This window comes from Aotus nancymaae, unplaced genomic scaffold (genome assembly GCF_030222135.1).
Source record: "Aotus nancymaae isolate 86718 unplaced genomic scaffold, 86718_ANA_hifiasm-v0.15.2.pri h1tg000018l, whole genome shotgun sequence".
Lineage (NCBI taxonomy): Eukaryota > Metazoa > Chordata > Mammalia > Primates > Aotidae > Aotus > Aotus nancymaae.
Genome location: NW_026988430.1, coordinates 11,142,347 through 11,214,435, shown reverse-complemented (window position 1 = coordinate 11,214,435; position 72,089 = coordinate 11,142,347). Strand labels below are relative to the sequence as shown.

Genomic DNA, 72,089 nt, shown 5'->3' with positions numbered 1-72,089 from the left:
AATTAAGTTTCTTCTCCTTCAAAAACTAAGAGCGTGCATTTGACCCCTTGGGCTCACGTGTGCGTTTGCTCACGATTTCTCTCTCTGTCCCTCCCTTCCTCCTGACATCATTTACTTTACTTTTCTTGAATGGCAGTTACCCTGCGTGGTCTCCCATGAAATCCCTCCATGATTTCCGGAGCACAAGAGCAGCCCTGTTTCTTCTTCATGTTACCATAAAGTACCTAGTACATTACCTGGACTTTTAGCACCCAAGCTTAATCGGAAGGAGCTGCTGCCCTCTTCTTTTGATTGATTGATTTTATTTACTCACTTATTTTAATGTTGTAATTATGGTAAGATATACATGATATAAGGTTTATCATCTTAGCCATTTCTAAGAGTGCATTTCAGTGGTATTGAGTACATTCACATTTTTGTGCAACCACCATCATCCATCTGCAAAACACTTTTCATCTTACACAACTGACACTCTATACCCATAGAGCAATAACTCCTCATTTGCCCTCCCTCCAGCCCCTGGCAACCACCCTTCTACTTTCTGTCTCTATAAATTTGACTACCCTAGATACCTTAGATAAGTGGAACTGGGTTTGTCTTTTTGAGACTAGATTTTTTCACTTGGCGTAATATCCTCAGGGTTCATCCCTGTTGCAGCATGTGTCAAAATTGCCTTCCTTTTTAAGGCTGAATAATACTCCATTGTATGAACAGATCACACTTCGCTTATCCATTCGTGCACCATGGACATATGGACTGCTTCCACATTTTGTCTATCTTGAATAATGCTGCTATGAACATGGGTATTTAAATGTCTCTTCAAGTCCGAGCTTTCGGTACTTTTGGACCTATACCTTGAAGTGGAATTACTGGATCTTAAGACAATCCTATTTTTAATTTACTGATTTTTATAGCAGCTTCACCATTTTCCTTTCCTACCAACAGTGCACAAGGGTTCCAGTTCCTCCATATCCTCACCAACACTTGTTATTTTCTGTTTTATTTTTAAATAGCAGTCTTCCTAACAGGTGTGAGGTAGTATTTCATTGAGATTTTGATTTGCATTCCCCAAACAATGAGTGACAGCCAGCATCTTTTCAGGTGCTTATTGGCCATTTATATACCTTTAGGGAAATTTCTATTCAAGTCCCTTGACCACTTTTTAATTGGGTTGTTTGTGGTTTTATTGTTTGTTGTTGTTGAACTGTAAGAGTTCTTTATAGATTCTTGCTATTAACCTCTGATCAGATATATATTGCAGATATTTTCTCCCATTTCACGGGTTGTTTTTCAGTCTGTCATCCCCTTTAATGCATAAGAATTGCTAATCTCCATGTCATCGAACTTATCCAGTTCTTGTTGACCGTGGAGTTGCTGCCCCTTGACTGTGAGCCCAGCACCACACCCAAGCTGTTCACTGCTGCCACTCTTTTCTAAGTCACTAACACTAGTGACTACTAGAAGAAATATTTTTCTCTATCTTTTCATATTTTGGCCCATAGAAGAGTGGATTTTGCTCTCTCCTCCATCTAGGGGAATCGTGATGAGAATATATGCAGCTTTTCTCTCTCTTTCTTCCTCCAAGGTCCTTCCTCGGGTGGGAGAAGGGACCATGCAACTCATTAAAACTTGACATTCATTGGGTCTACAGGTAAACAGGGCCATGGAGTCAAAGCCAGTGCTCATGTGCCACCCACCTTTTCTGGTGTCTACAGTGGCTTCCTGAAGCAGGCCAGTTATCACAGTCCTGTGAGAGAGTCAGTAAACTGAGTCAGGAATCCTCTTGGGTCCCCATATCTCTCCCTCTCTTATTGGCATCTGAGAATGTAGGTCTCCAGATTTCAATTCTGGGGAAATCATCAGGAAAAAGTGGACCCCATCTTGTCCCAACTCTGAGAACTCTTCTCAAATCCAGATGTTACCCATGCTTTGCCCAATTATTCATTGAAAAAGAAGCATGAAAGTGAACGTGTTTCTCTGTTGCTTAATGAGAGTTTTGCATCTATTCCAGCAGGAGAAAGAGAGAATGGCCTCCAAACCTCTACTGGTGTCATGGAAATAGGCTGAAAGTTAAAAGGGAAGGAAGATCACTTAAATGATTGAGGTAGCTCTTGCACAAAGCGGGGAAACATAGTTGGGGCTATAGAGAGGGACATTGTCTGATTGCACAGAGAAAAAATCTGGTTCTCTGGAGATTCCAAGGTTTCACCTTTCCAGATAATACCTCAATTTCTGAGAATCAGAGAGGTAAGGCCCCATGCATTATCTATCACTGAGGAAGTAGAGTTTTGTTTATATTTTTTCACAATACAGGATCTCTGGGACACATAAGCTATTTCCCCTCTAAATACTTAACTTAGAGATATTCAAAATTTAGTTTCCTGGTATATTGCCTTCCTGACCCATCTGCCCAATGAAAAAACATTTTCTGTTAAACATTTTAGAAAAAAACTGATATATTTTTAAATCAACTTTTATCAAATATATCCATTCTCTACAACAAAATCTACCTTAATTCATTTAGCATAGTTTTATTTTCTTTGCAAATCATTTCTTTTTAAAATAATGATTTTTTATTTTGTTGTCATTATTCTGTTGGGTTAAATTCTCAGTTTACCAGAAAGAATCACTGACTCGAAACTTGTCTGTTGAAGAATAAAACTGTGATGAAAATAGTAATACAAATATTACAGCTCAAAATGACATCTTAAATGTAAATAAGAGCGATGACTCCAGTCTAGTTCAAATATACACTATAAATCTGCATATTCTAGAACAAGAATAAGCAAATATATTTCCTACAAATAGCCTCCACTGCAGAGTTAATTGGATTTTAAGAAATCTGCTTCTACTCTGCAATGATTTATCTGTTTAGAAACATGGTTAAATAGAGATGCGAAGATTTTGCATCATTTTCCAATAGTGACCTTTTTTAATATGCCCATTGAGGTTTTTAAAACCCTAAAACAAACACAAAATACTGCTTTTCCAGTTTTAAACTGAACATTGCTACCTAAAGGGTCACACAACCAACACTCAAAGCCTTCAGAGCAGGTTTAGGTCAAAATATGCCCCCCAAAGTTTGTAAAACCAATTTTATTAGTTTTTGAACCTTTCTGTTCAGAAAGGAAAGAGAATACACTTGTAGAAATCATTTGTACTGTTTACTATGGTTTTCTAGCTCATCAAGAGATTGTATCTCTCTGCTGCCCATAGAGTGAGGCGTGACCCTATAACCTGCTTCAGGAAATTAGAGTGGAAACACAGCTCAAGAGTTGGTATGCAATGTACCATGCTGTCTCTCCCGCTGCCGCCATGACAACTTGGCACTGTGGTTCCAGTAATAGGTGTTCCACCAGTCTGGGTCCCAGGGTGAGGAAGGCATGCAGCAGAGCCTTTAGCTGACCTATGCTGGACATAAACTTGTCTGAGTAAGATTTGGAGGTCATTTGTTACTGCAGCAAACCTTAGTCTATTCTGAGTGATACATAGTGACTGGCGGAACTCTTTAACCATTAGACATAAGTTTGATGAGGCAGAGTATTAATAGCATATAAAGTGGGCACGTACAGCATACAATGAGCAACGTCACATGGGGGCGGTAGCAGGGCTTGAGTTTGCTTTTGGTTTACGGTTGGATTAAACCACTGATAGAGCAAATTTTGAACTCAGTCTTGGACTAAGAGTAATATATATTCAAGGAAAAAGTGGCTGATGATGCTTTCCTGTTGGAAACTCATGCTACAAAAGAAGAGGTGTTTAGTTAACAATTTTATGATGTGAGTCATGGTAAGGACTGGAAAATGTGTGTTGGACTCAGGATACATGGAAACTAGCTACATCGGCATTGAGGAAAGGAGATGCCGTGACAATAAAAGCTGTTTCTCAGTGTCGTCTTCTCACTACTTGGTATTCAACCTTATACATATAGTGATGCAATAAAGAAGGAAGCACGTTCAGAATGGAAATTAAACCAAGCAATGCCTATTTGGTGTATATATCTTCTGAGCGCATGGTGTGAAGGTATTGGCAGAGTATAAGACTTATTTTCCACACAAACTGCTGGGATAAAGGGTACCCAAATGAGGATTTGAAATTAGAAATGAGCTGTTGTGAGGTTTGTTGTCGTTGTTTGTTTGTTTGTTTGTTTGTTTTACTGTAGAGACGGGGGTCTCACTTTGTTGCCCAGGCTGGTCTCAAACTCCTGGGCTCAAGAGATCCACTTACCTCAGCCTCTCAAATTGCTGGTATTACTCATGTGAGCTGCCACGCCTAGCTATGAGAGAGAGAGAGAGAGTGTGTGTGTGTGTGTGTGCGTGTGTGTGTTTTAAGGCATTATTACTACATGACACTGATAATACCAGTTAAGGCCCTTTAAATAATATCAAGTGATTTGTCCATGTGGCATGTGGAATATATTAGCAATATATCTGGCAATTCATGAGGGTTGTTACAGATGGACACTGGATGCAAATGACTTAATTGCTAAGAATTGACTCATTTCAGATATTTGATGATTTTCCTCAATTACTAGAGGAAGAGAGCTGTGGCACATTGTTGGGTACACAATACTTCAAAACTGTAACTGAAGGATGCCATGGAATTTGAAAAATTCCAAAGCCCATTCAACCAAAAAGTGTGTTAGGAACCACTCACAGCTACCTTCCAGCTTTTGAGTTTAATTCACTGTTACTACGCTTCTAAAGGTTTAAATGGATGCAGGGAGTACAGAACAGTTTCTCACCATAATCTATTTCGTTCTTCATCAGGTGGTTTCTGAAAAAGCCACCTAAAATTGCCTTCCAGTCGGAATGGCCTATAATCTTGAGCAAGGATTCTGTGTCCTGTTATGTTTAGATTATTATTAAATTAATTTTTTTAGTACTTTCTTGACTCTTTAAAGTCTGTGGTCATCTAGAATTCATATTAGCATACCGCATGAAATTACACTCTAATTTTTTTTCCAAACAACCAATTATTAGGTCATCCATACTTTCCCTCGTTATGAACTGTGGATTTTATTAGACCCACACTCACATGTAGGCCTATTTTTGGATTGTCTAATTCATTGATCTGTCTGTCTATCCCAGTCATAATTACTATAGTTTAAAAATATCGCTTCTGGAATAATAAAGTGAAAATGGATGAAATAATTTTTAAAGATAACGAGAGAAGTCTTACCCTCAAAATAACCTTAAAGTTATTATGAAGTATTTCGTCTATCACTAGAAGACAATCTATGCTGTTACACACGCTTTACTTCTTGACCTCTTCACGCCTGCACACGTGAACAGTTTCCTCTATGTCGAAACAACTCGCATTGACTTCATTGTCTCTCTAGTTGTTGCTTTTCTGTCCTTCCTTTCACTGTCGATCCACTCCTGCTGCCATGGAACGTGCTCCTCTTTCCCTTAAATTCCTGTGTTATCTGGATACACTGCACTCCCCAAAGAGAACTATTAAAAGTTATCAGTGACCTCCTTCATGTCCTTCAAGTCTATTTCTGATCTTCAGCCTCCCGTGCTTCCCTTATATAATGTTGATCCATCAGCACATGGCCCAGGCCCACCTTGGTACCCTCTCTCCACGCCCTACCCTGGACCTCCTCTGACTTTCCTGGTGGGAACGTCTCTGCCTTCTTGCTCTTCCTGCCTGCATGCTGCCTGGACACACTTCACCTCCAAGTGTGGCTGGGGGCCTTGCACACGTTCCTTCACCTCACTCCCTGCCTGCTGTGGTTTTGATATGGTTTGTTTGGTCTGGCCAAGTCTCCTGTTGAAATTTGATCCCCATTGTTGGAGGTGGGCCTGGTGAGCGGTGTTTGGGTCACAGGCATGGATCCCTCACAAATGGCTTGGTGCCATTCTTTCAGGAGTGGGTGACTTCTCACTCTTAGTTGCCGAGAGAATCGCTTATTGAAAAGAGCCTGGCACTTCCTCTTCTCTCTCTAGCTCCCATTCTCATCATGGGACACACCGGTTCTCCTTCCTCTTCTGCCATGAGTGGAAGCTTCCTGAAACCCTCACTAGAAGCAGATGCTGGCACCGTGCTTCTTCTACAGCCTTTAGAACTGTGAGCTAAATAAACCTCTTTTCTTTATCAATCACCCAGTCTCAGACAACACAAACAGACCAAAACACCTCCAAACCCTAAGAGCATGAGGTGGTTAGGTCACGTGGCTTGCGTTCATCAAGGACCAGATAAACGTTTTCACAGCTTGGTCTACTGTCAGCTAACACCTTCCTGGTCTAAAAGGAACTGCTGCCTGCCTGCAGACTCCCAGAACAGTTCCTCACCTTGAGACTCTGATGGCACCATTGTCCCCAGCACCTCCAAGACATCTTCTGGATGTGCATGAAAGGAGCCCCTAATTTACAAACACTTACCATGTGATTTCTCTTCCTTCCACTCTACCACCTCCAGTAGCTTATTCTTCCTACTTCCTAAGTAGTTTCTACGGAGACTTTTATTAAAAGCTTTTCTGCCTTCCTGATCCCAACTGGATTAATCAAAATTTCTTACCCTGGCACCCAAGAACCCCAGTGTTGGCGCACAGACGTTGTTTGCAGCGTCTGTACTCACTGCTGCCCTGATTGATACCGAAGTCAGCAGGATTTGGATTTCAAGCTGGACTTGGTCTCTTAGTGGCTATGTGGGCTTGGGCAGGTTACTCAGCCTCACTCTCATCAAAGACCTTGGGTGACCTAAGTGGGATTTCCCATATGTAGCCTGTATGTGTCAAATGATAAAGACCCTCCAGTGATCTAAGACCTTGCTTGTTGAACACAGATGCAGAACGTGGCTGCATTGTACAACAGTAGTGGTAACACCTGTGGACTTCAGAAGGCTAACAAAAGGGCCCCCCTCCCTTCCTTCTTCCGTGTTCTCAGAGGTCCACACAGGGACCCTCCTTTGTTTCTTGTCTGCTCTTGGGAGTCTACAAAGTGATTCTCTCTTCCTTTCTTGTTGGTCACCCCTTTTGACCCATTGGAGCCATTTATTTCTTGGCATCCCCAAAATGACCATTACACATAGTAGGTGTCCTGTAAGACTTTGCAAATGATTGTTGCGTGAGACCACCCATTTGTTATACAGAGAAAAGATCACTGAGAACCAACAGATCTTGGTTTATGTTCAGATTTGCCCCATTCTGGCTGCATCACATTCAACAGCTACATAACCTTGCTAAGCTTTAGTGCCCTAAATTTTTATGTGGCACTCTGGTCAGTGTTTAATAGCCACATGTGGCTAGTGGCTATCATTCAGGTAGATAAGATATAGAATATTCCCATCATTGCAGAAAGCCCTATCGGACAGTGCTGATAAAACACTACAAAAAGGGTGGTGTGTCTGCCAATAATGTCATTAAATACTATTTATGGGAAATGCCTAGAACAGAAGCTACACAGACAACAGAAACACTGCATTAGGCAGAGGAGACAGCCTCTGTCTCTGGATTATTCCACTGTGTCCGTGGAACTCGATTAGTAGGGATTCAGACAAACAACTTAAAACCCCCATTGCAATCATCTGGGCTCATCGAATGATAGGAAAGAAGAGGGAAAAGCTGCCTTGGAAGGGTAGACCCACCTAACACAGGAGCCTCTAATGTTGAGCCAGATATCAAGCAATTCTAAAAGATATTTTGAGGCTTCAAATGGGAAGAGATGGCTTTCAGATTTCTGAGCTTCTTAATCGATTTAAGAAATTGAGCCTCGAGTTGAAAAGGCAAAGGGAACTGTGTGGTATTTAACTCAGGGAAAAGAAGATTGGAAGGGATTGTATAAGAGATTATAGTTTATCCCAACGAGGAGATATTATCAGATGACTGCCTAACCTCCAATTTCTGAGGTTCCTCTTCAATATATTTCTATAATGTGTTACTTTTAACAAATGCCTTGGCCAGATTTGGCATTACCAGCCATACCCTTAGTTCCTCAAGGGCGATACCTATGTCCATCATTTCATTCTTCATATCACAACCACAGTGCTCCTGTGGAACTGGAGATTCATGTCACTCCTTGCCTTAAAACCCTCCAAAGGGTTCCAGTTCCCACTCGCACACCCAGGATTGGCTACATAACTGGAGACACCCCGTGCAAAATGGATATGCGGGGCTCTTTGTTCAAAAATCATTAAGAATTTCAAGATGGGCTGAGCAAGGTGGCTCACACCTGTAATCCCAGCACTTTGGGAGACCAAGGCGGGCAGATCACCTGAGGTTAGGAGTTCGAGATCAGTGCAGCCAACATGGCAAACCCCATTTCTACTAAAAATACCTAAATTAATCAGTGTGGTGGCACACACCCATAATTCCAGCTACTCGGTAGGCTGAGGCAGGAGAATCACTGGAACCCGGGAACCGGAGGTTGTAGTGAGCCAAGATCATGCCACTGCACTCAAGCCCAGGTGACAGAGCAAGTCTCCATCTCAAAAAATAAAAAAATAAAAAAAAAAGAATTTCAAGATGGTGAGAATAAAGCACACACCCTTCTGAGTCTCACAGCCATGAAGCTGGCCCCACCCATATCTAACTCCTTTAGAGAACTACTCAAATTTTCAGGGTCTTTTAAAATGTGTTTCTCCCTATCTAGAACACTCATGGGGGCTCTCACACTGCCATCATGTTGTATATTGATTTCTCACCTTTCAGATAATTGCTTAAATGTCACAACTTTGAAAAGCCTCCCAAGGTGTTATAAATTCTCAGAATTAACTGAGTTCATGCTGGTTCCCAATCTAATCCACTGACTGTAAGCTCCACAAGGACAGACACCATTTTTGTCTCCTTAATCGTATTATTTCCACGGTCTCATAAAGCACTAGCACATAGAAGGTGTTCGGTAAAAAACTGTTTATTGAGTCAATGAACAAATGGATGAATTGCAATTTTCTATAGACCATCTCTTCAAAGAATTGACGGGGGGGACAGAAGGAAGATGACTCTGGAGGTGAGCACACCACAGATCCCAGTCCAAATCTGGTTTCCAGTGTAGTGTCACTCAAGACACCTGATTCAACCAGTCCGAGAGCAGAGAGACAGTAAATCCAAAAGGTTTGAATTTATTTATGTATTATGAGACCATCAAATTGTTCCTAGTGGGTCTCAGTGTACGCTTCTCACTTGCCACTGAATTGGACTTGCTTATATATTTTTCAGGAATTTTATTGATTACAAAGACATCATTAGATTATTCCTCAAAGTCTATGGGTTTCTAACCTCTATTTTGAAAGACATAGGAATGGCTTCCAAAAGGCCAAGCAATGCAGCCTTCACAAGCGTGTCTCATCTAACTGATAACAGTATTTAACTGAGGAGAGAGAGGCTTTGGGGGTGGGGGCGGGTGTGTGGAGGTCAAAAAAGAGTTTAGCCTCATCTGTAATGTATCATCATCTTAAAAGAATAATATATTTCTAAGTTGTCAGATAATTTTATATCATATTAAGATATGAAATATAAGTCATTTGCTATGCAGGTAATATGGACAGAGAAAAAAGAAAAAAGTATCTATATATATTAATATTATGTATTTGCTTCACTGTCCTGGCCATAAAAAAAATTAAAGCTCAAATTCTTAAAACCAAGAATGCTCTAGCCAGAAATATCCATATATATGGATATACATATATAAATATAGATATAGATATGGTTTAAATATTAAAACTAAGCTGCTGCCTTGATTATATCAGTCACATAACTGACTCTGCAGAGCGTCTCATTTTCATCACGGGATGGATTTTGTTAACTAGTTTAATTCTCTAGTTGTTTTGATCTCTTTACTCAGCCAGAGTATTTCAGTAACACCAATCAGTTTTGTTTTGTTTTTTTTTTTTTTTTTGAGACAGAATTTTGCTCTTATTGCCCAGGCTGGAGTGCAATGGCACGATCTCGGCTCACTGCAACCTCCGTCTCCTGGATTTAAGTGATTCTCCTGCCTCAGCCTCCCCAGTAGCTGGGATTACAGGCATGAGCCACCATGCCCGGCTAATTTTGTATTTTTAGTAGAGATGGGGTTTCTCCATGTTGGTTAGGGTGATCTTGAACTTCCGACCTCAGGTGATCCACCCACCTCAGCCCCTCAAAGTGCTGGGATGACAGGCATGAGCCACTACGCCCGGCCGCCAATCTGGTTATTAAATTTTAATTTGATGTCTCTTCATCTCAAAATTACACTGTAGCCATGCCGTCTTCTGTAAAATCAGGCAAACATAAAGAATCACAAGATTATGTGTCATCAAGTCCTTCTGTATTATCCATTTGGAATTTGTAGTAAGTCTGTCGATTGCCATGTGCAGCCCATGTCTTTAGCTCACTGTCCCTCTTCCTCCGTTTGCCCAATCGACAGCTCAAATTTCGTGTTAGAGAATTTCAAGCTTCTTTTATTTTGTATAAATAGAATTAAGCTACACTATACTGCTGCTTTTGTAGACACGGATGAACACGTATTGCACTATGGGGTAGGTCATATTTCTTGATTTCTAACTACATATACTTTTAAAGTGAATTTTATGGGTCTAGTTCCTCCAGAATGACTCAATCTCGCATTTTCTACTGGACTGTAAACTAGTACCGTAAATTAAAACCACATCATGTTACCTGTCCCGACTGGTACATTCTTGCGTTCCCGGGCCTCAGTTCATCTCAGGCCCAATGTGGCTACCAAAACTGCAATTTAAAGTACAATTAAGACAAACCTAAGCTCTAGGACTAAACTGGGGCTCCCCATCTCGACTGTTATCTTTATTAAGTTGTTTTGTAAAAATAAGCATCTGAAGACATCGTAGTATTAGTTCAGTCTTCAAGCCAGAGCTTTCTGATTCTTACCAGGGTTTCAATAACCCCAACAGCAAGGTACAGAAGTTCCAGCCACACAGGGCACGTTCCAGAGCAGAACAGAGGCTCCCTCTTTAGTGTGGGCACACGTGCTTCCGGTCTGCTTATTCAAGGCCTGCTCTCTGCTCCCCTAAAACTCCCTATTGTTTCCCCAACCCAGCAGCTGAATTTCAGCTGCCACTGAGCCTCACTGCTATTTTTATTATAGTAAAGTGATACCAGGAAGACTAAATAACCTTCACGTATATCTTCCGGCTGACCCCATAAGCATTTGAGCTTGCCATCCCCACTCTATAGCCTCTGAGAGTTTTAACATTAAATCACTTTGGGTTGTTTTGGCTCTCATAAGTCTTAGAAATACCTGCAACTCTGGGCTGGCTATTACGTGCCTGGAGATCCTTGCTTTCTCCTGTTTCCTAAATAAGTGAAAACTATATTATTTTAACCTGCTATTTCTAGGGATGGGATGTGTTCAATTGCCTAGCCAGCACTACCTGCACTCTGGGGAACTAAACGGTCTGAATTTTACAATGGAAAACGACCATTCACGATGTAGTGCCTGCATTCAGCTGTTTCTTCTGGCTGGTGCATCAGTCAGGATAGGCTAGGTTAGGCTGTAGTCACAACTCCATAGTGTCCGTGACTTACAACCACACAGATATATTTCTTCCACATGTTGAATGGCTGCAGTGGGTCAACAGGTAAGTTCTATTTATTGTAGTGGCTCAGGGAATATCTCAAATGTTCCTGGTTGTCATGTCAAAAGGAACACTTTGGACAGTCTCACACTGGCAATTAAATATACAAGTCTGAGGTGACTCACATCCCTTCTGCTCGGTCACATGGGTCCACGCATCCACAAGGGACGAAGGAGGTGGAATACTGGAAATAGTTTAGGCCACTAATGGCTACCAGGGTTGGTTTCCAATGACAGAGTTCTGGAGATCAAATAATTGTACCTCACTCAATCTCTTCTAGTATCCTGTTGGCAATACCCAGTGACATTGATGAGTTGTGGGATTGGTCTCCATATACATACCTTTAATCAAACTGTCAGGGAGTTGTTTTCTCTAGCTGAAAAAACAGAGTACATAGATACTCAGCTCTTACACTTAAATTCTACTTAAAGATAGAATCAAAGAGGTTAAGAGCTAACACTTGGCAATACTATGGTAAATGTTATTGTATTGATGGTATTGATTATTTATAATAAAATATTATACCTTTGTGAAAATCTATTGGGATATTAAAACATTGGCTTTAAAATAATTTTCTTTTAAAAAATGCAACTTTTGGGGATGTCTAATTCATTCTCAACAGCTTAGAAGAAGGCACTGTAGGATTATAGCAAAGAGCTTTGAAAGCAAACCTATCTGAGTTCAACTCCAGACTCTGAAATTTTCCCATGTTTGGCTTTGGGTTATTTGGTTAGATTATTCTCCTAAATCTCAATTTTCCCATTTTAGAATACAAATAATTAAATGTACGTACCTTAGCTGTGATGACAAAATAATATATGTGCGATTCTTCCGCTCAGGAAAAGCTGGCTATCATTGTCATTATATGTATCAATCTCAAGATAGGATCAATGACACAGAAGCTGGATCCTACTCATGTTTTAATTTTATACACATTTTCCAAAAGTAAAAATCTCTTAAACGCCTCTGTCCTCAATTCTAATTCCAATAATACAATTGTTTTACACATTTTTGTTGTTGCTGCTGAGAAGGGTAGCCCTCAATACGTATACAGATTTTCATTATCAAAAAATGTGTAGGTTTTGCTAAAGAGCAGGTTTCTCGGCAAGCAAGGCACCATTCTTATGGAAGTAGGGAAGGCGTTCTTATGTCTGAGTGACTGCAGGGCTAAAAAGCCAAAGACGGGAACTTTGAAATTTACTCCAAAGATTTCACATCACCTTAAAATTAACCTTTACCTTACAGGGAGGGAAAAAAGTAATTGCAAAATAACAGTTATTTTTATGGTTCCCACAGCCCTATGCATACACAGGGGGATATTACCTAGAATAGTTATGAAAAGCTCCCTGTTCTCTATAAGCTCCCCGCTCACTCTACCATGATGCCATCTGAGTCGTTCAGGTTTCATGGTGATGCATTTAGGGGTCTTTCTAAAAGGGAGAAGTAGGCTGCAAAACGGGTCTCTTTCTAGCTCCTAGCAATATTAGCAAATGGGAAGGTCCTGTGGGAATGAGCCAGAGGCCAAAAAACAGATCCTTTTGACGCTTAAAGCCAAGGATCTATCGGAGCTGAGAAAGAATTCATAGCTGTTTAGAAAGAAGGATGGGGGCATGTATGCAGCCACTTCCCCATTCTGCATTCCCTGCAAATGGAACTGCAGGGATTTTTTTTTTTTTTTTTTTTTTTTTTGTGAGACGGGTCTCATTCTGTCGCCCAGACTGTGTTATGATCATGGCTCACTGCAGCCTTAACCTCCTGGGCACAAGTGATTCTCCCACCTCAACCCCTCAAGTAACTGGGACCATAGCCAGTTACTTGTCGTGTGCCACGACACCTGGCTAATTTATTTTAGAGAGAGATGGAGTCTCCCCATGTTGCCCAGGCTTGTCCTGAACTTTCAGCCTCAAGCAATCCTCCTGCCTCAGCCTCCCAAAATGCTGGGATTACAGGCTTGAGCCACAGCACCCGGCTTCATATGGCACTATCTACTGACTTCTCAGAATCCTTCTCAACTCAACATTCCAGATAAACATTCCCAGTGGTCTAGGGCTAGCCCCCAAGGTGAACTGAGTTACCATCCCTGGTGAAGAGATCAGATATTGTTTATTTTCCCCATGAACGCATGAATATTTAACAGACCATGTATCTCAATACAGGGCTCCGATAATATCATCAGAGCACTCTGCATAGAAGGCTGGTCTTGGCAGTTGATGCCAATGGTGAATCCAGCCCTGCTGGGGATAGTTTCAGGGCCAGGGCTAGAAGAAGGGAGGCTGCAAGGGAAGACTCTGATGACGAGCAGCAGCTTCACTTCCTCCTCCGTGCTGTGCTTTGTCAGCCCTGCATACAAAGGGAAAGAATCTGTCCCTGTTTTTGGTGCAAAACAAAAATTATAACCTAAAACCAGACCCCACACTTCAGCTATTTACAGCATGAACTCAGGACTCAACAGTGAGGTGTTTATGACAACACTCTCCAGAGACATAAATGGAAATTACTAAAATTATAGGCGACTTGGTTATTTAGGGGCAATTACACACATTTCTAAATCTGAACAACGCTTGGGCAAGTGGAAGTCTTTGACATTCCAGCAGCCCTTCTTAAAGCCACATGATATTAAGGATATAGTTTGGGCCTAAATAAATAAATCCAGATCATGTGCCAGTATTTGTAGTCCTAAGAGTCTTAAACAGGACCACACTTCTTAGCCTCGGAGTTCTCAGGCTTCAGCATTAGAATATTTGCCCTCCTGGAGTAACAAATGTTAATTTGTTGCTCCTCCTGGAGCAACATTTTAGATGAGAAACCAAATGTTTATTTGTGGAATTTAGCCTTCCCCACGGTTTACCAAAATAAGAAAACTAGCCTTTTTCTATGTCTGAATTATATTTCCTTCCCATCACAGTCTTGTAATGCCAGGAATATATATGCTTCGGTAAAAGGACTACATAAGCATATATTCCTAAAAAAAAAAATACAGTTCATGAAAAAGAAAGATTTTACCTCAAACACATAACAAATAAGAGATGTGTCAAATTTATGTTTATTCTTACTATTGTCTAAAAGTTATAACTACAAACATTTGGTTACTGTCATTGCTAAAAATTGTAGCGGCATTTATATACCTTTGTTTCCATTAGAAGCAAAAACAGAACAACTAACCTACAATTTGATTTCTAAAATGATATACTGAGACCACAGCACAACCCCAATACAAGCTTCTCATCTGGACGTCCACTCTTCTGGCATTCTGAGATGATTTGTGAAATTGACTAACCAAGGTCTTAAAACACTTTTAAGAAACAGAGAGAGCAGGAAATGGAGTTGGGGTTAATGGACAGCGGTTAAGGCAGAGCAAGGAGAACACAAGGATACAGAGAGAAATGCTAATAAGAGAGAGAGACACACAAGCGTGAGAAATAGAAAAAAAGAAAGAAAACCTTGCTCCCCTGTCGGCTCATCTTCCCATTTCAGAGCTCCCAGACCAAAAGGATTCAAAACTAGCATGCTTTCTATACCATCTAAACATACGTTCCGGGTGGTTAAATGCCTTTTTAAAAATATCAAAGAATTAGAAGAAATTATAAATAATCTTGGGATACAGAAGTGCTTTCTGAGCATAAATCCAATGGCATAAATCATACAGAAAACATTTATACATTTTTACTTCTGTACTTTAAAAAACCATAAACAAAAATGTAAAGGTAACTAACATATAAAGAATATATGGTCAGTACATAGGACAAAGGTGTCATATATGAAGAAATACAGTGGGCGAGGTGCCTGGAGAAGTGGGACAGGGGGTGTTCAACTCCAGGTTCAGAGACTGGGGAAACTGATGAGTATCTCTGAGCAGGGAAATGGCTTTATGAAAGCAGTGCTCAGGCAATGTAAGTTTGAATTGGAACAAAAAGAGATGTGCAAAACATATTATGAATTATGCGTTGCGAATCACAGCCAAGCTGGCCTACCTGCTATTGTTCCAAATGCACTCTGTATTTTACTACCTTTGTTTTTGATCAAATTACCCCAATGGCCTTTCCCCTTCTCACTATGGTTCCTTTAAAGCAAAACTCAAAAACCACACACTTTGTGATTCCTGACTGCCTCAGAGAGAAGAATACAGTCCTCCTTTCCAGCCCACTCGCATTACACATAGAATGACAAGAATCACACCAGTTATCTTTTTTACCTTCTCTATTAGACTGATTATATTTCTTCATATCCTTCCCATAACCCAGACGCCTAATAAATAGTAGAAAATTAGGGTTTGGATGCAAACAAAAGGCTTTCCGAGACAGGAGGTTGGTATGTTTCCATCAGCATAATCCTTTAATAAGTGACTATATTAGCACTCGGTTCAAATGCTGAGACAGTGCCCTGGCTCAGCCTTAATGTAGGGATATCAAAACCACGCCTGGTGGGGTCCCTAGCAGAAGCCGGCCAGACGGAGGGTGTTGGGGTAGCTCTTGCGCATGCTCATGCATTTTTCCTGGTCAATGTACAGGGAATTGGCTTTGACGGCCAGGTCATGCTCCAGGGTGGCTTTGGTGTGGACCAGAGACTGCAGGGTGTCCTCTGCATCCCTCAGGCGCTGCTGCAGGGTCTGGATGGTGTTGTCAACCTCGTGTACCTCATTAACAAGGCTGCAGAATAAGGGAATCAGCATGGTTAGGTTAGCAGAAGTCACACTTCTGTAGCTTACACAACGCCAAATACATCACATTGTAACCAGTGATGCAAAGCTCACGTTTTCTTTACTTTAGGGTTTATTTATCAGCAAATGAGGGGTGCATGAAATTAATAACATATGAAGAAATATAAAGAGAATGGCGACAATGAACCAACGGGAATGTAGATGTCCCAGGAGATAGAAAAGGGTTTCATAATTATAGAAAAATATCCAGAGCATTTTAAAATCATTATACCAAGGCAATTCTATAGTTTCACAGAAATTCACAACTGGAAAACAAAGTTAGAGAGGTCACCAAGCCCAACTTCCTTGTTTTACAGACTAGAAAATAGAGCCCGGGGGTTCATGAGCTGCCCTCTCCACCAGCACAGGGCCTGCATGCGTTTGTAAGCTGTACCTGGTTATCCAAGAAGCTAAGAAGGAAATACAGAGCTTCAGTGTCTGTAACAAGAAACTGAGTCCCATTTCCTGGCCCCATTCCCCTCTCGGCTCCTTGAGACAGAAGAGTAGAAGCAGAGATCCAGGAAGGCCCATCTCATTATCTGCAGACACATCTTGGAATGTGCTTGCAACTTTGCGGATCTCAAGGCCTTCACACTCCTGCTGTCCCCTACGCTCAGAATGCTCCTGACCCATTCTTCATCCCACTAATCTATCCCATCCTCAAATCCTAGGTAAACTAACACTTCTTCTGGCAGTCCCTTCCTTAACCCGGAAACCAGCTACTGCCAAGTGTTGTGAGTTCCAAGAGGACCAAACTTTTTCCGGCACTCAAGGTCTTGTGATTGTCTGCTTGCAGCATCTACTGTCCTTGCCCAGGGCTGCGTCCATAGCCCCTCCTGCAAAAACACACGTGTACAAAAAATATTTATTGGGTGAAGACCAATTTTCATGCCCTAGGTGAAGGAGGACATTTTGGGAGGTAGAGAATTGCCCAAAGGTCTGAATCCATGAGATCTACTAAGAACAAGACCCAGACTCAAGGCAAAGGAAGCAAAGGCAGGATGGAGCCTGGAGCATTCGCTTCCAAGCCACTTACAGGCAGCCTAAAAAGAGGAAGGCGCTGGTAAAGACCTCCACGCAGGCTCATCGAAGCAACAGGCCATGGGAACATATCCAAGCCGTGCAGTGCCTTTCATCTTACGAACTCTGCTGTCTTCTGTTTTCCAATGGCGAGGAGGGGGTAGAATTAAAGTTTAAGTACCAAAGTTTGGTTTGGTCTGGGGACGGTAAACACAAAATCTGAGAACTCATCAGAAAGCATATTTCTTGTTATTGTTTGTGTCAAATTGAATTAAAAAAGAAAGCCTTTATAAAGATTGCAGAGTATAAAATATCACTAGCAAAGAAACAGATCTTCGGCGAGGCTGCTGCAGATGACTGGTAATGGGATTTTTGCTGGTGGGTTGTTTACAATCGCACGAGGCCTGCCTCTTGTCTCCCACCCTCCCTGGCTTCGACAGGAACCCTGAACCCAAACACAGGACGTGGAGCAGGATGATGTATGAGTCTTCACTCATTTCAGCCAAATACGACTCTAGTGGAAATTTTATCTGGGAGGGAACGTTTGAAAATATACACATCAAAACATCAATGCTAAAACAAAACAAAAAAAAAGAATTCAAGATACATAGAATGCAGGCAGTAAGAGTACTTGTTTTTACACTGCTGTTCAAGGCCCTGTTTCACTCCCAATTTCCTTGTTCTTGGCTGATTGCAGAGAGCTGTTCTGTTGAAGCCACTCTTTCTCTTTCTTTCTTCTTTTTGTTGGGAGTTACAGAATTTAAAAACATCTTGCATTCAAATACAAATAAAGCTACCACAGTTTTGATATATATATATAAAACTAATATATATATGTGTGTGTGTGTGTGTGTATATATATATACATATATATACATATTATATATAAAGCTAATATGTATGTGTGTATATGTGTGTGTATATATACATATATACACACATATGTATATATACACACATATATAAAACTAATATATGTGTGTGTATATGTGTGTATATGTGTGTGTATATCTTAGTTCTATATATATATGCATATATGTGTGTATATATATACACACTAATATGTACACACATATATGTATATACACACACATATATACACATATATATATTAGTTTTATATATATACACATATATACACACATATACACACACATATATATATTAGTTCATATACATATATAAAGATTATTTAAGTGGAGCAGAGCCTGGTCTGTCTGGCCTACCACCAAAAATGCCAAGAATGTTTAGAATCACTTTTGAAATAACTCATTTAGAACATTTTTAAATAAAAGTTAAAGTCTTGAAATGAAAACAGCAATTTTTCTCAGTCCCCACTCCCCTGAGTTTATGATCTTTATTTTTTCTAAATCTAGACCACCAAAGGGCTGCTTTCAGAACGATCCATTTAAGAAGGAAAGTAATCCCCTCCCCCAATAATAATCCTAAAGATTTTTGGCAAGGATATTTTAACAAGAAAACTTGACAGAAACAAAAGTAGGTTTTGTTCTAAAGTCAATGAAGGAGCAGAGGAAATAGACATACTATGAAGTCTGCAGGAAGTGAAAGAAAAGCAAATTCTGTTCAGCCAGGAAAAGGGAAAAAAAAAAAAGTAAAAGTCATTCAGCTCCTCAGGAGAAGCTGTGAATGCCTCATTGTTTGAAAAATCCAAAGTCCTACTAGACCACTACTCAAAACCCATTTTAAAAGCAACCCTGTGTTTGTCTAACAGCAGTATGAGCAATTTATTTGTTCCCATCTCTACTTTTGATGACTCTGCAGTGATTTCTGGAGAATGAAACATCAACTCAGCTTCTCCTAATAACATTTACATAAAGTCACAATTGATGATCTAATTCTATCAGGCCAAGTGCATGCGTGCTCACTGCTGGGTTTTTCTAAAGCAGAGAGGTGCCTCTAGCTGGCTGTCTAGGGGCCCATCTAACCTCTGGAGTGGAGAGATGCTTATCCTAAATAATGAGCTGTGCATGAAGAGGGGTTCTATGGAAACCACTTTGAGAAATATGCAGACTGAGTGACCTCCTCTGTGGCTACGGACTAGGTAACAGCTCCACCAGGAGAAATGAAGCTCATCTTGGAAATGAAGATCATTTGTATACAACCTAAAGCATGCTTCATGGTGGTCAGCACAGACAACAGGCATGCTATACGCATAGGGTGTCTTACAATAATGATCTCCTCTGTGACCCTCAGTTTCATCCTCTGTGTGAGAGAGAGATGAGGATGCAGGATTTACTTTGCCAGCTCTTCCAGGTACCTGACAGGGGAATGGTAAAATCATTACATGACGTAAATAGAACTCTGAGTGAGACAGGCAAAGATTCAAACTGCAGCTCTCTCTGACCACTAAGTGTGACCTGGGCCAAGCCACTCACCCACTCCTGCCTCAGTTTCCTCATTTGTCATGTGAAGGTAATGAATGAGATCGTATAAAATGCTTAGGGCAGTGCCCAGCACAGAGTCAGATTAAGAGATGATAGTAGCTGTAATCCCAGCACTTTGGGAGGCCGAGGCGGGTGGATCACGAGGTCAAGAGATCGAGACCATCCCGGTCAACATGGTGAAACCCCGTCTCTACTAAAAATACAAAAAATTAGCTGGGCTTGATGGCGCGTGCCTGTAATCCCAGCTACTCAGGAGGCTGAGGCAGGATAATTGCTTGAACCCAGGAGGCGGAGGTTGCGGTGAGCCGAGATCGCACCATCGCACTCCAGCCTGGGTAACAAGAGCGAAACTCCGTCTCAAAAAAAAAAAAAAAAAAAAAAGAGATGATAGTAGCTACTATTATCACTGCATTGATTATCACCATCATTATCTTTATTATTATTATTATCATCAATGTTGGCCTCACAGAACCACCTTTCCTTCCATTTCAGGAAGTCCACTGTCTCAAACCACCTCTTATTTCTTTATTTTATCCCTTAGGATCAATCCTTCAAGATAAGAGAATTTTATCATGGAACCAGAGCGAATGGCACCGCCCCACTGCACCAGAAAGGCTTCTGGAGTTCATGCAGTGCCACTTGGCTCCTCCAGTTGCTATCAATTTGATTTGCATGAAGCGTTTTAGGACCTAAGAATAGCAATGATGAGGGCCGGGCACGGTGGCTCACGCCTGTAATCCCAGCACTTTGGGAGGCCAAGGCGGGTGGATCACGAGGTCAAAAGATAGAGACCATCCAGGTCAACATGGTGAAACCCCGTCTCTACTAAAAATACAAAAAATTAGCTGGGCATGGTGGCACGTGCCTGTAATCCCAGCTACTCAGGAGGCTGAGGCAGGAGAATTGCCTGAACCCGGGAGGCAGAGGTTGCGGTGAGCCGAGATCACGCCATTGCACTCCAGCCTGGGTAACAAGAGCGAAACTCCATCTCAAAAAAAAAAAAAAAAAGAATAGCAGAAAGAAAAGGCAGACTCACAGGTATTGGGAAATTAGAAATGAAGCCAGATCGTGGCTGGGGGTGGGAAGGGAATCTCGGCCAGTTCCTTACAAGTCCATCCCAGAAGGAATCTTCAAAGTTAAAATAATAATAAAATTCATGTAGTGTTTAGTAGATAAACTGTGGGGTCAGATTCTTCCTGCTGTGTATATATAGGAGCTGTGCTCGATGAAGACCAGCTGGCTTTGATTTCTACTGAAAATGAAACACATTGAAATCAACTTAAATGAGACCCTCAGCCACAAAGACAGCAAATGAGTAGATGGGGTCAGTGGAATTGGTACTGAAAGTCCTTTTTCTGTCCGGTCCCCCGTGCTGAGAAATACACAGAAAGTCACAAACTGCTGATTATAAGACAGGAGTTCTGGGAACTCCAAAGACTCCAAGGACATGCAAAAGAACCCGAAGACCACACTGGCCTCCCTGAGTGAGTTAAATGCTTAATAGCACTTTTTTGGTGTGTAGCGTTGTTTTTGTGTGTGTTCCTTTTATAAGGGTTTGTGGTAAAATAAACATAACATAAAAACTTTAACCTCTCTTAAGTGTACAGATCAGTGCCATTAAGTACATTCACACCACTGGTGCAATTGTGACCGCCATCCATCGGCAGGACTGTTTCATCATCCCACACCGCAACTATCCCCTTTCAACAACATCTCCCCATTACTGCCATTCTCACAGAAGGCTCCTACATGATGCATGTGGGCAGAAAGCATCTTTCTAAAGAGCCCGGAGCCCCAGTTGGTCTGCTGGACCTCTGAGCAAGCCCCGAGCTGTCCCCTCCCGCTTTACCGTAGCTGAGCCATGTCTCGGCAGAGCTCAATGTTCGGCCGCCTCGTGCGCTCGTCCAGTCTGGTCTGAGCCACCTTCAGGAAGGCAGTCTTGTCCTTGATGGCCTTCTTGATGGATTCTATGGTCATTTCAGTCTGGAAAATCTCCTGCAGAGTCTGTGACAAAGAGAAGCAATTGCCTGAGGCTTCGGTGCGGTCCCTTCAACAACCTGTCTCCCACCTCTTGCCTGTCTACTCCGTGCCCAGCACCTGCCTCAACCTAGCTGATGAGGAGGTCGCTTTACCAAGAGCCTCTTGATCCTTCCCAGCCCTGCCCCAGGGAACGAACGTGTCGCAATGGAGCTGGCATGCACCGGCTCTGGAGAGTGAGTGGCGCCTCTATCCCCAAACCTAGGCTCAGTGACCTCGTTTTGGTAGCTGGAAATCAGTCAGGGTGGGAGTATTTCAACCACAGAAATTGGGCAAATGCTACGAATCAGGGGTTCCCTGCATGCCACCTCCAATGGCCATTGTTAATTACTGACCGGCACACATCTGTGTTTTGATAAAAGTGAGGTTTTGCTGGGCACGGTGGCTCACACCTGTAATCCCAGCACTTTGGGAGGCCGAGGCGGATGGATCGTGAAGTCAGGAGTTCAAGACCAGCCTAACCAACATGATGAAACCCCGTCTCTACGAAAAATATGAAAATTAGCTGGGCGTAGTGGTGGGTGCCTGTAGTCCAAGCTAGTCAGTAGGCTGAGGCAGGAGAATCGCTTGAAGCCGGGAGGTAGAGGTTGCAGTGAGCCAAGATTGTGCCACTGCACTGCAGCCAGGGTGACAGAGCTGGAGACTCAAAGTGACTCAAAGCCTCACTTATTTATTTATTTATTTTTGAGACTCCATCTGTGGCAGGGGGTGTGGGGGAATCTCAACTATTTTTGAGACTCCATCTCAAAATAATAAATAAATAAATGAGTGAGTGAGTGAGTGAGTGAGGCTCTGAGTGGCCCTAATCTCCCTCCTCATGTCCGCATATCGGTGCGTTTCTTCCCACCTTCTCTTCCCACCAACTTGAGTGTCACTTTCCTCCTCGCAGAGGATTTCCCTTGCAGCAAATCAGGCTTAAGCTTCAGGGTACCTTGCTTGCAACAAAAGAGTACTGAAGTTTTGTATTCCTGATTTTATATTCTTTTTTTCTTAAAGAGTCCACTCCCCCAAATTGCATAAATATGCATCCCTCCTTGGTTCCTCCTCCTCTTTCTCTGTAAGGAGAGTCCCTGTCCTATCCTCTGAAAAACCTCCTTTCTCCTGGCATCTTGATCTCTGCGCTCCTGTAGCTCCACATCCTCCCATTACTGTCCCTCTTTCTGGGTTCCTTTCCATGGCCTGGAGACAAACCCAAGTATCACCAATTTTTTTTTTTGAAATCCCATTTTTTTACCACCACTCTCCCATCCAGTCCCAACGGAGTCCTCTGCCAAATGTATTCAACCATGGCTGTGCTTGGTTTACTTCCCATCCACCCAGTCTCCCCGTGGCCCCTGGATCCTGTCTCTGACCCTAGCTGCTCTCATGAAACTTCAGTTTCAAAGCTGACGTCAAGGCCTCTCTGACACCTCCCTCTCCTTGAGACCCTCACCTTGTTTTCTATGGCCAAGTGTTGCCCCAACTCCCTCCTTTTCTACCACTCCTCATTCACTTCCAGTGCAAGGCTTTGGCCTTGGGTGATGTCTCTGCAATATCCCTTTGACTCTCCAGAGACCTCATGCAATCACAGATTTAGCACTTGTGTAATCCAGGCACTCTTCAATCTGTCACTTGAGCTTTGACCTCTCTCCCAAGCTAAAAATCATTTCACTGTTTCTATCACTGAGGCCTTCTTCAGATACTATGTGCTCCATGAAACCATCTCTATCTCTTGCCAGTGGAAACAACTGCTCCTTCTTGTAAACTGTGTTCACGTTTCACCTGTTTCTAAGGAGTTCTTTCTGCACCTTTATGATGCAACTTCCAGTTTTCTACGTGCATGTCTTGTCTCTAAGACATGAGAAGGCAGCGTCAGTGTGGCATTCATGTAGGAAACCCCTGAGTGCCTAGCACAGTAGGTTGAGTGTACCTGTTAGGGCTGAATGGTGCCTCTTCCCCCAAAATTCCCATGTTGAAGTACTAATCCCCAGTGCCTCAGAAGGTAGCCATATTTGGAGATAGTGTCTCTGTGGGAGTGATTAAGTTAAATGAGGTCTTAGGGTGGCCCTAATCCAATATAACTTTGGTGTCTTTATAAGCAGAGGAAATTTGGACACAGACACATACAGAGGGAAGATGAGGTGAAGACACAGGGAGAAAGTGGCCATCTACAAACTGAGGAGAGAAGCCTCAGAGAAAACTACCCCTGCCTGCACCTGGATCTCAGAATTCCAATCTCCATTAATTAATTTTCTCTCTCTCCAGTGAGAAAATTAATTTCTACTGTTTAAGCCACACAGTCTGTGGTACTTTGAGTTAGGGCATCCCTAGCAAACTAACATATCAGTAAATTAAAATTGATTGAAGAAGGAACTCTGTCACAGTGGCCTTCTAAAAGGCCTTTAGAATGTCTTCTTATAATTGATAGTGTCTGATTCCATTAACTTTCTCATCAACGTCTTCTGCAACCCGTATTCAACCTACTTTTCCACGTTCCTCTCCCAGGACACAAACTATCTACACCAGCCACACATCAGTCTCCTTACAGACCTCAACTCAGCCTCTGATTTGCTGCCTCCAAGGCTTTCTTCAAGATGTAGCCCCACCTGGAATGTTCACGTCTCCCTCCAAATCCCAAAAACACTTTCCATATTTGTTATTTGCTAATCACGATTTGCAATATTCTATTTGTATTAATTGTTCATGAGCTTTCCCTACACAAGCATTTCTTCTCCACAATGTAAACTTCCTAGAAACAAAACCTATATTTGATGCTTCTCTCTGCCCTTCACAGCACGGAACACACTGTCTGGCTCAACTAATATTTGTTACGTGAAGCAGGCACCACGAGAAGGAAAGGTAAACCACTGCAGCCTGAGAAAATGTGGTTCCCTCAACTGGGTAAAACCATTGTAGGCAACATGGCTGATGATGCAAGTTTCTTAAAAATAAGAAACAACATTGCTTGCTTCAGCAGCACATATACTAAAATTTGCACAATGCATAGAAGGTTGGCGTAGGTCCTGAGCAAGGATGACATGCAAATTCATGAAGCGTTCCATATATTTTTTTTACAATAGGTAATGACAATACATGATATAGTGTCAAATAGCTAGAGGGAGGATATTGAATGTTTCCAACCCAAAGAAGTGATCAGTATTTGAGAGGATGGATATGCTCGCTCATTACCCTGACCTGATCACTATACATTAAATGTATCAAAATACCACTGTCCACCCATGAATATGAACAATCATTTTTTGTCAATTAAAAAAAATATGACACAACGAACTACATGAAGTGTAATCCACAGAAACCATAAGAGCTCCAAGACTGATACTAAGGAAAGGAAGAGCTCCTTGTTTATCTTGAAACACACAAATTCTGCTGGACTCCTTCATTTTATAGTCATTGTAAAACTCTTATGCTTAGACCACTTAAAATTTTTCAATACCAGAAACACTTTGAACTACCTAACAGTTTCCTATATTTGGTTTTGTATTCCAGAAAAGGGGTCTGAAATAATTTAACAGAAAACATTTCTACCATATGTTCTAATAATAAATTCACTTCCTAGCTATATACAGTGATTCATTAAACTTTAATAATAATATTTTTGTTTCTATTAAAGACTAAGAACCTTTCATTACATAGTGCCTTCTTTGTGTTCCAAATACCAGTGGATTCCAATTTCATTTTGACACCTGGCTACCTGACTGAAATAAATGGCATGCTTTGTGCTGTTTTAAATTTTTCTTGCTCTGTGTGGCCAGGCGGTCATGTGCCTACGGTGCCTCTCTGGGAGTGGTGAGAGATTTGTGGCCCCAGAGTACACCACTCAGTCCAGGTCAGCTACGGGGTACGACCGGTGGTTGATTTACCTTTGCTAAGTGCATCTGAATCTTATTCTTAGCATCTGCAGTCTCAGCAATGCGATTGGTGAAACACAAGTTCACTTTGTTGAATTGATTCCACATCTCATTGGCAGTCACAACCAAGAGGTTTTCAATGTCGTCTCTTAGCTTAGCGGAAGCTGCCCGTTCACTCTGGGAGCGGAGAATATTGTCATCTGTAAATTTGGCCCAGGACTCGGGCACTGAAACACTGAAAAAGAAAAGCAGAACCAGACAGTGGTGACAGTGATGAATCAGCCTACAGGATCGCCAGGCAACCATTTATCCTGTGACAGAGAAACCCCCAGGTCACCGATTCTAGCTTCACTATATAAATGTAAATATCAGAGTGAAGCTTGTTTTAAACTTTTCTTAATTATTCCTTATTTTACTGCTAATCAGTTTTCTATAAATCTAAAGCATAAGCTAGTTCTTCTGCCAGTTTCGGGGGGCAGAAGGATTAATGAATGAATGATGAGAATGTGTAGGTTCATTATAAATGTGTCACACATCACGTCAATCAATAAGCGTATGACAGAATATTCAACCTCAAGGGTAATCAAAGACGCATTAAAGAAAACAGCATCATAAGGAAATATTAGCAAGAGTAGAGAAGATGCTAATTTGCAGTGCTGGCGAGTATAGTTAGAAAAAGTTTCTCTCATATCTTACAGATGAGCATGGTGAATTGGTACAACCTTCCTGGAGGGTAAAAAGGCAAGAAGAGCCTTTCATCCAAATGTTTCCAGAAACTCCACTTCTAGAAATCTGTTATAAGGAGACAATATACCCAAAGATTTATGTGTGAGGATATTCATTTCAGCAATATTTATGCTAATCCCTGAAAAATTAGAAACAACGTCCATGTTCAGAAGTTTAAAACAAAAAGGCTGATTATGGTACATTTAAAAAAGTAATTCATATACCATGCAAATTTATGTTCAAGTAGAATATTTATTTTACAAACAATGCTACTGAAAAATCAGACAGGCTATACAAACAGCAAGTGTGTAATGACATTACTTAAAAATACAAATCCCTATCTATGTGTGAAAGAATATTGGAAGGACTAAAGATAAACTATGAACATTTTTTTTTTTTTTTTGAGACAGAGTCTCATTTTTGTCGCCCAGGCTGGAGTACAATGGTGCGACCTCAGCCCCCTGCAACCTCTGCTGCTGGGTTCAAGTGATTCTCCTGCCTCAGCCTCCCTAGTAGCTGGGATTACCACCACGCACCACCACACACCACCACACCCAGCTAACTTTTTATTTTTAGTAGAGACAGGGCTTCACCATGTTGACCAGAATTGTCTTGGACTCCTGACCTCAAGAGATCCACCTGCCTTGGCCTCCCAAAGTGCTGGGATTACAGGTGTGAACCACCATGCCCAGCCCTAAACTGTTAACACTGAGTGTCCCTGCATGGTAGGCTTATGGATGAAATTCATTTGCTCATTGGAATAAGATATTAAATAAGACTCTTCCTGTTGACTAGAGGTTTTAATTCAGTCCCTGATGATCAAAGTGTCATCACAGATGCTCTGTGCCCTGACATTCTATAGGAGATAGTTAAGAATTCATGCTGGAAATAGAGGAGGCCTTTTAAAGGGCTTAGGGGTCAGAATATATGGTTCCATCCCAGCCCACCTCCCATCCTCCAAGGAAGAAAAGAAGATGCTTCCTGCTCACCTCATCCAAGTAAGAGGAACCATTTAGGACATCACATACCTCACACTTGAGGTGTGAGTCTGACTCACACCTCAAGAATTTAAAGGTCCAAGTTGGTAACTGGCACTGTGCTTCTCACAGGGGAGCCAAGAAAAGGGCTGCTTTGAGGGTAAGCCACCCTGCAGGAAAGAATCCACTTGGAGGTTACTTTAGAAGTGGGAGGAGACATGAATGTGGGAAGAAGAACAGCGGACTTTTTGAGGTGATGAAAATATTCTATATCTTGACTGTAGCTGTGGTCATATAGGCATACAAATTTGTCAAAACCCATAGAAATGTACATTTCAACTGGGTGCATTGTTTTGTATGTGAATTTCACCTCAATCAAGTTAACTTTTTTAAGGGAGTGGCTGGGAGAGACCATGGACCCTGCCCAAAATTGCATCCAGGGGCCTGGCAAAGAAACCACTGATGGGGTAAGTTGAACAAGCTGTGGTAGGAAAGGCACGGAGCTGTTTTCAGCCTGTATCCCACAGCATCCAGGGCATGCTGTGCAATGGCAATGTGTGGCTGGTCTGTGTTTTTGTAGGACTTCTGCATCAAGTAGGGTTATTTTCATAGTTAGAAAATATAAACAATAAATATTTCTTTACAAAAGAATTCAGGATGCAATGATCAAGGCCTGACCACAGAACGTGCTTGCTTACTGAAGACTTGTACAAAGCCGGGTGTGTCTCTCACCTTCAGACATCTTACCATGCTTTCTGTTTCAGCCTGTAAGCTGTGTCCTTTTGAAAGGGGAAAGATTTAAATGATGTCGAAATCACAGCAGTGGCGTGTGCCTGACTTACGTTGCATCGACCCTCTCCACTCCACAGAAGTAGCTGACACCATCTGACGTGTTGCGCAGGTGGTGGCACTTGTCATCGATCCGATAAGCCATCTGCTTGTCACTCAGATCCTTCTCCAGCTCGTGCTGTGACGCTCTGTTGGCTCTGTAACACAGAGTCAGGAAGTGGAGCTTCACGCTCAGGTGACAATGTCCTGCAAGGACACATGAGTGCCCTTCCATGTTGGGACCTCTCTCACTGTTCCTCTCGCCATCTCTCCCCCTTCACACAGTGTTCAATTTCTCAGTCAAAATGAGCACTCTCTGGAGATGCCCATACACCTGTGTCACTGGGACCCTAACTCCTGCCCTGTCTACACTTCTCCTTTCATAGGGTGGGATGGAAGTGGGGAGAGCAGGTGAAGATAAACAGGTGTCCAGGATCTGCAGCCCCAGCTAGGGCCCATATTCCTAAAACACACAAACCCTTCCAGACGGGACATGGGTTCAAAGTAATCTGTCCACATCTATGCCTTACAGTCCTTCCTTTTCCTTTTCCTCTTCTACATCCCAGCTCTCTTTTCCTCCATTATTTTAAAGTAGATTCCCAAGAAATCATGAGGCCTTTAGAGCCGAGCCCCCGGCCATCCATTGGCAACCTCAGTTTGCGGTCATGCTGGGGCTAAGAAGTTTGCCAGGAGATAAAAACCAAGGGTCAAGATTAACCTCCAGGGCAGGAGTGAGAGAAGGCTTCAACAGAGATCAGGAATTGATGGTCCACCCAGGCTCACACACTCAGCAGCCACCCTGCTGGAAGGAAGAGGTCTTGGTGAGCTCTGAGATGCATGGTCTTGCCTGTAGTGTCAGGCAGAGAGAGGACCCGCAGCTCACTACCAAAGACAGGCCCTGGCGGCAGGCATGGGTGACAGGTGAGCCACACGGAATAGTTCATTCCACAAGTAATTACTGAGTGCCTCCCACATGACAGGCACCATTCTGCGAGCCTAGGATACATCAGTGGACAATACCAACATCTCTTCTCTAAGGAACCAGCATGCTTTTGGGAGAAAACAGACAACACATTCAAGGAATCGGCAATTTGTGTGGTTAGAACAATGCTAAAAACAAAGCAGGAAAAGGGAGAGCAGGACTGTGGTTATAATTTTAAATAGGATGGCCAGAATAGGTCTCACCAAGTGACATTCAGCAAAGACATAAAAAAGGGGGGATCAGATCATGCAGAGCCATGATGGACATGCGAAGGAGTCAGGATTTCCTCAGAGTAAAATTGGAGGCCACTGACTTACAATTTAAAAGGATCATTCTGGTGCTGGGCTAAGAACAGACTGTAGGGGGGCAGGAAGACCAACTAGGAGGCCCCTGTAGTTACTCAGGTGAGAGATGAAGACAGCTTGGACCAAGGCGGTAGAAGTGAAGGAGGTAAGAAGTATTCAGATTCTGGATATGGTTTGAAAATAGAATCAAGAGAATCTCCTATGAGATCGAACATCAGTGAGAAAAAAGAGCTTGATCACTGGAATAATGGAATTCCATCAACTAACGTGGGGAGGCTGGGGAGGGAGAAGCTAGGGGAGAAGATGGAAGTCCAGTTGACATAGTAAGCTTAAGTGTTCACTGAACATCTACATGGATGGAGACATGAAGGAGGTTGTTGGAATTGGAAAGAGACATCTAGGCTAGAGATAAAAAGTGGGGAGCCACTGGCAGATACATAGCATTTGAAAAAGTAGGAGAGCTGAATGAGCTTGGGAATTTCTATATTCTCAGCACCTAAAAACAGTTCTGGTAGAGCGAAGCCATTCGCTCAGTAAAGGTTGCGTTGAATGGAATGAGTTAATTCTAGCTGCAGCTTCCCTTCAACTTAGCCTGTGCTTTGGAGCAAATCACTTGACCTCTCAAAGCTGTTTTTCTTACCTATAAAGTGTAAATGAGAGTAGTAGCATGCAAGTGATCTGCACTTTGTGATATTCTAAGACAGTAAATGTGCAAAGGATGAGAAATGAAAAAGCTCCCTTCCCTTGCCACTTCTGTGCTGAGGCTCTTGCCTCAGGTGATTACGTTGAAATTCTAGGACTAGAAGGAAGGCCTTTCTCCTTTCTGGTATGGGACCAAGATGTCCCACAAGCTTCTTGTCTTGAGCTGAGACTCTGTTCGAGGAGGGGCTGCCTGGACCCCCTCTGATTTGGCCTCAGAGTCTACCGGGGTAGGTGTTTGAGGTGGCATCCCATCAACATGTCTTATAGCCCAAGATGGGAAGAACTCTGGCTGCCCCGTTAGTGCCTAACGAGATTCTATTTTCAGCTGAGATCCAAGCTGAGGGTTTCACTGTTCCTTCTGAAACAAGTATAGTTGATAAACTCTCTTCCAGTCACCTGCCCTGGACGGAGTACAGTGGCCCCCACAAATCCTGAAGAAGCTATCCCAGGAAGTGAGGTAGGCATTTTGCCCACTGTGTATTAAAGGAATGCCAAGTTCCTTGAAGGATTAATAACAAACATTCCAAACAGGTACATACATACACACAGAACTTTCTGCAAAGGTCTGCAACACAGGCAGTATTGAGGCAATTTGTAACGGGGATTTATATGAGATGAGGCTGTTCCACGGTGAAACAATCTAGGCCAGGAACAGTCAAGAACACAAAAGATGGACAGCAAATTTTAGACTACGAAATAAAATGTGGGTTAGGAACCAGAACCAATGCTTTGAATCACACTAAACCATGTTTCTAAAATTCCTAGGGAGCAGAAACCACATACAGTCATCCTCAACTGCTCTTTTGCTTATCCTCATCAATTTCCAAATTAAAAAACCCTTCCAGTCACAGCTCGAGAGAATCCCAGCATATAAACCTCGCCAACCTTCGTGGTGTTGAGCCTGATGCATAGGGTGAACAAATTCAATGAGCAGCATGGACGCTTTTATAACACACATAGCCACCTCTCCTATTGGGTGACATATTCAACACGACTTCCTTCTATGGCCATAAGCAAATGAATGCTGATGTTTCTACTTAATGTTAGCCAACAGGCTCAGCCAATACTCTCCCTATGCTGACAGCTATGATCATTGCTTAAGACTTTCTTTTGATTATTATTCTTCCCCTTCCTCATTCCTCATCCCACCCTCAACCATAAATATGAAGTACCAACTATTGCCAAGAAAAGAGAGTCCATGCCCTGGAGGAATGCGTATTCTGGTGAGGAATAGGAAGGGCACACAATTAGAATTCTGTGAGATGCAGTGAGCATTGCAAGGGTGTAATCATTGAGGAGGCCGGCTCTTGAAGGAGGTATGGAAAATAAACATTCAAGTGAACCAACACTCACTACTTTTCCAAATGTTAGGTCTGAACAACTATAAGCCAATCTCTTATAAAAAAAAATGCAAGTCTTTTGAGTTAAAAGAAATCTTAGTTATGCTTAAGTGAGGGCAGAAATCTTTCCCACAGCATCTCAGAATTATTCATTTAAATAAAAATGTAAAGCAAGTATTCCATGTACTTATCTTTTAAAAAAAATTTTTTTGAGACAGAGTCTCTCTCTGTTGCCCAGGCTGGAGTGCAGTAGCACAATCATAGCTCATCACTGTAGCCTCAAACTCCTGGGCTTAAGCAATCCTTCCACCTCAACCTCCCAAGTGGTTAGGACCATAGGCGCCTGCCACCATGCCTGGCTAATTTTTATTTTTTAATTGTATAGATGAGGTCTCGTTATATTGCCCAGGCTGGCCTTGAACTCCTGGGCTCAAGCAATTTTCCTGCCTTAACCTCCCAAAATGTCTTTTAAAAAAAAATTTAATAAATGGTTATGGGTACATAGTGGGTATATACATTTATGGGGTACATGTAATGTTTTGATACAGACATACAGCGTGTAAGAATCACATCCGAGTAGCTGGGGTATCAAGTAATCATCTTGACTTTTGAATAAAAATACATGAATATGCCTCTGTGTGAGTGCGTGTGTGTATGTGTGTGTGTCCTTACAAGAAGCTAAGAGAAATTTGAATGAGAGGCATGAAAGTATAGCTCAATGATAGATTTTGAATTGTATAGAGACATAAAACTCTTACGCAAGTTGGGCAATAGCCTTATCCAAATGTAGCTTCATTCTTTCTTGACAACACAGAATAGTATCAACTTCCTACTCAATTGGAAAAAAAAACATATTAATGCTTTCATTATTGAACATAACACTCAAAGTCAGCAATGCAATAAAACACCAATGAAGAAAAATTTTGTTTCTTAAAATACTGTGAAGTTAAACAAGAAAACAATTTTGCATCCACTTATTTCTCTACATGCTCCATGATACTGCAATCTAAATGTCAGACTGAGACGCAGCCTTTATAGGCCTATGGGGAAATTATATTATGGAACAAGTGGGGACATGGTTAATATTTTAGGATTTTTCTTTCTTTTTATCTCTGTCCTTAATTAAAACAGAAAAAAAAAGACCAAACTTCTGGTAATATGCAAGATCAAATTTAAATACATGGCTGCTTCTATAATAGCTATTCTTCCAAGACAAAGTAAGTCAGGGAAGGAAAAAGCACGACCAAAAGGAGCTTCTCTCTGGCAGCACATGAATCCTCCAGAAGGCAGTGCTTGGGTCCAGACATGGAGGCTGACTTCCACCCTGGGAGGTCACCCTCCCGTCCTGCGTGTGTACTGCAGCCCAGAGCCTGTCCTTGTACAAACACCTGTGCTAGCCAGGCCTCTCTCCTGGACCACACACGTTGCCTTTTGATGCTGCTAGGATGTATCCACTAGCCCATAACATATGTCAGAGACTGTTAAATCAACATTTATTTCCCTTTGAAATTTCTATGCACATTAGAAAATGTGGGAACTCAAAATAGCACCAAGATATTTAAAAAGTACACATCGTTACTGTCATCATTTTCTCAGCCAGAAAGTTGTCATACGATGCATACTGCTTTGGGGCATTTGAAACGTGAACATTTTCCCATGACATTAAAAAAATAATGTGATGAATGACCTTGATCGATATTTAGACACCACTGAAGAGTATGCCGTTTCCCAAGGTTTTGACAAATACGGCCAAATTGCCCTTCAGAAAAGAAGTGCCTATTTACAATAAAAAATGAACATGTGTTTTCTTCCTTCCCCAGCAAGTGGCCACTGTCACTCCTTTTCATCTTCACCAATGTGATGGAACCACACCCCCATCGCCCCACCAAAGCCAGCAAACCTCTCTAAATTTGCAAGCTGATATTATGAGTATTCATTTGTTCATCATATGGCTTTTTTAACTTGTGTGAACTGCCTGTTCACATGCCTTTCCACTTTTTCTGTCATTTTTCATATTCATTTCTGAGGGTTATAAACATGCTTAAAATCCAATCTTTTTCCATCATATACGTCACAATTTTTTTAGCGAAACACCTATATCATAAAAGTTTGCCGTTGCTTTTATAAATGTGCATGGTGCTTTTGATATGGATGTTTCTGATTTCTACAACATCAAATCTATCAAATATTTCTCCTTTGGTTTCTGCCTTTGTTATTTAGACAATAAAGGCCTTCTTCACTCCAATACAAAGTATTATTTACCTATATAGCCTTCCCCTTTTATTGTTTAATCGTTTAACATAAAAATATTAAATACATCTAGCGTGATCACCCTACTGTCTGGTTGTTTGGTATCTGAATTAATGGAATAAAGGAAGAGCTAAATTCCCTTCACGCATTGACACCAATGTTCTCCCTGCCTTGACAAGCAGGCAAGATTTCCCGGCCTCACAGTAGGTTGTGCATGAGTCGTAGTTTTTGTGTGTTCAGTTTTTATCTTTCTTAATGCCTTGTGTGTATGTGTGTCTGTGTGTATTTTGATGAGATTTTATCAAAAGATGCACAGAGTCCTGCTTAGAAAATACCATTTAAAACCCCAAATTGTGTTTTTATCCTTTGTGTACACAAAGCAGAGTGGAAGAGTGGAAATTCTTGGGACTTTTAGTGGGAAAAAATGCATTTAATGAGACTCTTGCTGTAAAAAAATTCCTACAACAATAATTTTTATGTGTGAATTTAAATAATGTCATATGATGAATGTCAGATGGTTGGGGGCAGAAGGGTTCATGGGAATACAAAAAGCCGAAAGCCAAAGGCCTCTGGCACTGTCCCCAATGCTAACTTATCCAACCATCTGTACCCATACATGGAGGCGGCCTTGAAATACACAGTACAGCACAGGCAGGACAAAGCATTCCCTCACCTGCCCAGGAGAAGAAAGTTTGCAAGAAGGTGGTGGATACATACAGAAAGCAGAAGTATAGGAAGAGCTTTAATCTAACTAGATCTCTGGCTGCTGCTTCACACCTAAGTAAGTGAATTGCACATTCAGGAGCATGGAAAGTGGGTCCAACATTTCCAGATCCTGGACTTGGGGAGAAATAACAGACCCCATGAGTTACAAGGTCACAGTGACTTCATCATTGGCCATTCAGATTGCAATGGCCAAAGTGATTAAAGTTCAATTTCATTTTAATTATGATGAAAACAAAACATGGAATCATGTCCAATTGCTTGAAGAACCTTGAATGAATCCTATTATTTGAGTGGGTGAAACCTTTGTGAAACATCTGTTGTTACAGTTCACCTCTTCGAATGAGGGGGGCTTGGGGAGGTGGAATAGAGACTTCCCAGCCTTTTACTTCCTATCACCTCAAGTAAAAATCCCTTCTTGTGCGCATTCACAGGTCTTGGCTCGAACAGTGTTGAAAACATATGCCTTGAGAGTGTGGAACGATGAGCAGTGGGACTCAAAGGAGGGGAGGGAGGAAGGTGGGATGTTGGGAGATTGCTGGGTGATTACAATGTGCATTGCTCCAGTGATAGATGCCGGGAGGGTCCTGATTTCACCACAGTGCAATATATCAATGAAGCAAAATTGCACTTGTACCCCATGAATATATACAAATTTTTTACAGAGATAAAATCTTAACAGAAGACATATACTTCAGCACCAGACAACCCCAGTTCAAATGTCTTTGCTACTTGCTAAACCAGACCAGAGGCAAGTTATCAAGTAATGGCAGTAATACCTGTCTTTCCAGGCTGTTGGGTAATTATGTGCCTAGCAGATGCTAAGTGCTCAGTAAGTGTTAGGTCTCGTAGTATTGTAATATGGGTGATTTTCATGACTTTAGAACTGAATCCTCATGTAAGATGTGGGCTCTGCTGTAGTTTCAGCTGAGGAATATGCACCACATCACAGGAACATCGAGTTTCAGCCACAAATGTGGATGAGTGCAGACCCTGGGCTGGGGCCTGAATTATGAATATAAAATTATGACTCGGATATTCTTGTTAAACTCAGACTCTGCTCCCACAGGTTGAGCCTTTATATGTGGTTCTATTTACCTGTGTTAACTGAGTCTTTTTAAGTTTTGGGAAAGTGGGTAAACTGCCAGTCTAACAGGTGAACAAGCTACTGAAATCAACTTTTCGAAATCAACTTTTCAAAATCAAGCTGCACACCTGAATTGCATCTAGCTAATGAGTGTTTACCACCTATAGGTGCAGACACTCCATTTCCATATATGCTTTATAATGATAGATTCGCCAAATATTCTCGTCTTCTCATTTATCCTTGAGTTTAGGAAGCAGAGGCATTTCCTTTCATTAGAGATCTGCATTATCAGCATTTGTTCCTGAGTTTGGCCAAGATGACCCATCAGCTACCTTTTCTGGTATGGCTGCTGGTGAGAAGCTTCTGGTCCCACAACCTGCTTACAGTCAGAAACCTAGGTGAGGAGGGTAATTCTCATTGCTGGGGGTCAGAGCCCACCCAGACCCTCTTTCGGTGCTGATAGCAGGGTTTCTATTCAATCCTAGCTTAGAGAAGAACCCCCTAGGGCTGGACTGGGCTGAAATACTGAAACGTCTCTCCAGCAGCAGATCTGACATCTCTGGAACTCATTGTTTGCATTCTTAACAAACCTCTGAGGCTGGAGTATTTTTGCTCTCTGCTTCTGCAACACGGAGGAAGGAAAAGCCTCTCGTGGGAAGGAAACCAGCCAGCTGGGGCTAGGCCCAGAGCTTCAACCTGAGTTCTGAGCAGCTGTCTCAGCCCCCAGCTCAGAGCCAGGCCAGGGCAGGCTGCAGGGGAGATGACTTTGCAGGTTCATCTGGCTCTGAAGTCCAAGGAGTCAGCATGGTCTGGGAGTGCTAAGAAGATAGTATCATGATTGATTCCCCAATGGAAGCTGTTCTGTAAGAATTTATCCACTATCACTGGTTGAATGTAATAGTCAACAGAATTCAGTAGAATTCATGAGAAAATATTTCATTGCATCCATGTTTTTCAGAAGCAGGCCTTCTAAGGGTACTTCTTTCCTTTGCTAATACACATTTAATTATTCTCAAAATTAAGACCTATTTTGGTAAAAAATAAAACACATGCTAATATCACTACCTTGAGTAAGCTACAGAATACATTCACTACTTGAATTAATTGACAATGACTAAAGCATCCCACTCAATTCATGAACCATTACTCTAATTGCACGTTCAGTTTTGAGATAAAGCCACCCCTGTCAGTTTTTTTAGATAAAGTCTACCCTGCTACTGACCTAGACAATAGAAACCTCTAATGCAGAGGTTCTTGTTTTTAAGAAACGGCTTTGTTGAGATATAATTCATATACCATGTAATTTACTTGCTTAAAGTGTACAGTTTGATGGTTTTTAATATGTTCACAGAGTTGCATAATCATCACCAGAACCAAATTTTGAACATTTCCATTACTTTCCAAAGAAATCATGTGCCCATTAGCTGTCACCCACAATTTCCAATCCCCCAAGTCTCTATAGATTTCCCTATTCTGGAAATTTCGTATAAACGGAATTACAGTATGTGGTCCTTTGTGATTGGCTTCTTTCATGTAGCATAATGTTTTCAATATTCGTGGATCAGCACTTCTTGCCTTTTTTTGGCAGACTAACCTATTGGACAGCTATCCTACATTTTACTTATCCATTCATCAGTTGATAGACAGTTGTTTCTACTTTCTTTCTTTTATAAGTAATGTTGTTATAAATGTCCATGCACAAATTTTTGTTTGGGCATATGTTTTCTTTTCTCTTGGGCAGACGCTTAGGAGTAGAACTACTGGATCATCTGGATCATACAGGGTCATTCATACTTAACCATTTCCCAAAGGATCCGCATCATTTTACATTCCCACCAGCCATGTATGAGGGTTCTAATTCCTCCACATTCAAACCAACTTGTTATTTTCTGTATTTTTTATTATAGCCATCCTAGTGGGTATAAAGTCATATTTCATTGTGAGATCCTCTGCCCATTTTTAATTAGGTTCTTCAAAATATCTTTTTAATTTTGATGATGTCCAGTTGATCCGCTTTTCCTTCTGTTGTTTATACTTTCGATATCACATCCAAAAAACTGTTGCCTATTCCAATGTCACGAATATTCATGCCTATGGTCTTTTCTAAGAGTCTTACAGTTTTAGCTCTTATGTATAGTTCTTTGATCCCTTTTGACTTAACTTTTTTTTATATGTTGTGACATAGGAATCCAACTTCATTCTTTTGCACGTGGATATCCAATTGTCCAAACACCAACTGTTGAAGACACTCTTCCCATTGCATTGCCTTGGTACCATTGTCAAAGATCAATAGATGGTAAGGTGAGAGTTTATTTCTCAAATCTCAAATTTTGTCTATTGTTATTCAAGTACTACACTGTCTTACATATTGTAGCTTTATAGTAAGTGTTGAAATCAGGAGGTGTGAGTCTTCCAACTTTCTTATTTTGCAATACTATTTTGGCTATTAACTATCCCTTGAATTTCTATATGAGTTTTAGGATCAGTCCACCAATTATACAAAGAAGTCTGCTGGGATTTTGATGGGAATTGTGTTGAGTCTATGACTCAAGTTGAGAAATGTTGCCATCTTACTACAATTAAGTCTTCCCATCCATAAGCATGGTATGCCCATTTATTTAGATCATCTTTAATTTCTTTCAGCAATATTTTGAATTTCTGAGGCACTTGTTCTTAACGTTGCCTATTTATTAAGATCACCTGGGGGATATTTTTAAAAGATCAATGCCTTGATCCCACTGCAGATTTGAATCAGCATCTCTGGGTGTGGGACCCGGCCACTGATATTTTTAAAACCTTTGCCAGGTGATTCTAATGTGTAACCAGGTTTGAGAGCCACTACTAAAGTAATGGAAACACTAAGTGTAGCCAAGTACCAAAAAAAATCTGTTGCAAATATAATAATGTGTTTGTGGGTAAGCTAATGAAGTTAAGGTGTTAGAACTGGCTTGTAATTTATTTTATACAGAACATCTCAGGATTCGTGAGAACAAAAGGCCAAGAGAGAGATGATGGTAAATTCCTATCCAGTTAGGATGACAAAGTAGATGACAGATTATTTTAAGACCTGAGAGATTGATCAAAGGCTGGGAAAGAAGAAATGGAAGAGCGGAGACCCATCACTAAAAAACTATTTCATTCAGAATGTTCTATTTCTAACCACTCCTGTGCAGTCACAGGGACAGTGACTTTTACAGTAGATTGCAAAACCTTTCTGTAGTAGCCAAAGCTTCCTGAGTATATTATTTCAACTCAGAGTTCTCTCAGAGAACCAGAGAGTAGAGAAAAGGAAAGAACAAAGAAAAAAGTCTGCTTGTCATCTTTAGTGTCATGGGTCACGATGAAAATTTAAGCGATGTTAAAGTAGAGCATTGATGCCATGTGGTATAAAATTAGGCTGCCACCTTGTCATACTTACTTTCCTACGAAGGACTCAATTCTAGCCAAGGACCAATTAAGCAAAGGCACACAGGTGGGACCCTGCAAAGCCTGTTCAGGGACAGAGAAGATGGATTCACTGCAGCAGAAATTCTATGATTCAGAGAGGGAAATGAAGCTGAGAAATTAGGAGGGAGTCAGACAAGAGAGGACTTAGTGGATTTTCTCCTGCAGAAATTAGGGAGTCAAGGAAGAGTTCATACCAGAGGGAAGAAACTGGTGGGAATATATAGTATAGATCCAAGGGAAACCTGGGGAAGGAAAAGTGCTTGGGAATTTCTTATTAACCAGATATTTTTTAAAAGAGCTGGAAATTGATTAAAGGAGTTGAGGAGACAATGGGCAGCAAGCCATGGAGATGAGGGAACACTGGTATCATCACGAGAAAGGGATAGGCACAAGCCTAAGCAGGCTTTATGAACACGAACCAGAAAAAAAAAGTTACCAAACTAAAAAATGTTTGGCAAGTACTTAGGAATGCAGAACTCATGCTTAATAAAGTGTCTGGGCTGAAAAAAGAAATTGGGAAGGGCTCCACGTACATGATCCCTGAAATGTTAAAAAATGAAAGAGATCTGTGCTAACAAGTTTAAGAAGTAAAGATCAGAGAAATTAGAACTAAACCAAATTTAATTGGTGGAAGGTGGAAGACAGATTAGTGGGAGAATCAGCAGAGTAGTGCAAATGTGACTGTAAGTTTCTGGATGGCAATTCGGCTATATATCAAAAGCTTTCAAATGCATAGAACCTTTGTCACATCAATTACACTTTCCAAAATATATTCTAAGGAAATAATCAGAAGTACCTACAGTTATCAATAATAATATTTTTGTATGCTGCAGTACTACTAAAATAGGAAACCAAAGGAGTGTGATAGGGAAACACCTAATTATATGAGAGGATTGACTTAAAAAAAAAAAAGATAGCACCTTTACATTGTAGAACACTGCATAACCATTAAAAATCATGTCTTAAAAGAATATCTAATGATATGGAAAAAATTACCCCAATATAATTTTAAAAGAGTATACACTATTCACATTTATAAATACAATGATTCTAATCTTGAAGACATATCTGAGCATCATTATGTGAGTTAGGTGGGACCTATTTAAGAATGATTAATAAAAAGATGCAACAGAATTGTAGGGAAAAAAAGGAAAAAAAAGCATAATTAATAAAAAGACTGAAATACCCCAAAATTAATAGTGGTTCTGTCTAATAAAGCTTCAGGTGATTTTTGTCTTTATTTACTCTTGTTCGCATTTTTTATATCCTGAATGAACATATAACCAAGAGAAACATCTTTGCTAAATGCTATCAACATCTGATATGATAATGCTTTACTTATAAGTCATTTTATGTAACATCCTTTTTTATTTCTACATATTAAACACACACCTACAACTAAGATGCCTGTTACTGATGCATTTCTCCCATATTTACCATCAGCAGTTGTGTTTCAACTTCATCATGAACTAGGTCAATTCCCATCCTCTTTTCTCGATGAAACAGACATTCTCGGGCTACCTACATATACATAGATAATAGAAAGCACTAATAAAAACTGACAATCCATGACTAGCAGCTCTAAAAATTTCTTTCAAGATTAAGTCAATAGATACTCCCAATACCAACTTTTCCAACACCTTCGTGAAAATCTAGTCTGAAACAGACTGTAATGACTAAATGAATCTCTACCGCTAGTTGAATGGTAAAGAGGCAGCTCTTCAAAATAGTTTGAAAATATTCCTAACTTGGAATGTTGATAAAATAAAGCAGATGGCATTTACTTGATCCCCACAAATTAGCATTTGAGGGCATTAGTTGGCATTAGTTTCTTCAGGCGAGATAGTTCAATAACATGAGACACAAGTCTTCAAGATATTTCTAAATATTTTCTACTGAGAAGAATGAGGAAGAAATGAATTATTATCTTTAAAAACATCAAAATATTTGTGTTGCCAAAAGTCCCAGTGATTATTTATAAAGTGTCATTTATTGTTTTCCTAATTATACAAATAATATGCCTTTATTCACTAAAGAGAAAAAATACAGAAAAGTAGAAAATATGATTAAGCCATACTCCTATTACTACTTTGTTTTAACAAGATAGAGGTTATAATGTTCTTAAAACTTTATATTATGCTTTTTAGTATTGACATTAAATCGTAGACCCAAGTCATGAAATATCCTTTGAGATAAAGTATGTTAGTGGCTCAAATGGAAAACAGCTTAAATTTCAAACAATAAATTATGTATGAAAAGTCATTATGTAGCAGTTAAAATGTTTTTTTCAAAGACTATTTTATAACATAGGACTCCCAAATAATATTAAATTTTTTAAAGCATAAAATACAATGGTATGTATACAATAATCCAGATATACTATCATTAAACAAAATCTTTGAGTGAATCTCTAATTGTTTAATAGTATCACTTACCAGAAATGGAATTAATGGGTACAGGTGAACTCTGATTATTTTAATACATATTACCAAACTGCTTTCCAGGAAATTTCTATCAATCCACAACCCCACCAGCAATATATGAAAGTGCCCATTTTCTGCTCTTAGGCCAGCCCTAAATGTTATGCATTTTCATTACTGCAAGTTTGATAGGCCAAAGGTAGTTATTTCATTGATCTAACTTGTATTTTATCATTAAGCTTTAACATTTTTCCTTATATTTGTTGATCGCCTGTATTTTCTCTTTGGAGGCTTATCTGTTCATGAGACTAATTTTAAAAAGTACCTTCCAATACTGTGTTGACAACAAATTTTCAAACACACAAGAACATCTAGACAAAAACTGCAGAAAAAAATTCAAATTAGAACCATCTTTCTGAAAACAGTCATCACTGAAAGGGGTACTAAGAGAAGAAACTGAATCTCCACTATCATAGCTATCATTTTAAGGATATTTTTAATTCTTGAAGGCAGTCAGGGGTGGGATGAACTGTGGGATAAACCAGTACTTCAGAGTAATCTGAGGCTCAGGGAAGGTGGAGAAGCCCTTCTGATTCTAAACTAAAATTTATGATGAATTAATTCAAAAATATCATTAGTGAACTATCAACCGTTCTCAGGATTTCTGGGGATTGTGTGCCTGTGTGTGTGTTTCTGTATAGTAGGGAGGGTTTGCAATAGGCAGTGAGAGTGTGCAGGGTGCCCCAAGAAACTCCTCCACCTGCCAGACTTCCAGCTCCTTGATTCGCTAAACTCTTCTACTATAGATGCCGTGGTAGAGACCTACTGCAAGTGCTCATCACATGGGAAGAAATCATGCAAACATGAAGAAAAATGGTGCTAGCTGTGCTCATCAAAATGTATACTTCTAAAATAATTTCTATAATTTGCACATCTTCAAACATGGAATGTCTTCTTTCCATGGAGGAGGGTGGAATGGGGTTGGAGGGCTCATCACATAGCCTGAGGGGTAGAGGTGACTGGAGCCCATTCAGAAGCCTAGTCAGAGGCCAGTAACCAACTGAAATGCTCCCTTCATTACTATGGCAACTGGCCTAACCTCAGTCCCATTTTTCTATTTAATCAAACAAATTCCATCTCCTAAGATGGTCTCATTTGATGATGTCACTATGTCCTGAAAGGGAATCATAACATATACACAGGAGGCTTTCAAGACACAGACTAAAAAAATTAAGTTTTTTGTCTTGAATATTGTTTATTTTAATTTAGGGACAGCAGTGATGAAGCAGTCTATTTAAAAGATAAGATGGTAATATGCTTTGGACCCTGCACAAATCTCAAGTCAAACAGTAATCTCCAATGTTGGAGGTCGGGCCTGCTGGGAGGTGACTGGATCGTGGGAGTAGATCCTTCATGAATGCTTTAGCACCATCGCCTTGGTGCTGTTCACAGGATAGTGAATGAGTTCTCTGGAGATCTGGTTGTTTAAAACTGTGTGGCACCTTCCCCCTTCTCTCTTGCCCCTGCACGCTTCATTTAAGAAATCTGCTCCTCCTTTGCCTTCCGCCATGATTGGAAGCTTCCTGAGGGCTCCCCAGAAGCAGAAGCCACTATGCTTCCTGCACAGCATGTAGACCCATGTGCCAATTAAACCTCTTTCCTTTATAAATTACTGAGTCTCAGGTATTTCTTTACTGCAATGTGAGAATGAGGAATATAGATGGCATGTTCACCTTAAAACACTGTGTGTCCTAATGGTGTCTCTTTAATTATCCTTCTTTGCTTTGCATTCAGTTATTTCAAGTGGTTGTCCTTCAAGTGTATAATGCATTTAAAAAAAAAAAAAAAAAGGCAGTGCTTTTGCCATTGCTGAGACTAGTCACAGATTTATTGATAGGGGGTTGCTTCTACAGATGAAGTAAAACGTAATTCAATATAAAATAACCACAGTAACTCAGCCAGTGGGTTATAATCATAAAAACGCAGTGCCTTCTATCACAAGGTCTTACCTGAAGATGGGCTTCCGTTCCTATCAAAGCCCGCTCCAGTCTTTTCTTCACATCGGTAAGGGTGTTTGTTTCTCCAATCATTTCATCCAACTCATGAATGATTTCAGATTTCCAAAACCCTATGTCATTGACACGTTCTCCCAGATTTTGGGTTGTGTCTGCCTGGGTTTTTCTTGTTTGTTGATATTTGTCTTGAATCAGGCGAGACGTATCCACTCTTAGTTTCTCTGAATTATGTCGGGAAGTGTTGGACTCTTGATAGTTGGTTAAATTGGACCTGTACCAGTCATCTGGTGTGTATCTTGTGAAGAAAGTGGTTCTGTTAGAAACAAAGGGAAGCATGGTATTCTCGGACACCCTCTGTGATCTGGTGCAGTACGGGGCCACGCTTGGGAAACTGGAGGCAACTTTGTAGTATGTGCTGGGTCTCCAAGGAAGGCTCAGGCTATGGGTCAAATTGGAGTGGGGAAAGCGGTCCCTGTAGCTTGAGGCCATGGTACTGATGGCTGGTAGAAAGTTGGTTGGTGTTGGTCTAGGGTGGGCGTAAGTTGCCATTAAAGTACAACCTAAGCGCTCCATGATGCTAAAACACTATTTGTAAATCTCTCCTGTTAAAAAACAAAAAGTAAAATTAGACAGTCACATAAATTAATCTCTGGTGAGACATACAGATAAAAGGCCACATCTGACTTAGAATCAGTTGCAGAGGCCCCGAACACATGAGATGCTTGTACTCATTTATCATCCACATTCACCATTGATAATGTATTCAGTGGCTACTGAATAGAAGTTTTTTTTATTTAGATTTTTTCATCTCTGTGTCTCTATAATGTATTAAGATCACATTTTTATTGGCTATTAAAAATTATGACAGTAACATTGTCTTGTTGCAACAAATTCAAATTAGGAGACTAAACTATGCATCTTAACGGACAGGGATTCAAAATAGATTTCTCATGTGAGGTCAGGAGTTCAAGACCAGCCTAACCAACATGACGAAATGCTGTCTGTATTAAAAATACAAAAATTCACTGGGCATTGTGGCAGGCACCTGTAATCCCATCTACTCGGGAGGTTGAGGCAGGAGAATCGCTTGAACCCGAGAAGCAGAGGTTGCAGTGAGCTAAGATGGCGTCACTGCATTCCAGCCTGGGTGACAGAGTGAGACTCTGTCTCAAAAAAAAATAAAAAAGGTTTCTGTCTCAAACCATGATAGGCTAATAAAAACTAGACTTAAAACATCTAAAAATCTAGACAAGAAACTACTAATTTTAGACATTGGACAATGGACAGCACAGGCCTCTGAGCCATGAGAAGAGAGAAATGAATAAGGTGAGCCCATCTATTTACTAGCTATGTGACACTGGGCAAATTACTTAACCTCTCTTTGCCTCGGTTGCTTCTCCTATATATAATAGGGAATAATAATAGCACTTCCTGCTTCGGACTGTTGTGAGCAGTGGTAGCAGCAGGGCATTGCTTGGCAACTTCAAACCACCCCTCACCCCAATGGTGTGGTTGATATGCAAACACAGCTCAAGGCAAGTACCTGGATCTCTTTTCCTGGCAGCCTGCCACCTGTACGTATAACATACATATAACACCTCCAATGTATAACAGAAATCCTGGGGCAGCCAAGGGGTATGAGGACCAAGACAATGCTAAGTATTTAGAAGGCTTAGCATCGTGTGTGGCACATAGGAAGTGTGTAATAGATCTTAGCTTTTTAAATTACTTCTTCAGAGTAGTAGATAAAGATAAATATTCTTTCTCTCAGCAAAGGTGAACCCCTCAGAAGTAGCCACCAAATAGTTCATTCATTGTTATATCTTTCCAGATTTTTCCTATTCATATGCCAACATATATATTATTTATATTTTATATACTCTACCTATATACCATCTATATAAAAAGCTTTGTAATATACAAACTGAATTATCCTAATCTTGTATATATATTGTAGATAATGCTTTTTTTTTAACTTAAGTATATTTTCTGGACCACTCCCCCATTAGAACATATAGATCTATTTAATTCTTTCTACCAGTTCCATTGTTTGAAGCTTTTGGTCACTATTATTTCAGAAAGCCAAGGATGCCACAGTCCATAACATACCTTTTAGCATTTAAATGTCATTCTGTTTTGGGGTTAATGTCTAAGGACTTGTTTACTAAAAAAGGAAAAATAAAATCAGATCCAATTCTATGCACTGCTCAGAAAAATTAAAATCCTTTTATGACTACTTAAATAGCTATGTCTTGAGGACTTTGGTACCAACCACAAAATAATCTATCTGTAGAATTGTGTTCAAGTCAAAATCCACACAGGTCACATGATAAAACAGCTGCCCATAGCCCTGCGAGCTCATATAACCCTAGTTCTCTTTCTGCTAAATTCTTCCTTCCTACAGCCCCCAAACATGTTATATTAGCTAAACTTAGAGACTGATGGTGAAAACAAAAGCCTAAGTTACCACTTGCAGGTCTTTGCTTCGATTTGAAACTTAAACATTACTTTTTGAAAAAGGAAATTTAAAGTACTAAGGCCCTAGGGTCCTTAAGGTTGTCTTTAGTTCTAACCTCTTCCCCATGTCAGATCAATAAATTATCTGGTTTTCTTCTAGCAAGAAACTTCAAATGGTGATGGACCACTCCTACTTGGCTTTGGTTTATTTTCTTTTTAGAGACTGAGTCTCGCTCTGTTGTCCAGGCTGGAATGCAAGGGCATGATCGTAGCTCACAGCAGCCTTGAATTCCTAGGCTCAAGCAATCCTCCCAAGTAGCTGGAGCTACAAACACACACCACCATGTCTGGCTAATTTTATTTATTTATTTTAGTAGAGATGATCAGGTTTCACCATGTTGTCCAGGCTGGTCTCAAACTCCTGGTCACAAATGATCCCCCGCCTCAACTTCCCAAAGTACTGGGATTATAGGCATGAGCCATCATGTCCAGCCTGCTCAATTCTTGGCAATAAGAGATCCAGAAACCCATAGCTCACTTCATCCTTCAACCATGGAATTTCACATGTCGAATGCCACGTGAGTTTTCTCAGCATTTGTTATGCTGGCATCTTGAGACATCTCAACCCAGGTTTGAACCGTGAGTCATCTGCTCCGGGGGTGATATCTGAAGACGCAGAGGTTCATACACCAGATGAGATATGTGGACTGAGGAAAATAAATATAGTTTACAAAAGCATCTGGTGATTTGCTTTTTAATTAGAGGTGAGATTTGTCTTAGAATCTAGACTCTAAAGCATTAAGCATAGTGGTTTAGAGATCACAGAAGTAGAACTCCTCAGGAACACCAGTCAGCTTCATATGGAAAGACAATATTTCACAGCCACAGCTGAAGTTCTAGCTCCACTAGCCATCTTGTAAGTCATTCAGATAGACTGAATAAAAGACATCACATGGGGATGGTTTCACCAAAGATTCCACTGTTATGCATTTTGGGCCATTATTGGTCAAGAAAACCCAGAATGTTATAAACTAAGACATACTTAAAAACTGAAAACTGACTTCTACCTCCAACCATGATAGAATAATAAAAACCACACTTAGCCTCTTATATCTAAAAATCTAGACAAAATGTATGAAACAACTGTATTCAGACCTCAGACAGCAGGCAACATAGGACTGATCCTTGAGAGAAGGGAAACAAACAAGGTGAGCTTTCTGATCGTCATGGCATTGTGCCTAAAGGCAATTTTCAAACAATGAGAAAAAACATGAAAACTGAACAGAGCCTGGCAGCCTTTGTGAGTTGAGAAAGTGATCAGAATTTGGGGAGGCTGAGAAAGCTAGAAATTGTAAAGCAGGTTTATGGAATAAAGTGAGCTATGCAGAAATAGAGATCCAGAGATTTACATAGGGATCTTTGTGAGTCTTTGCTGAGAACAGGCTGCACATCCATCATGGAAAATTCCACAAACCTTGGCAAAGAGTGATGGCAGAGTTGTTAATGGAACAATTTCTAGAACTCACAGAGGGTGGAGATATATTATGAACTCAGACTAAGGAGATTGGAGAGTCATTGGCAATCACATGGAGCATTCAAGGGAGATGCCAGAGGGGCCACACGTTAGAGGTAGGGCTGAACTATGCCTGGAATGAAGGTAATGAGGTCTCACTCTAGCAAAGCTTGAAAACAGGTCTGAAAGATATCAAACTAATCCTCAAGTAACTTAACTACCTGACAACATCAAGACACTCAAATAGGTAACATCACAATGCCCAGCATCCAGTCAAGAACTACAGACATCATAAGGTGCACAAAAATATAACCCATAAAGAAAAATCAGCCAGTGGAAGGAGGGTTAGAAATGGCAGAGATGATGGAACTAGTAATCTATGTACAAGTATTTCATACAAGGACATAGTGAAGAGAGAAATGGAAGACTCAAGAAGAACCAAATAAACTTTAGGGATAAAACATACAATATATACTTACACAATCTCACTACATGAGATTAACAGCACATTAGAAATTTTGAGAAGTAAAGATTAGTGAGCTCAGAGATTTTTTTTTAACTAAAAAAGAAAATAAAAAGCACTTTGGTAACCTATGGTACAACAGAAAAGGTTCTAATATTAAGATTCTGCAGTGTCATAAAAAAAAAAGGGCCAAAAATATTTGAGAAAATAATGGCTGAATATTTCCCAAATTTGCTGAAAACCATAAATACCTAGGTCAAGAAGCTCCACAAACTTCAAGAAGATAAATATACACATACACACATGTGCATACACACAACCCCCTGCTGCCACCACCACCCCAAGGATCATGATCAAATTGCTGAAAACCAGTGATAAAGAGAAAATTTTTAAATCAGACAGAAAAGACACATTTGGAAGAAAAGAACGAAGATAAGAATTAGTGCTGAATTATTGTCAGAAACTACCCAAACCAGAAGACAAACGACATTTTTAAAAGGCTGGAAAAAAGTGTAAGCCTCAAATTCTACATCTAGTGAAAATATCCTTCAAAAAATGAAGATGAAATAAAATCTTTTCATAAAAACAAAATCCAAAAGAATTCATCAGCAGCAGATCTGCAATAAGAGAATTGTTAAAGGAAATTATTCAGGCAAAAGGAAATTATACCAGATGGAAACTTGGATCTACACAAAGAAATGAAGAATGTCAGAAATGGTAAGCATGTGTGCTAACAAGAAAAAAAAAAAAAACTTTCTAACTTTCAAATTTTTTAAAAAGATCATTTTTAATTAAAGTAAAAATTTAAAAACTGTGGAGTTAATAAAATAGAAGTAAATTATATGGTAACCATAGCACAAATAATGGGAGGGCTTAGATGGCCATATTAGATTTTAAGGATCTTATAACTGAAATGAAATGTCATTTAAACATATATTGTGGTAAGTTTAAAATAGGTATTGCAAACTTTAGAACAGCCAGTTCTCAAAATGTAAACTAAGGACCCATGGGCATGCCTAAGACCTCTTTGGAGGTGAAATGGTCAAAATTGTCTTAATAATAAATACTCAGATTTTATTTGCCTTTCTCACTCCCATTTTCCCACAAATTTACAATGGAGTTTTTCAGAGGTGACGTGATATGTGAATGAAGGCTGAATGAAGATGTTCTTTAGAACACTCTACCCAAAATACAGAAATGCACTATCCCCAACTGCACAGAAAACATTCACCAATGTAGATCATATTATGAATCATAAACAAGTCTCAATAAACTCAAAATATCAAAATCACACAAAGTATGTTAACTGACCATGTCAGAATTAAGTTAGAAATCAATAATAGAAAGGTATTTGGAAAATCCCCAAATAGTCAAAAATGAAACAACACCTTTCTACATAGCTCATGAGTCACTAATCACATGGAAAATTAGAAAATATTCTTAACTGAATGCAAGTAAAAACGTCATAACAAAGTTTGTGAGATGCAGCTAAAGTAGTTATTAGAGGTAAGTTTATAGCTTTAAGTGCTTGCATTAGTAAATAAGAATGAGGTAAAATCAGTGATCTGTGCTTTCATCTTAAAAGGCTGGGGGAAAAAAAAGTAAACCCAAAGTAGAAGGAAGAAAATAATAAAGATTAAAAAAATCGATGAAATAGAAAATAGACAAATAGAAAAGAAAAACAATGAAACTCTATCAATAAAATTAATAAACCATTTGATAGGCTTATCAAAATTAAAAGAGAAGACAAATTACTAGTATCAGGAATGAGAAAAGTAATATTCCTGCAGATCCTGCAAACATTATATAAAGTGAATAATACAATATTACTAACAACTTTATGGCAAGAAACTTGACAACATAGAAGAAATGGACAAAATTGTTGAAAGATACAAATAACCAAAACTGATTAAAGAGATAGATAACCTGAGTAGCCCTGTAGTATTTTTAAAAAATTGAATCAACAGTTTAAAAACTTTCCTCAGAGAAAACTTCACTCCCCAATGGGTTCACTGCTGAATTCTACCAAACTTCTAAGGAAGAAATACCTCAGTTTTTAAAAGGCTATGGCTTACTTTGGTGATGTGTGTCTTTACAATTATTAACTTATTCTCTAAATTCTAACTTAGTTACTTCTTAAGAGAGCATGTGACGAAATACTAAGATCATTAACTGATGCTATAAACATCTCACATTTGCAAAGAAACTGAGCAAATTCTTTGGGAAAATGACTGAAAATAGCTATGGAAAAATCCCCTAAATTAGGCAATTGTTTTTTGTTATACATTTAATCATAATGTTTTGGTTCAAATGTTCCCCTTCAAAACTCAGGTTGAAATTTAATTACCATTGTGCAGTATTGACTTTTAAGAGGTGATTATGTTATAAGGGGTCTGACCTCATGAATGGATTAATGCCATTATTATGGGAGTGGATTAGTTTTCACAGAAGTGGGCTCCTGATAAAATAATAAATTCACCCCTGTTGTCTCTGCCTCTTTCATTCACTTGTCCTTCTGCCATGCTATGATGCAACAAGAAGACCCTCATCAGATGTAGCCCCTGGATCTTGGACTTCCCAGCCTCCAGAACTGTGAGCCAAATAAATCTCAGTTCTTTATAAATCACTCAGTCTCTGGTATTCTTTTATAGCAGCAGAAACTAATATATATGACCAAATAGAATTTTAAGAAATGAGACATGGGTTACAAAGTCAAATACAACGTTTGATTAGGTGCACTTAATTTACAGTCAACAGTTATTTACACACTGAAAAATAATGATATAATAGTCTTCTATAAATATTGACATGCTAAATATAGAATCAATCACACAGAGATTTTAAGAACTGGAAATCTCCATTTGCAATCCAAAAGTTGGCTTCATATTGGGTAAACATTTTATTAGCATATTTAAGCAAGGCTTGAAAATCGTAAATATTTTAAAGTACAAAAATATACAGACCATTTTCTGCAGAGGACACAAGTTTACATGACTTGCTCCACACCCTACCTTAGATCAGGGGCAAGCATAGGCTTGAAGGGCTCATGTGCAAACCCCTTTAGTTTCTTTGTAGCCACTTAATTACAGTTCCAAATTGGAGCAGAAATAAAACAGTGCTGCCACTACACTAACGAATACCAGAAGTAGAAGAAATCATATGAGACATCAATGTTTAATTTCCCTTTATGCATATATTACATAAGAATACAGAAAAACTTCATCTCTCTCTTCAAAAAAAAGGTTTGGTCAAGGAACTCTATTAATTGATGGTGTATAAATTATTACACACTGGAGAGCTACATGGTAGTATCTAGTAAAGTTGAAATGGCAAATTCCCTGTGACCCAGCAATTCAGTGTCTTGATATGTACCTAGAGAAATTCAAATATGTTTACAATAAGAATGTACAAGAATTCCTTTCTAATTTTTTTTTTTTTTTTTTTTTTTCCGAGACGGAGTTTCGCTCTCGTTACCCAGGCTGGAGTGCAATGGTGCGATCTCGGCTCACCGCAACCTCCGCCTCCTGGGTTCAGGCAATTCTCCTGCCTCAGCCTCCTGAGTAGCTGGGATTACAGGCACGCGCCGCCGTGCCCAGCTAATTTTTTGTATTTTTAGTAGAGACAGGGTTTCACCATGTTGACCTGGATGGTCTCGATCTCTTGACCTCGTGATCCACCCGCCTCGGCCTCCCAAAGTGCTGGGATTACAGGCGTGAGCCACCGCGCCCGGCCTTTCCTTTCTAATATTTTTAAAGGGAGCAAACTAAAAGTCAATCAACAGGAGGATGCGTACGTAATATGTGGTAAATTCATATAAAAATCACCACACAACAGTTCAAATGAATGACCTGGAACACGTACACCATAACCATTCTATCAACTTAAAAAGTGAGAGTATACATTGGGTTTGAGTTAAATATATAAGTAGTAAGAGTATAAAAATATGCATAATATAAGTAAACACTAAATTCTGTAGGTTAATAGGCATAGGAAAGGAGAGAGGGGAATGTAATTTCCAAGGGTTACATAAGAGTCGTGTAATTGACTTTTTGTTGGTTTAAGTTTGGACTGGGTACTTGGATTCACCCCTGCGTTCACTCTACTTATTGTGTGAATTATTTTATTTTAAAGAAGAAAAAAGTAGACTATTTTGTCAGTTACTTCAAAACATTTTTGTCTGTTAGTAAAACTATATATTTTTTTCACAATAATCAAACAAATAATTTTATCCATTTCCATCATGTTTACTTCTCTACAGCACCATATACATCCAGAAGACAACATAAAGTGGTTTGGTCTAAACTGCCCACACACAGCGAAGGCTCTGCAGCCAGAGCTTAACAGAAATGGCTTTGGTGAGAGAACAGCTTTGATCTGAATTTCAGGAGCTCTATCTACAGGACCCGGTGATCGAACTCTCCTCCCCGTGGCTGCATATCTGAAGGCTCGGCTATTGAAGCAGAGGGGACGAGGAGCCGCGTACGGGGAGGCCAGCACCGCAGGGGAAAGGCACAGCGCTGCTAACAGGTGATAATCAGAATTAAGAAATTAAACGAGTTAGCACAGTGCCGAGGTTCGGATACCCCTTCCCTGGTTCCGTATTTATAAATAACTTCTCAAACCTTGAAAAGCATCAGAAAGGTAAATTACGCGGAAACAGACGTCTGGGTAGGAGGTGCCTGTGAATTCGTATGGGTTTTTATTTGGAAAGAGAAGATGGAGGGAGAAACTCCAGGGTGTCCGCGACCTCCCGCGATCCTGCGGCCAGAGGATGGAGTACTGGTTGGCGATGGGGAATCCTTTGGGATCGTCCCAGAGGCAGACTGGAGTCAGCGAGACCACTCACCTGTCGGCAGATGCCCGGCGAGGGGCGGGGAAGGGGCGGTGAGAGGAAGGGGTCGCAGCCCGTCACCTGCCGCCCCCGACTGGGCCCCAGACCAGCCCGGCCCGGGCCCCGCCTTTCCTATCTGTGACGACGTCAGCGCCCGCGGGCCACTCAGCGGCCTCCCCGAGCGGCTCTCCGGGAGCTGATTGGCCAGTCAGAGAGGAGGCGGGAGCTGCCAGGCCAGGCCCATAGGGCGGCGGTTACTATGGACGCGCTCACGCTTAGTAACAGAGGCTTCCCGCCCCCCGAGAGACCTGCTAGGTTGGGTAAGTGAAAGGAGTGTAGAGTAGCCCCAGGAAGAGGCCGCGGTGATTTCCCCGCCACGCCTGTGAAGCCTGATTCGGAACTCTTCCAGCTGCGGAAATCAACTTGGCCCATTCTAAGGCACATCAGGGCTGTCTGGAACCTTAACACCTGCCTGGGTGTTGATAAGCCCCGACCGTTTTGCCTCTCCTCTCTCCAGCAGAGGGTCTCCTGTGACAGGATTATCTACCGTTCTTTCCCTCCTTCCTCACTCTGAGAAAATGGTTGGGGTTTTCCCTCTCTCTCTCAATCAGCAAATATTTTACGTAAACAGTAGTTCTTACTGTTTCTTCCAGTCGCTGGCCCACATTTTTACATACATACATCATTGCTCATCTATGCAACCTCTTTCCAACCCTGTAAGAGGGGGTTATATTTTACAAATGAGGAAACTGAAGTTGGAGAAGTTAATTGAGTTACACAATGTGACTCAGTGGCAGAGCTAACACTAGAACTCAAATTATTCAAACTATAAGACATCTTTCCATGAGGCAACGGTCTAACCGAGTGAGCAGCAAGAGAATTCAGAGTAAAGCCCACCCGGGCGCAGTGCACGCCTGTAATCCCAGCACTTTGGGAGGCCGACGCGGGTGGATTGTGAGGTCGGGAGTTCGAGACCAACATAGTGAAACCCCGTTGCTTTCTTTCTTTCTTTCTTTCTTTTTTTTTGAGACGGAGTTTCACTCTTGTTACCCAGGCTGGAGTGCAATGGCGCGATCTCGGCTCACCGCAACCTCCGCCTCCTGGGTTCAGGCAATTCTCCTGCCTCAGCCTCCTGAGTAGCTGGGATTATAGGCACGCGCCGCCCGTTTCTTCTAAAAATACAAAAATTAGTCAGGCGTGGTGGTTTATGCCTGGAATCCCGGCTACTCAGGAGGCTGAGGCAGGAGAATCGCTTGAACCCGGGAGGCGGAAGTTGCAGTAAGCCAAGATCGTGCCATTGCACTCCAGCTTGGGCAACAGAACGAGATATTGTCTCCCCCACCCCTCCCCCCCCCAAAAAAAAACGAAAAAAAGAAAAAGAAAATAAGAGAAGCCCTCAGTTAATAATGTTTGGCTTTTCTGGGAATCGCTGTGTGGTGCTCCTCACAAGGGTGAGGCTGAGGGACTTGCCAGGATAAGGCATGCTGTCCAGCCCCTAAGAGACCTCCGTGAAGTGACTTCAGGTTGGGGGCTGGTCCTCAGCTTTGCCAATTCAGACGCTTGGTTCTGCCGGAGTCCTGGGTTTATCAGAGGCTGACTCAGACCAACGGAACTCATGGGAACCTAAACTAGGAAAGTTAGAATGCTGCCTCAAGTATTTACATTAAGCAACATAACCCATCTAACCGTGGAGATAAGCCCAGAATATTTTCCCCAAGGAGGAAAACTACAGAAAACGCCCAGTGCTCAGAGGCTACTCATCTGCCTGGACACAAGACTAGACAAGGCTCCCATACCCCAAAACCAGGGCCCTGAAAATCCTGACTGGTTTTCCTACTATGTTCCTTATCAGCAATTTTTCTACATCTCACTTAAGAAACATTTCATTCTGCGCTGTCTTTTTTATTACTTCTTTCTTATGCATACTGTTCTGCATTTTGTATTCTCAGTATTCCCGACGGGCCTTGCAGATGCCAATAGTCTGTTGACAGCACAGTAAATGACACCATGTTTGTTCTTTGGGCCAAAAGGCTGGCAATTGCTCTAAAGTAGATCTAATTGCCCACAAACTCTTTAAAGATGATGAGCAGTCTTTGTGCTCTGCACACATCAAGATGCCCAATAGCATTGCGAATTGAAGATAAAATTCATTCAATGTCTGATTTAAAAATAAACAGGTGAAATTATAGCAGAGTTTGATATTTTCAAGGATACATTGAGTCAGTGAATTTCAAAAACCTCCTGATTAAAATTTCAGGTTAAATTAATCAACTCTGTTCTCCACAGAAAGGATTGAATGATGTTTTGGAAATAATTTAGATACCCTCTCAAAAACACAAGTTCCATGATTACCAAGTCTTTGCCAGAACTAAGAGGTTAATTCTCACCCTTCAGTTTTATAGTACAATGGAGACCTCCTACAATGCTTATTAAAAAAGAATAAAGCAAAACAATCTGGATTCAGCAATTCAACCTCACTTCTCAGCAGCTTCACAAGTGCAGGAATGTGTCTGGTTCTGTTCATCTCCGTATCCCCAGCACGGGGCTTCCTACCTGCCATGAAAGAGGGGCCAGTCAATGCTTGTTAAATGAAAGCATGAAGTGTGATGCTTAGTAGGGTAGGAAACTATCAAAGATACAGAAGTAGAGAAGCGATAAAGCAGATTTTGCCTATTTTATAACTTTGCCTTAGGAACACACTCTTTGAGGTCATTTTTTAAGCTTCCTTAGCTGCTACATCATTTTCACCCTCTTCACCCTATCTGGAGTCAGCAAATCTCTCCAGTCTCTCTGAGTCTTCCTATCACTCAACAATCACCCTTCATTAAGATGCTATCAGTCCCTTTCAGCTGTATATCCTTATCAGAAACCAAGTGTGGTCCTAGCCATCTTCACCCCTAGACTTCCACCCCGTTTCCATCCTCACAGCGACTCACGTCCACAGCCTGCTTACTTCATTTCTCCTCCAGCACTAAAGTCAATCATCGCATTCTTTCTGTTCCCCTGACCTCACCCCATGCCTCTCGCCTCCTCACTCACTGTGTGCTAACTACACTGGCTCTTATTCGGGCTTCTTGATGCTCCAAGCTCTTTGCCTCCCCAGGGCCTTTGCACATGCTGTTCCCACTGCCTGGACCACTCTTTTCCCCTCAAATGTCATTACCTCAGAGATGTCATGCCTGGTCACCCAGACTCAATTGGGCTGCCTTGCTGTACTCCCCTAAATCCTTTCCTTTGTGACATTACAGTTTCCAGTTATTTATTTATTTTGTGTGACTATTTAATGAACATCTGAGTTCCCTTCCAGAATACAAGTGTCAACAGGGAAGGGGAGAAAGCAGGACTCTTTTGCTCACCACTGAAAACACAGCAGTTCACCTGGTGGTGCTGAGGAGGGCAGGGTACTGTGAGGAGGCCCATTGCACCTCTGGGAACTCCTAAGAGGGATTAAAACAAAAACACAAAACCAGAAACTCCTCTCCCACAACTGAGCTCACAATTCAACAGAGGGATTAGAAGCCAGACTTTCTGGTTCCAAACCCTGATGTGAATGATGAGAGGCAAGCGCCCGGCTCTGTCGCAGCCACGCCAGTGTTCCCAAAACCCAAATGTTCTGACAGGAACCCCCTGTGCATTGATTTGAGGTCCTTGCTACACATCTGGCCCTTTGCCAAGTGCTGGAATGGAAACAAAGTGGAGTCACGGCCACCAGCGCTGCTGGTGAGATGGGGATCGAGTTCATTCAGGGATAAATCTTGTAATTATTCTCCTCCAAGCTTTGCTGATTCCTCAGAGTTTAAAAAAAGGAGGTTTCAACTCCTCGGATCAGCATCCAGAGCTCTCTATGACCCGGTCCTAGCCTGGCTGTGCAGCCCCCTGTCCACAGGCCCACTCCATGATCCCAAACATGAGTGAACACACAACCCTACTTCGGCCTCTAACATCCTGTGATTGTTCTGATCCCTGACTGGCTCATGCTGCTCCCTGTACCTAGCATCCTCTTCCGCCTTAAAATTGCCCCAAATTTACAGTCTGCTCATGTTTTCATCTCAATGTCAAATGCTACCTCCAAAATAATGTTTGTCAAAATTAATTTATTTTTCCCTATGTACGTTTGTGAAGCACGTATGATCCATTTATTTACTGATGTTTCCGTCTCCATAGACTGAGCACCCCTTGCATCTGTGCACACACACACCCCACCATTGCTCTGCATTAATACAAATCAGAGTTAATATTGATCGTACCCTCACTCTGTGCAATATATCGTATATAATGCTAACTTTACATACAATATTTCATTTATGGCTACTAATAGCACAATGGGATAGCCTGTAGGAGGGAAACCCTGCAAGTGCCATGGCAAGGGTCTGAAGCCTCAGCCTGTTCCCACATAAACATTAATTTTAAAAAGAATTAAAAATATAAGCACATAGTTTTTCCTTTATATAATCACATATAATCTTATAGTTACTCACTTATAATCATAAATAAAAATTAATAATAGTAACATAATCTGAATGTCCTTAATATTTTTCACAGATATGCAAAGAGTGCTAACGAATTAAGTTTTCTCCTCGTCTCGGCTACTTAAAAGTCCTAAGCCCCCTATCTCCAAAACACGTAATTTACCTGACCCTATCACTAACCACCATTACCTCACCCTACCCTCCCTGCCCCCTGCTTTATACTCAATAAAAGTCAAAGCGTCCAAGCACTCAAGGCCACTGCCGGCCTCCGCACTTTGGGTGGCAGTAAACCCCCGGGCCCAAACTCTCTTTTCCCTTTCTCGGTGTCTCGTGTCTCTTATTTCTACAGTTTCTTGTCTGCACGCCAGCAGGAAGGGGCTCACAAAACCCTGTAGAGCTGGATCCTACAATAGACTACTATCATTTCTGTTGTCTAAATGAAGTAGAGATTCCACTGGAGAGGTTAGGTAGCTTGACCAGTGCCACCCAGACAGCAAGAGGAAGAGCCATGCTTTGAATCCAGATCTTTCTGGCTTTAAATTCTGTGCTCCTCATCTCTATACCATAAGCAGAGTACCAACCATGAAGAAGTAGCTTTTAACGGTTATGCCATGCCAGGAACCACTCGTTCCATCAATGAACTGCTCCAGCTCTTTCAACAGACCTGAAAGGCGGGTATTACAGCCCCAGCACCTAGTCAATAAATGCTAATGGTCTGTTGAATTACCTTGTTTGAGACTGACAACAGCAGATAAAGCCAGTACTGGGACAGAGGACTCTGTTAGGAGGTTCTAAAGTCAAGTTTTCAAAGGATAAACAACTTTAAAAAGGCAGTCAGGCTCACGCCTGTAATCCCAGCACTTTGGGAGGTTGAGGTGGGCAGATCATGAGGTCAGGAGATCGAGACCATCCTGGCCAACATGGTGAAACCCCATCTCTACTATAAAAAAATACAAAAATTAGCAAGGTGTGGTGGCAGGGGCCTGTAGTCCCTCCCAGCTACTGGGACGCTGAGACGGGAGAATTGCTTGAACCTGGGAGGTGGAGGTTACAGTGAGCCGAGATCTTGCCACTGCACTCCAGCCTGGTGACAGAGTGAGACTCTGTCTTAAAAAAAAAAAAAAAAGGCAGTTAGAATAATGACATTCTCCAGACAGGAGAGTGAGTGGCCCACAGAGTGGCCACAGAGCAGGTGGCTAGTCCAAGAGAGTTTAAACAAACTCTACCCTCCACCCCCAGATTCTAGGACTGGAGTCCTTACAGGTGATGTTTGCTGTTAGCACAAAGTCCAATGGAACCACAAGGGTACTGGCTGAGATGCTGAATGTGGCCACAACTACTTTGCGAGATCCTTTAAAGGTCTGCAAGATTATAACAGGGCAATGGAAAAACTTCTGATTCTGGATGGCAGAGCGGGAGACGGTGAATGGGAAGCTTGTTAGACACACAAGTGGATGAGAAAGCAAGCAGGGAGTCCCAGCACAGTCTGCTTCCATCAGGAGAGGGGCAGCACTAGGAGCTGACATGGAGTCAGTGAGTGCCTTTCCTCAGCTCTGTAGCACACAAAAAAGAAAATTCTTATTGCATTGATTGGTGTTTCCCGAAGTGTATTTCCTGGACTACTCAATCAACCAATCCGCTAATAAATAATATTTCTATCTTCATCAAATAAATCTGTGAATTCCTTTTCTTTTTTTTTTTTGGAGATGAAGTCTCACTCTGTCGCCCAGGCTGGAGTGCAGTGGCATGATTTCAGCGGTGAATTTGTGAATTTCTAACACACACAAAAAAAGGTTAAACAGGTTTCTTTAACACAAGAATCCTCAGAGTCTGTAATGTACCAATATGTATTTTCCCATGGAATTCTAACCATAGAGTTTTTAAAACTCAGAACATTTTAACATCTCCAAGGACACTCATGGAACACAGTTTGGGGAACCTGCTTTAGCATAATTCAGCAGTTCCAAATTTTAGCATTAAATGTGCCATAAAAATACATTTCAGTAAGAAAAAGAAAAACTTTTGCCCATGCCTAGCTAATTTCAGACATTCTCTAAAGCAATATAGAAATAACTGACTTATCTGTGTATTAATAGAAAACTCCACTGTGATTTGATGACAGTTTCCCTATTAAGTATCTTGTCAAGAAGTGTGTGTCTGTGTGTGTGTGTGTGTGTGTGTGTGTGTGTGTAAAGGTGACTCACGGAAAATTAAAGAAAAAAAGTAAGCGATATGAAAGAGGTATATTTGTCCGTTGTTATCCTTAGGGAACTGGTTCCAGGACCCCATAAATATAAAATTCTCAGATGCTCAAATCCCTTACATAAAAATAGCATAGTATTTGCACATAACCTACATATATCCTCCCATATACTTTAAATCACCTCTAAGTTACTTATAATACCTAGTACAATGTAAATGTCATGTAAATAGTTGTTATGCTTTATTTTGTATTGTTGGATGGGAGCATCACACACTGGGGTCTGTCAGGGGGAAATAGGGGAGGGACAGCGGTGGGTGGAGAGTTGGGGAGAGATAGCATGGGGAGAAATGCCAGATATAGGTGAAGGGGAGGAAGGCAGCAAATCACACTGCCATATGTGTACCTATGCAACAATCTTGCATGTTCTTCACATGTACCCCCAAACCTAAAATGCAATTAAAAAAAAAATAAATAAAATAAAATAAAAATATTTTCTATCCACAGTTGGTGAATCCAAGGATGTGAAATGTATAGATATGGAGGGCTGATGGTATATGGGGGTGTGACTGAGGTGAGGTGTGGAAGGGGAATGTTTAAGAAGAGGAAAAAGAAAACACTGTCTTTATAGCCAAACTGTCTCTAGCCTGGATATTAAGTCCATGATTACATTTATACCTATTTAAACACAGAAATTGGAAATATTAGCATTGTAGGAGGGGTAACAGAAATGTTTACCATCTAAATTTTATAATAATATAGGTTCTAGAAATGTGTTTTTTACCATTGATTTTGCAAATCACTTAGAAAGAGAAGTGGTATTTTACTCAAATTTGCATCATCGATATCAATAGTATTATTTTCCTTGAGTTCTGCGCAGGGAATCAGTAATTTGGAAACAGCAGTGTCAATCTATGAACTGGATGTGGGATTCGAATGGACTCAACAGGCAGAATATGACATTGATATTTATGTATAAGGGCTTCATGGAAGATTGATTAGGAAACTCAACTGGGTATGTGATACATTCATTGAGAATTTTTATCACTTCCAACGGCAAGGTGCTATCAGTTGTCACGGTTGTGTTTTGCTTATGTTACTAAGCTATTTAAAGGGGTGTGTATCACAGTCAGCTTTTTCAATTGAATAGACTTTTTCAGAGCATGAAATTGCAGGGCACGCCTTGCTGGGAATGCTTCCAGAGAGCCAAGATGTATAAACTCAGTCAGGGTTATTCTTATCTGAATATCTATCTCGTGTTTAGTAAATGGAAGAGCTATGATTCAAGAGATTAAGTGATATGCCCAAGGTCACATTTTTGCTTATGATCAGTCTCCTGACCAAGTAGAAAGTGGTGGGTTTCCACAGTGCTCCCTGTGTTTCCCTGAGAGCCATTATCTTACTGTTGTGTTTTCACTCATTGCCACTCCTGTTAACCTATGAGTCCCATGAGAATAAGGACAGTGTTGTTCCAGTCTTCATCACAGGAACCATTTTTAAAACACCTGCTCTGTGCAAGCCTCTTACACATCATTTATACCTCTCACAATAACCCCACAAGATTCCTAAGAGTATTTCTCTTTTACAGAGACTTAGAGTTTAAGTAACTTGACCAAGGCCACATTAGCTAGAAGGTGATAGAACCGGAATCCAACTAGAATGTCTGACTCCAAAGCCTGTGATCTTTCCCCTGCCTCAAATAGCCGCACATATTTCCTGTGCATTCTCCTTGTTAGTCCTTAGCATTGAGCGACCATCAGGCTTGGCCTGTGGTGCACTCCTGCTATGTTTATTGAATGAATGGATGGATGGATGAGAACCATAACTTGGGAAAAGATGGACCAGGTTTCCTCCTGGAACTTACTGGTAGTGTGGTATTGGGCAAATCTCCGGGGTCAACTAGATGTCTCCATGACAAGACGAAAATAATGACTCACTAGTCCAAAGGGAAGAGAATGAATCAGATGCTCTATCGAAGTCTTTTCTAGAAAATAGACTGAAGCTTGCATGGTCACTTATGAATGGTTCTCGGAGAGCCCATCAGGCATGGCACCTATTTCTATAGGAGTTGGCTGCTTCCCTTTTGGTCCTGAAAGAAATATAACTCAAGGAAAAAGAAATCCAGATTGGAGTGATCAGGTGAGGTGTATTATGAGCAATCAACAACTTCCCCAGCAGCCAAGATGACTAGACAATCGATCAGTTCTTCGTGCCTGAAGACTTTCTTATACTGTCTGGGACTGTCCTGAACTTTAACCTTAAAGTTTCACTTTTCTGGTATTATTCACTGATAGTCCTATGTCATAAATTAATCATCGCCAACAACAAAAATGACTCATTAACCATAATATGCGATCCTTATAACCTAAAGCAGCAGATAGAGGCACAAATGGGATACTTACAGTGGGGAAAACGCTTGGTTTAATGTTGTTAAAAGTCATTAATGGTAACTGTTGGGTTATAGATAGTATTGTATTATACATTGTATTTTGTACTATATATTTAAAAAACGAGGAACTATAGTAAAGCTACCTAAAAAGATCTGACATTTTAAGATCTGAGGGCATTTATAACACATTCTGTGACTCTGTAGAAACTGTATTATTAAAGAAACATTGACTACTACTAACAGAAGGACACTAACTGGTCTAAGGAGGCTGATTTTTTTTTTATCAGAGGTGATGGTATTTCATCCAGATAAGCCAACAAGACATTTACTAGTTTCGAAAAATTATCTTTAAAGCTCAGCTACTACCACTGGGAAGATGTTAGAATTTTCTCAAGAAGGAGACAGAGCACGTCAAACAGAATCAGACTGTCAGCATCTCTAATTTGCTATCAGTCACACAATCATTGAACATTTTTTAACTCTCAGTAGCATGCAAAGCAATGAATTGTGAAATGTGATTGACAGTGGTGTACAGGAACTGGGTCATACTGGCTCGCAAGACTATTGTTAAATTTTGAGAAATTTTGCAAGCTCATTAAGCACAGCCATTATTAAAAACTACATTATATAAATTTACTATTTAGTAAATTATAACAATGACAACAGATACCCAAAATTCATCACCTTCTAATTATTTCACAGTATTTTACTATTTTATGTCCCAAAGTTTATTTTCATTTATTGTGTCTTTATAATGGAAATACTTTATCATGATGTATTACTGAGCATCTTTTCCCAACTCTGACATCAGCAACATTGGTAGCTTGAAACTGACTATAGTGGGAGTGCTCACACCACGGAAATGATCATCAGCCACAAAGCAAGACTTGATTTATACTTCTGTTGATTGTCTAGACTCAAGAAAGTGATGGAAAGTATAATGCACATCAAATTTGAAGTATCTCCTGTTTAAACTTAAAGTATCTCCTGTAAACAGCCATGAAATTGTGTCAGGCACACGCACACACACACACACACACATACAAAATTGAAGCTACATCCTCCCACTATTTGAAAATAATTATCTGATTCAGCAAAGAAGTCATCCGTGTCATTAAAGTTTCCATACACATCTGCATTTTTGAGTTACTTGTTAATATAAATGAAGCTGTCAACAACGTTCATGTTGGGCCCCTCTTATTCATTGATTCCAATAACAGATTGGCTAGAGATACAAGAGTTTGGCGAAAATCAACAAAATAATTCTGTAGAAATCAACTGGCTATATGGAATTTACAATACAGAGTAATTGTATATTTTATTACTATTTATAAATTATATGCCAAACATTGTTTAATATCATTAAAATATAATAAACTTCTGTATGTACAGATGCATACATTTTTTTCCCAGAGATTCAGCTGTTAAATGCTTGCATCACTGTGAGTGGGCCTCTGTTTCTGTCCTTAAAAGGTTAATATTTGGTGGGACGTGGACAAAAATCCTATAGTGCAGGCTCTGGTGTAGAAGTCGATTCTGGCAGCCTAAGGATAGTCCATCTTCAAGGAGATGTAGGAATAAGCACATGAGGAGTCTGTGCTCAGAAAAATGATCAAAATGTCCAAGGAGACATGGGTTGAAGCGTGGACAGCATCCGCTGTAACTTCGTAAAAAGATAGCTACAGAGGCTATCAGAAGGCCATCAGAAAGAAACCCAGCCTCTTGGGAGCTCAGAGAAGGAAAAAGCACTGCCAGCCAGGGATGCCTGAAAGTTTTCATTTACAGGCTATAGAGAAATCTGTATAGATCTTTAAACTGACAAGAGTTTGTGGAAACGAAGATGGAGTTGGATATAGATAGATGTGCTGTATTTTTGTAAAATATTTGAAATGTCTTTTTTCAGTGATTTAATAAGAAAGCTAATTTATTTGCATTGACATTGTTGGAAATAATTTGACTTTTGTTTATAAACTAGAAACAGCCAGAGTCTGGCATGTGTTAACTTGAGTCTGATTTGTGCTGGTCTTTGTCTAATTTACGTTCACTTCAGTCAGCCAGTTCTGAGGTTGCCAGGCCATGGAGATGAAGGTGGCAGATAGCGGGCTGAGTCTTCCACAACCTGAGCACAAGCTTCCAACATGGTTTGTCAGGGAAGGATCTATTCAGCTTAGGGTGTCAGTGCTAACTGTGGGCCCCTGGGGAAGGAAGCCTCTCTAGGTATCTCTCTACGAAGCTACAGCAGACGCTGTCAACTCTTCAACCCATGTCTGCTCAGACCCTTTGATCATTTTTCTGAGCACAGAAAAATGATTTCCCGTGTGCTTATCCTCAGGCTGCCAGAATCTACTTTGCTTATGCAAGAAAGCCTGGAAGTGCCTGGGAATTTGTGCCTCAGGCCAATCCATAACCAAAGACTAATGAGTTCAGGGGTATAAATACCCCAGGTGCTCTTCTCCTGAGGAGTGACCCTCTGAGTGGTGACCTACCCCGTTTCCAGAGCTCTTCCTGTGGGACTGAACCAAAATCACCCTCCTAGGACTTTGTTGGATACCACACTCCTGCATCTCCCAACTTCCCTTCTATAAAAGATCCTACTTCTCCATTTCTTTCCCAGTTTTCCCCAGTAGAACATTTCTTGATAAATCACTTTCACACTCATCCTCGGAGTCTTCTTCTGGGGAACCTGACCTAAGACAGTGGCCATGTTTCATACGATGTGTTCCCCACCCCCATTCATTGGCCATGAGTGTTTGGACCACAGGTACGCACCCAGCTCAAAGGTGGCCCCTCTGTGGACTGCCCAGTGGACTGAGATGACCTAGCTCAAGAGCCAATCTAGGCAGATCCTCTGTCTCATGAGGTTTGATACTGAGTCATACGGAGAGTGGCTGAGTCATCACATTTGATATTGCAAAACTCTAGCTGAGATTCGTGGCTTGGTCTGCCAAGAAGCAATGAGATAACCCTCATTGGCGCCTTCTTGTATTCTGAAGGACTTTGCTATTTCCAAACATGCTCCCATTTCCATGGCACTTCTTAATTCTATGTGATTCCTTCCTATAATCCTCATTACTCAAGGTAATTGGGTGTCTCTGGTCCTCAAAAAGCTTAAAATACAAGCTAGGAATCACCTCCTTGAGGGATCCAATTTTCTGGCCATTCATTGCTGAATTATTTAGGAAAAGGGCCCTGAAAATTATCAAAGAGGCCATAATGATTTGAGTAGAAGCAACAAGGAACCACGTTAGCATTCAAATAAGTTGGATAATGAAGATAGGAGGAATCTGTTTTGAGTTATTAAGAAGCTGGAAGGAAGCAAACTAGTGTTCTTACCTGAGGTAGAAAAAACAGCTGAATCTCCTTTTGTCTTCCATATCTCTAACTCTCATTTGCAGCAGCCAAGATGGGACTATCAAGTTGGGGAGGAAATAGTAGAAATGATCGGGGACAAGGCTATATATTAGGAGTGTTGGAGCCCCTGGGTTTACAGTTTTGTGTTTTGTTTGTTGTTTTTTGTGTGTGGGGGGGAGGGGGTGAAGTCTTGCTCTGTCGCCAGGCTGGAGTGCAGCGGCAGGATCTTGGCTCACTGCAACTCTGCCTCCCGGGTTCAAGCGATTCTCCTGCTTCAGTATCCCGAGTAGCCGGGACTACAGGCGTGCGCCACCATGCCCAGCTAATTTTTGTATTTTTATTAGAGACAGGGTTTCACCATGTTGGCCAGGATGGGTTCAATCTCTTGACCTCATGGTCCGCCCACCTTGGCCTCCCAAAGTGCTGGGATTACAGGCGTGAGCCACTGCACCCAGCCTACAGTTGCCTTTTAAGTCTTTCAATGTCTTCTGCTCAAGAAAGCACTTAAGTTCTAGTGATGAAAGGATCAGGCTAGACCAGAAACTGAGGGATGCTGTCTGGAGCTTCTTCTCTATCTTGATTAATAAGGAGCTTTTGACCCAGCCCAGCTCACTAGGGGCAAAAAAGAGACAAGAATTCAGGCAGATATTTAGTTCAGAAATGCAGATGGAACAACCTTTGGGGTAGCGGGCCAGGTAGGAACAATCTTTGGGGTATCAGGCCGAGGTATGGAGGTGAGAGGTACCAACTCTACAATTCTCCATATTGAAAATGGAAGGTCGATATTTTATAGCCACAAGCAAATGCAAACACATACAATTCATGTTTGCCTGGAATCAACATCACCTCCCCGTCTCCCACTCTGCACTTCTCTGAAATACTCATAAAAATCCTAAGTGCTCCTCAAAAGCCAATCATTAGCTTATCAGAGTCACACTGCACAGACATATCTCCTCTGCTTGTACATCCCCTAGTGCAGGGCATGACACATCAAAATTGCCCAGAGAGCTTTTAAAATGTAGATTTCAGGGTCTCATCCTGAGAAGAACTGATTCAGTAAGCCAAGGGTGGGGCCTGGGAACCCATACAAATTTAATTACAAACGAGGAGTTTACTTGGATTTGAGCAATGATACTACATCTCAACTTTTATACAGATGATCTTACTGTATGTTAATCTTAAGGATTTTTAAAGGCAAAGAAACTATCTACTTTATTGATTTTTTTTTGTTTGAGAAGGATATTTCTATGTGTTCACAACCTATATTATAAACAGTTGCCTATTTTTGGCTAGTGAGATTTTAAAAGTAGTTATTTATAGGTCTAATTAAGTTTAAATGTTTTAAAGTCTCTAAGAGGAACCTTCAGATCTCTCCTGTTTCACCCTCATCTGCTTTATGAAGCATACATTGTCTTTGAAAAGAGGTTTCAGATAATGAAATTGAAGTTAGTCAAATCACAGAAAGTGAAACCAAGAGGGATTTTAATAGCTCCCCAGTTCAGCCCCCATCATTAGATGAGAAGATAGAGGCCAACAGGTTTAACTGACTTGCCCAAAGTCAGCCAAGTGCTTGGGACAGTCGTCTCCAACATCCTTTGGTCTCTCCCTCATACCCGGGAGGCCTGGTGTGAATATTCTCATTGGAGTTTTATTTCTGGTGACATTCTGCAAACAGCACTTTCTGTCCAAATTGAGCAGACATGAAGTACACTCTCCCTGAAATCACTCCATCTAGGCAGCTCCATCTCCCATCTACTACAAAGGATCTATCCACCACTGCCCACTGCCTATATCTTTTTAAAGGAAGAACCTTCAAAATTCTAAGAAAAAAATAAAGCAAATTTCATCATGCCTCAAAATACTATAATGTCTTCTCATTTAGCTAAATCTCTGGGTCCTGCTTACACATATCTGCTGAGCATATATACCTAGGCATTGTCTTTATATATAAGTAAGGTAGGTATGTATATACACATATAAACACACATACACACACACACATAATGTGTATTTACATAATGTATCTCTACTTCGCTGCAAATTATTTGTCTGAGTCCAAAGTCAGAGTCATAAACTCCACGCTGTGTTAGCTCTTCTTATCTCATCTAGCACAACCACCTTTGGATTGCCATTCAATTGAAAAAGAAGCAGAAAACACGGTGAGCGCTGTGATGATCTGTAGGCAATCTTATGCCATCTCTCCATGTCCAGGGACAAGTGGATTACTCATAGCGGCCCACAAATCAAGTGCCATTCCCCTTCCTTCTGTCCCATCCTTCAAAGGATACTAGGCATGTTATTGATGTGAATTCCAAAACTGGTGATCTACTGCCTAGGCCCTGTAGAAACCCAGTCCTGCAGAGCACCAGACATAATAGTGACTGCCCCCGTGAGACAGCGTCTGATGTGCATGTGCACTCTGCTATGTGTCAGAGCGCCAGCTTCCATGCTTTGGGCGGGTTACGAGTGTGTTGACTTATGGTTGCCCCAGTTTTCAGCAGCCAGGTCAGGGTGAGCCCTTTGCTCCCAGCTTTGGACAGCTTCTTCTTTTCCATACAACCCAAACTGCCAACTAAATGCTTTCTCTTCTCCATGTGCCATGGTGTGGAAAGGGCTGGGAAGTCCTGCCCTGGATGTGCATCTGCGAAGCACTCCTGAGGGCCACAGTCACCTGCTGTAGCAGCTCCCCAATCCCCCATCTGGGGCCCCCACTGTAGCGAGGATGAGAGTGGTAGGAGGCATTTTTCTATCTAAGGTGGCTCTGGTGGCATAGGGGAATGAACGCAGGGTCAGGAATGAAACAGACTTGCTGCATTGGGAGCCTAGGTTTTGCCCCCCTACTGGTGCAAGGCATTGAATAAGCCATTTTAATCTTTTTGAGACTCAGTTACCTTATCTATAAAATTGTGATACTAATACCAATATCACAAGTTGCTATGCAAATTAAATAAGACAGGCGAAATAATCTCTCTCTTCCCTAGGTAGAGCATACTATCATTCCCATGGAACAAGAGATAAATAACTGGGGAGGGAGGGGTTGTGAACCTACACAGCCACGTACAGCAGCTATTTTCTCCTGGTCTTCCCTCCCACGGCAGTGTAGCGGGAAGGGGAGCACTATGCCATCTTGCTGCTGAACCACGGCAAGGCAGAACTTAATTATACGTGGCTGCAGTGGAGCTGCAACATTGGGTGAGCTCATCAGTTCTTACAGAAAATGACCCAGGGATTTTTGAAAGGTGACAACTATTTTTAAACAACTAGACTTTTGGAAAAAATTGCTTTCCTCTCTCTTCTCTCAGCTTAAGGCATATTGGCCCAAGGTTTAATTTAGATCAGGGTCTATTGTGAGTCACATAGCTGACCTTTCTTCCCCGGCTCTATATTCCTAAAGTTTATATGCACTTCCAAACACACAGCTTATAAATAATTATAGAAACATATCACTTGGTTCCTGAAATACACACCCAGGAGGGTGTATGTCATTTATCCACCACCATACTCTTTATCCAGAGTATCCAAGAAAAGACTGCAAAGGTCAGAGGCATGATGAGCCTACCTTGGCTTTGAGGGTGGTTGTTAGGAACTGCAGGGCAGTGAGAAGGAAGGGAAGCAGTCTCAGCTGGGTCTGGGACATCATCTGAGACACAGTGCAGGTCCCTTCTCCAGCCCACTGGAGACTACTGAGCTATGGGACAAGGCCACTGGAGGTACTGGAACACCTCCCAAGGGACCTGTGGGCACTCAGAAGGTTTGGGAGCATTTTGGCTTCAGTACATAACCATTCCACATCGAATCTGTCTGAGGAAGAACAGGGTCAGGAGTCTCCCTGGTTCTCTGTCCCTGTGACAAAAGATCTTCTTCCCACTTACAGTCAAGTTGCCCTCAGGTATAAAACAATCCTGAGTGACAAACAAAAGGACAATTCGAAACCTTAGTGGTGGGTTCAGAAAGTATATCCCTCTGGTGACTAGTTATGAATTCTTTTGCCAATGATGTGGTTTCTAGTTTGCTTTTTACAAAATAGAAGGAAGACCAAGACAGTTGTCTTTCCGTGAAGTAATTCTTGACAATAGATGGTCTTGTTATTTGGGGCATATAACTCAGAAGGAGTTATATTTTAAATTGAGTAGCATTGACATAATGATACTACTTTCTGTCTACTAATCTGTAGTTTCAAAGCACCAACATCTATAAAAAGAAGACATTGGGGTAGAATTGATACTGAAACACAGTTGAGTTTAGCAACGGTAGTTTATAGAGATACATGTAACAATACTACAATAAGTAAATTCATAAATGTCTCATCCATCTGATTGAGAGGCAGGTAAATAGTACAATTCTGCATTGGGAATTTATTAATAAAATAAATTTATGTTTCTTAGATGAGAATATGCTGAAATGACAAACATTATTGCACTTAGACCCTTACTTAAAGGCCTATTTAATGACTCCTGTTTCAAATTCTTTTTTTAGAATTAAGTATTTTTGAATTTTTTTATATACATATTTTTGTAGCAGAGAATTGTGATAGGTTGTTCAATGGGAGATTTTCAAGTCTAAATATATATTTCATTACGATGAAATTCTGTGGTGGAAGTAGAATAAGAAAGCAAATTCAAAGAATAATGTAAAGCTTTACTAAGAAAAGCTGGGTCATTTATTTTTAAGTGGATGGCACCAAGTATCATTCACTATGCTGTGGAGCTGAATACATTGAAAAGAATAATGTAAGAGCTTTACTTTTAAATATCAACATTTGCAGAACATGGAAAATGATTCTTTGTAACTACTTAAACTTATAAAGAAATTTTTTTTTTTTGAAATAGAGGTCCTCTTTATTTTCTTATAATTTTTTTTTCTTTTTTTAAATTGCATTTTAGGTTTTGGGGTACATATGAAGAACATGCAAGATTGTTGCATAGGTGCATACGTGGCAGTGTGATTTGCTGCCTTCCTCCCCTTCACCTATATCTAGCATTTCTCCCCATGCTATCTCTCCCCAACTCTCCACCCGCCGCTGTCCCTCCTCTATTTCCCCCCAACAGACCCCAGTGTGTAGTGCTCCCCTCCCTGTGTCCATGTGTTCTCCTTGTTCAACACCCGCCTATGAGTGAGAACATGCAGTGTTTGATTTTGTGTTCTTGTGTCAGTTTGCTGAGAATGATGGTTTCTACATGTCAACTTTAAGAACTGAGAGCAGAGTTAGGAAGAATGAGTAAGACCTAGTATTTGATGGCACAACAGGGGGACTACAGTCAATAATAACTTAATTGTATATTTTTAAACAACTAATAGAGTATAATTGCATTGTTTGTAACACAAAGGATAAACGCTTGAGGAGATGATTATTCAGTTTCCATGATGTGATTATTATGCATTATATGCCTGAACCAAACTATCTCATGTGCCCCATAAATGTATATACACTTACTGTGTACCCACAGAAATTTTAAAATTTCAAACAAATTTTAGAGAACATGAAGCTTTGCAAAATTATTAAGTTGACAAGAGCCCAAAACTTTGAAGACTGCAGTTCTCATGTCTCCAGGTAACGGGGACCTGGCTGCTCCTGTCCCTGCTGCTCCTGACCTGCCTCTCAGGGAACTGGGGCTCACATCCTAGCTTTCTACCATGAGGCAGCTGATCACCATTCTGTGACTTGATGGTAGCCCAAGAACACCCTATTCATGAAGAAGGCACATTTTCACGTTACACTTATCGGTCAATATCTTTCTACAAAAGGTAGAAACAATATGTGTGGTTGTGGGACTCCTTTTCAAGGCATAACTTTGAGATAAGAGAAGTGACAAAAATGTTGTGCAGATCCTAGATAAAACAAGGGCAGTTCCTAGGAAATATGAGCTCCATCTAGGGTAGAAGAAAAGATTACTCAGGGCCGGGCACGGTGGCTCACGCCTGTAATCCCAGCACTTTGGGAGGCTGAGGCAGGTGGATCATGAGGTCAGGAGTTCAAGACCAGACTGGCCAATATGGTGAAACCCCATTTCTAGTAAAAATACAAAAATAAGCTGGGTGTGATGGCACATGCCTATAATCCCAGCTGCTCAGGAGCCTGAGGCAGGAGAATCACTTGAACCTGGGAGGTGGAGTTTGTAGTGAGCAGAAATCGTGCCACGGCACTCCAGCCCGGGTGACAGAGCGAGACTCCATCTCAAAAAAAAAAAAAAGAAGAAGAAAGAAAGAAAAGAAAAGATTACTCAGGGTCAGGGAGAAGGTAGATGGCACCCACTTGAGCTTGGGTAGGAACTAGAGTGGAGAGAGAAGAGACAGAGGTGTTCCCAATGCATATGTGTCCCTCCTTCACCTATGCTCAGGGGCTCCATCACCTGCAGACAAGCCCACCCTCTTCCCAGTGTCACCATGGGTCAGGACTCCCTTTTGACCTGTAGGGACAACTGCGTGGCCATCACCATCAGATCCTCTTCCAACTTGAAGGGAAACAGAAGCATGGGTTCAGGACAAAACTGCTTGCCTGAAACTGGGCAGGAACATGCCACAAAGTTGAAAACCCCTGCCAAAAAGTGGATATTAGAGCTAATGCAACCGGCCAGCAGCAGACCCATCCCAATGTTGAGAAAGGAGCAGGAAGTATCAGGCAGGAGTCCCTGAGCCTCGTGAAGTCAGGGAGGGGCCTTCATTTACCAAAATAGGCCACTGAAAGCAGAAGCTGGACACACTGTAGGAAAACTTTGTCAGCTGGATTGCTGAGGCCTGGCCCTCTGTGTTCTCAACTGGGTAGAATAAAGTAGAAATTGTACAGGCTGGTAGGTCATGCACTGAGTCACAAGCATACTATATTATGAAATATTCGCTCTTCTTACACAGCACATGGGCATACATACATATTCATAGTCCATGCATGGATTCTGAAGAATTTCACTTTCATGTAGCTGCCTTCCTAATTAGAAAACTTTATTCACAAGTAATTTTGTAATCAAAGCATCAGAAAGTTTAGAAATAGTGATATTAATACAAATAATAGTAAAGATATTCCCTGACTGTGGCAGATGCCCCTTGGGATACCTGCCTAGGCCCTGTTCTGCCTTCAATAA

General features: G+C 41.0%; 1 protein-coding gene and 1 non-coding gene across 2 annotated transcripts; one reads left to right on the top strand and one right to left on the bottom strand.

Moving 5' to 3' along the window:
- Nucleotides 1-15,961: 15,961 nt before the first annotated feature.
- TEKT3 (tektin 3) lies at nt 15,962-43,913 on the bottom strand. The gene is made up of 7 exons (XM_012472117.3): nt 43,335-43,913; nt 40,343-40,426; nt 32,157-32,227; nt 28,084-28,227; nt 25,551-25,773; nt 21,503-21,657; nt 15,962-16,178 (listed from the first exon to the last, which is right to left on the bottom strand). The coding sequence occupies exons 1-7, from the start codon at nt 43,911-43,913 to the stop codon at nt 15,962-15,964; spliced, it is 1,473 nt and encodes a 490-aa protein (XP_012327540.2).
- On the top strand, nt 24,635-24,737 carry LOC135275835 (U6 spliceosomal RNA). The gene has a single exon (XR_010343403.1). It is a non-coding gene; the product is annotated as a U6 spliceosomal RNA (small nuclear RNA).
- Nucleotides 43,914-72,089: the final 28,176 nt, after the last annotated feature.

Bases quoted from the DNA above. Each gene is read 5' to 3' on its own strand.
- TEKT3 (XM_012472117.3), bottom strand. From the start codon at position 43,913: ATGGAGCGCTTAGGTTGTACTTTAATGGCAACTTACGCCCACCCTAGA. The intron at 28,228-32,156 runs GTAAGAGTTTTA...TCTGTGTTACAG, and splicing joins AAGGCTATTGCCCAACTTGC to AGCCAACAGAGCGTCACAGC. The intron at 16,179-21,502 runs GTAAAGCGGGAG...CTTATTCTGCAG, and splicing joins CGAGACATGGCTCAGCTACG to CCTTGTTAATGAGGTACACG.